This window comes from Lactuca saligna, chromosome 4 (assembly GCF_052625555.1).
Source record: "Lactuca saligna cultivar CGN05327 chromosome 4, ASM5262555v1, whole genome shotgun sequence".
NCBI classification, from domain to species: Eukaryota; Viridiplantae; Streptophyta; class Magnoliopsida; order Asterales; family Asteraceae; genus Lactuca; species Lactuca saligna.
In genome coordinates this window covers 33192879-33264967 of record NC_136420.1, presented here as the reverse complement: position 1 = coordinate 33264967, position 72089 = coordinate 33192879, and the positions used below count along the sequence as shown (strand labels likewise).

The 72089-nt window shown below is 36.5% G+C and overlaps 1 protein-coding gene across 1 annotated transcript; it reads left to right on the top strand.

Moving 5' to 3' along the window:
- The first annotated feature begins 38764 nt into the window (after window positions 1–38764).
- LOC145041546 (uncharacterized) lies at window positions 38765–44822 on the top strand. Its single transcript, XM_078989666.1, has 2 exons — window positions 38765–40316; window positions 44407–44822. The coding sequence occupies exon 1, from the start codon at window positions 38901–38903 to the stop codon at window positions 40275–40277; it is 1377 nt and encodes a 458-aa protein (XP_078845792.1). The 5' UTR covers window positions 38765–38900; the 3' UTR covers window positions 40278–40316; window positions 44407–44822.
- Window positions 44823–72089: the final 27267 nt, after the last annotated feature.

Below are 72089 nucleotides of genomic sequence, written 5' to 3'. Positions count from 1 at the left end.
GAGTGGGTTGACAGGTGGACTGAGTCAAGCTGGGACTCGCTGAGTTATTCTTGAGACTCGGCGAGTTGAGTCGTGGAGGCCCCACAACTCATGCCAGGTGGAAATCGTCGAGCTAGGAGAATACTCGTCATGTCCAGTGAGGATCCCAGGGAAATCAGTGTATGCGTATAGACTCGCCGAGTCGCTATAGTGCACTCGCCGAGTCCGGTCAAAGTTGACCGTTGACCATTGACCAGTGTTGACCTATGTTGACTTGTTAAGGTATAGTCAACCTTAGTTGGGAAAGTGTTAATTAGAGATGTATTGTGTTATAGGAGGACTATAGATCGGGAGATCGAGCACGAGTGATTTCAGGGACTTGCGAGTTACCGAGATACGCGAGGTGAGTCTTCTCACTATGCATACCTTGAGTAGGTAACTAGAGTTATGTGATACAGTGCTTGTATGCTATATTTGTGTTATGTGTTGCTCTACATTATTCTTTGTGATTTATGTTGTGCATGTTTACAGAGTTAGAACCTGAGGGTTCATAGAGTTTGGGTGCACGGACCTACAGAGTTATAGCCTCGAGTGGTTAATATGTGTTATATGTGGTATTTTGGGGAACTCACTAAGCTTTGTGCTTACAGTGTTTGGTGTTATTTGTTTCAGGTACTAGTGACGACTGTGGGAAGGCGTCGGCTTGATCAGTACACACGCATGTGATTTATGATTTTGAGATCTTGGGATTTTTGTATTACTTGGATTGAGTTTCAAACATGGTTGTTTTATGAATATTAAGTGAATTATGTTTTATAAAATTTGAAAATTTTGTTTTGAAATTTACGGTGTTACAATATATCATTTGATGCATCTGACAAATACTTCAAAATATCCGAGAGGACCGTAATTGATTGTGTAGATTGGTTTTGCGCATGTGTGTATGAGGTTTTTCATCAAGAATATTTGCATTAACTAACTCCACGTGATATTGAGAGATTATATTCAACTCATGAAGAGTGGCATGGATTTCTAGGTATGCTTGGTAGTCTAGATTATCCGTATGTGGCTTAAGAAAAATGGTCAAATGCATGGTGTAGTAAATTCACTCGAGGAGATATGGGTGAAACAAGTATAATCCTAGAAGCTGTCGCATCTCAGGATTTATGGATTTGACATTCTTTTTTGGAGTCACGGGGTCTAACAACGACATTAACGTTCTTGGCCAGTCTCCACTTTTTAACGATCTTTGGACCGACAAAGCACCTGATATGACATTCATGGTGAACAGACATTCGTATAAATATGGTTACTACCTTTGTGATGGGATATAGCCGAATTATTCTACACTTATGAAGGCATATTTGGTTCATCGAAGTGAAACGACAAAGTTGTTCACAAAGAGACAGGAATCAGCGAGGAAGGATATTGAGAGGTCATTTGGAGTCCTCAAGCAGACGTGACATGTGGTGAAATATGCTACACGACTTTGGGATAAAGATAGAATTAAACGGATGGGCCTAACATGTATTATAATGCATAATATGATCATTGAAGATCAAAATCGAGCGATTTGCACGTATGATCCAGACGACGTCGTCATCCTGCTTGAAGCGTTCGTACCCGGAACGAATGAACTTTTATGACGAGTTGTTGAAATTTATAACAACGAAATGTGTTTTAATTTTCAAGAAGATGTCGCTGATCATTTGTACCAACTCAACATGAACGAAGATTAGTTTTTTTCACTTATGTTTGTTTTTTTTTTTTTTTAATTTAGATTATTTAAGTCAATGTAATGTTTTTTTATTCTAGGTTAATTAATTAATGTAGTTTGAAATTGTATTTTTATTTTTAATGTTTTTTTTTATTTTTGTATTTAATTAATGTAATTTAATATTTTAAATTAACGAAAATTAATATTTAAAAAAATTATATCATTTTTATGTATTTTTTATTTAAATTTAATTAAACAATAAGGTGGAATAATGTATTTAGTAGTAGATATCCCATGGTTAATGAAAAGAAATGTGGTGATGACATAACATTCACTATTATAATAATTATTGGTAGATATAACGAGATAACTTTATATTCTTTCAGAAACTTTCTTTTCCATTCCGTTTTAATACTTGATTTCATTTAGTAATGCATAACAAACAGTACTTAACATCTACTTAATACAATAAAATATTGTGCTAATTTGGAAGAATGGTAGTCCATAACTGATTTAGTGGGATCTCTGCAATTCCCCAAGACCCATCACCAACTTTGAATATAAGTAGTATTTTAGGACAATGCAAATGGTGGGAGCATTGACACACATAATTGCTTGTACGGACAAAGTAAGTTTCCCAATTGCAACCAACTTTAACTCCGCCAATGCCACTTTCCCATCTATGCAAAACAAGCACCCCCTTTGGAAAGCAAAACTAAATAAATACTATTATATCTAATTTATGATGTATTTTCAATAATGTTTTATTGAATTGACCATGAGAAAGATTTGGTAATCGTGCTAGAAATTGTCACGTGAATGACAAATCCAATCTGGAGCAACCATGTGCCCTATTTCGTTAAGGTTAATGTTATAAAATATCATAAATTTACGCCTCAATTTATAACTTATCATAATATATATTTTTATTGATTTGACATTAATTTTGAGTAAACATTTTAAATTTTAACTTTTAGAACGTCACATTCACATTACTGTTTACATGGCGATTGTCTTCTAGAGTTGGCATATTAGTGTCTACATGACGATTGTCTTCCGGACTTAGCATGCATATGTGACGTTCCTGTTAATGAAGACGAAACTAACGATCAATCAAACTAACTAAAGCACTAACATTACATTCATAATAAGATTGAATAACTGATGTGGCAAGCTGACTTGCTAAAGCTTGCTACGTCAACAATTCAATTATAGAAGTGGGAGGAACGAAAGAAAGGATATGCCGTAATCAAACATTATACTATATAAGATTGAATAACTGATGTGAAGTTTCGACTTTTGCCACTTACAGTTTTTATTTTGGAGTTTTGCCACAAAGTTTTTAGATATTGGAAGATTTAGTCCTTGTCATTTTATAATTTACATAAAAGGTCCATCTTCTTACAGAAACAAACCCCATTTTAAGATTTATGTATGCTGTTAGGTTTTGCTATATAATACGTTCAAAGTACAAACAATTTTTACTTAAACTTGTTTTGAATTAAAGTTATTTATGACATTGTTATCTTTATTATATAACTGAGATACACATATTCAAACTTCAAGAAATAGATTTTTAAAGGAAAATAATGTACTTTATTTGACATATGTGAATCTCATTTATATATAAAAGATTCATAATGATATTTTTACTAAACTGTAGAAAAAATAATTATTAAGGAACTATACATTATGATGTATGACTTTCTTTCTAATGAACGTCTAGATTTAGTTCAAGATACATAATCATCTTTATTAACAACTGTAGTTGTGTAATTATATTTTACATGTTAAAATATAAATTGTAATGTCTCATTTTCACAACTAAAATTTTTCATTTTTATTAAGGTGAAAATTTTCCAATTTATAAATCCATTATTAACAAAACAGTTTAATCCAAATTACATTTGTTCAAAATCAGAGTTTTATAGAAAACATGGAATCCTTAATGATGTTGATGCGTGTGTACAATCCTATCTTCGCCTTCTTATTGACATCAATGATACCTGAAACAATAAACAACTCGATAAACATAAAGCTTAGTGAGTTTCCCCTAAAATACCACAATATAAACAGATCATATATACAATCAAACACGTCGGGTCCAATCAACCATTAGGTTTGAATACCCCAGGGTTTGTTGGCTTACCACCTCAACCCTACCGCTCTTCCCGAGCCTCCGTGCCAACGACTTACACCCGGCTCGTACTGGGTGTCTTGGCCTACCGTACAAAGCAGGATCGCCTCAACCCAAACCAAACACCATATGTCGATATATAAACAATCAGGATCAAGTAGGCACATAATACAGACAAACAACAATCATATAACTCTCTATTGCCTACTAATCCTCTCTTAGCATACAGTCACGCTACCAGCTAACCCCCATAGAAAGCGTAACCATAAGTAACCAGAGGTGAGATAGCTACCCAAATAGATGGTCCTACTCTAGAGCCATAACCAAACAAGGAACATGAAAAAGAGTCTAGACCAAGAGTTCTCAAACTATCCTAGATAACCACTGACAGTCCCTAAGGGCACTCCATAAATGATAATCAGTATGAACAGATAAAATACAATTCTACAAATTATTACCACAAAGTAACATACTTAATACTAGGAGACAGATCTAACAGATCACTACAACATAACAACATACTCGATACCAGAAGACAGATCTAACAGATCACTACAACATAGGTATCTAACAGATCACTACAACATAGTAGCATAATTAATACCAGAACACATATCTAACAGATCACTATAACATCGCATCATACTCAATATCAACAATCCAAGGAATGCATGGTCGTATATACTCAGAGGTAAGATAGTGATGGGTTTTGAGCAAAACATATAATCCTATGTGTGCATGCAATCCTAATTGAATTGGATCTAGGTTTTCTCTAATTGAACATGCAACTTAAACACAAAAGAAGAAACCCTAGGTTCTATGTATTATAATCAAATTCACACAATAGGGTTTAAAATACATACCTTGATTTTTATATTGTAATAACAATCTAAAAACCTTGCTTGAAAGACCTTTGGTAGCAAGTGCTATAAGTGTCACACCTCTAATGGTTCACAAACAAACCTAGCAACCAAGGATTACTATATAGAAAGAGAAGGGAAGTGGTATAATCCTTTATTGGAGTGCATGGGATGAAATCCAACCATATAGGGTTTTATATAGGTGATAAGGAAGGTTTAGGTTAATACAGATGTATCTTAGATAACCCTAATTCCTTAACTTCATCCCTAAGGCTTCCAAGGCACCCTTAGAGCCCAAGGAAACCCTAGGAGCATCTAGATTTCATCCCCCCCCCCCCCTCTAAGGGAGGTTCTAGAATGCTCAATGGTCAACTATTGAACATTGTCACCTTTAGTCCCTGCAGTTTCAATAAATTCCTTTAATCCTAAAATTAACTCCAAGTTAATTTCTGGTTAAATGTTAATTAAACTATATGATTACTAATTAATATATTATTCACATAACACATCAATTAAATCATTTATTTTGATTTCAAATTAATTTATAAACCAAGTAATAAATTAATAAATCATTCTTCTCTCTCTAACAGTCATCCTATTCCATTATCAGGTTTGAAGGCAACCCAAAAGGATATTGCTACTATCAATTCAAGTTTATACCAATTATAGTCATGGGCTTAGACATCTAATCCAACAGTCTCCCACTTGGATAAGTCTAATAATTATGGTTGCAAGTATAATTACCAAATTGACTAGCAGATTGTAGCTATCAATAGCCGTTGTTGAACTCTGATCTTATCAGTGACGCGTCCTTTAGATTAGGGATCAAATATTCCTCCGTTCTACAAGATATTGTATGGACATGAGACATGGATTATAATCATTCTCTATGTCCATGTGTTGACCACTAACTACAGACTACAACTGAACACATCAACTTAGTCTAGGCTTGGCAAAGCGCTTAGGGTGTCATCACTAAATCATCGAGGGGCCTACATATATCGCTTTTATCTAATTTGGGTAAAAGGAACAGATAAACTTTGACTCATATACGTGTACTATTTACTCATCAAATCACACACAACAATACGTTTTATAACATCAAGTTATCGATGCGTTTACATGTTATTAATGTGCAGCCGACTTGTAAACCACAACTCATATGTCTCTGTTTCAAGAATATAAGATATCATCGTCTCATAATCACTTGTAATAAATCCACGAAGTGATTCAAATGAGCATGGGTTTAATCAAATACTCAAATTCCTATTTTAGGAGTACTCATGAACACTGCATCAAACTTTTGCTATGTCTAAGCCTTTAGACAACCTACAGACGGATTCATGACAAGCTTAATTCATTACTTACTTCCAAAGTATGACCGACTGTGTCTAAAACTTTAGACAATCTACAAACGGATTTGAATGAAACACACACACACACACACACACAACACCGCCACCCTCGTGGTGACAGGTGGTGATCGGAAGAATGCTGTCAAATCATGACAGCCGCCGGAGCGACAATGGCGACGACGGGATGAAGAAACAGAAGAGCGAAGAGAGTGCGAAGGGACGAAGCCATTACCAGAGAGGAAGAGGAAACATCGGCCACGCTTTTGTCGATCATCGTTATCGTTGGCAACAACAGCGATGGTGGTTGACTTCGGCGATTTCCGACTTCAACAGTGGAGGTGGCGACGGCTGGAGGTGAGGGGGTATATGGGTAGCGGTTGAAAGAGTGTTGTGGGGTTAGGATATTCGGGTGAGTAAGAGGCAAGGAGGTTGACGGGTTTTAGTCCCCGTCTCCATTTATCAAAATTAATGTGATTTTAATACCTTTAGTCCCCTCATTCCCCTTCTTTTCAAATTGAGTCCACTAATTACCAAATAGCCCATGTTGCACGAAATTATTTTCATTGCAAGCTCAAATATTACAATATAGATCCTAAATTCCAGAAATTATAACGTTTAACTCCTTATGGCTAACATTAATAAATTATTACAGATTTAAGGATAATATAAAATAAAAATATAAATTACATCTCGGGGTTTTCGTGTTTATTATTCTTCATTTTATTTATTTAATTTTAAATGGAAAGTTACAATTCTCCCCCATTTAAACTAGATTTCGTCCTCGAAATCAAATCTTGTTTCTACTTTAAGATACACTCCCCAATAACAACCAAGACGAGCGAATATTCACGGAATTAATCAGTCTTCGAGCTTCTCTGCTAAATGTCGGCACTCTAATCCCGCACTAAAAGGGAATCACTGCAATGAAAACCAAGCGATATCATATTAAACTGAACCACACTCTTACTCTGCTCCGACAACCCGACTGAGATATCCAATATCAACATTGGGGCTCACCCTCGATCAGACTATAACAGACAAGAAAACACTCAACCTGAGCTCCTAACACATTAGGGTCTAAGAACAAGCATGACATACATATTCTATAACAACTAAGACTAATATGAATCGAAAGGAAAATCAAACAGCTGACGATGACTTGTAAACCAGAAGATTTAGCAATTATGTATAGTTTGGAAGTTAAAGAAATATGACTGAGAACCGAATCTTAGCACAAAGTCTTCTTGCTACGAGGTTCAACCCCCCCCCCCCACCCCACCCGCTTGAAATATGCTAGAAATTAAGAACTCAAGAGTCCTTCGATCCCCAGACTAACTCGAACTCTACCACTTGATCCCAACCAATGATATCCACAAACATCGGAGATTTCAAATTCAAACAACATTCTTACATTCCAACTCGCATAGAGTTGAGGACAAAGATAATTAATCCATACATATCAAGAGATCAATTTAAATAAAGCTACATAAAATAATTTCATTTGACTGGTCATCCAAGATTACAACTGAACTTGAAACATAGATGGAAGTTACAAACGGACACCAATACTACCACATTGCTAAATAGAAGAACTGACAACTCCAATGTCGGTCCTCGGGACCCCGACGGTCCCCGGACGACCATCAGGTAACTGCCAAGCTAAGGGCGTTGGATCTAGAATCTCACTGAGAAAAGGAAAATCAGCTCTAATGTGGCCTTCTTATCCGCAATGGAAACAAACTCGCATACTCCGCATGGAATTTCTACGAAAATGGACTTTCCCACCACACCTGTGACACATAATAGATCTGCGCCTCCCACCAACTGATCCTGAACTCTGACCGACAAACTTGAATTGCTTCGCTGAAGGTTGGGACTGATCCAGAGCCTGAAACTGCTCCATTGTCTGGGTCTCTATCTTAATCTTTCACTTCCTCATGGCATCCTAAAGCTCAGAGAGAGAACTATAGCATTGGGTGGATACAAACTATCAGATGTCCATCTTGAGCATTCTCAAATACCGAGTCATCTGAGCCTGCTCTGAAGTAGCGAACTCAGGACTGAACAAATCCCTATCCGTGAACATCTTGGTTACGCATCCCATGGAGGTTAGCTTGTAGTGGGACTGTGTGTTGTGAGAGAATTAGTAGTTGGGAGTGACTTGTATGATTGTGTTTACTTGTTATATATGCTTGCTTGACCCTTGTTTATTTATATGCCGACATATGGTAGTGGTGGGTTGAGGCGGTCCTGCTTTGTGCTATAGGCCAAAATACCTTGTGCGGGCCAGCTGTAATCCAAAGTCATGGAGACTTGGGAAGAGCGTTTAGGTTGAGGTAGTAGGCCAATAACTCGTGGTATTCCATCCTGGATAGCCTGAAGGCCTGTGAGGCGGTCCAGTCAGGTCGAAGGTCAAAGGGACGACAATTATGCATGCTTGTATGTTTATCGTATGGGGTATTTTCGACAAAACTCACTAAGCTTCATGCTTACCCAGTAGTTTATGGTTTCAGTTATTATCAGTGATTGTAGGAAGGCTAAGCCGGAACTGTACACACTCATCAACAACATTGAAGATTCGGCGTTTTCTATGATACTTTAATTTTTGTAAATGTAATTTGGAATAAATGGTTTTCTTAAATAATAGATTAATAAATTCGTAAGTTTTACCTTAATAAAATGAAAATATTTTGGTTGTGAAAATGAGACAATGCATAATTTATGGTCCCCGACTAATCTTCCGATTAATCCTCACCTAGCTGATTAAACCTTTAACCCTAGTCCACCGACTAGCTAACGTCGAACATTTTTACAACCTTGATAACTGTGAATGATAATTAGATTATGACTTCATTAAGGATTGAATAGTAAGTTTTATTGAAATGAGTTCTAAGCAATACATAATACCACAATCTACTATTAAATAAGAATACACTACTTTAGAAGCTACAATTAAATATGACTGGATTAATGAGTTCATTGAAAAACTAAGTCGAGTCATTCTATTCAAGGATATCCTAGAAATCTTTTGTGAGTTCAAGAGTATATTTAATCAAGCTAAGAGACTTTAAATCACCTCAAAACACCAATCATATTCTCCAATATATTTAACTATACTTAGTGTAAAGTCAAATATGGAGATAATAGTATTCTCAAAATTCACACAAATTAAATTTAGTTAGACACATTAATAAAGTCTTTCCTTTAAACTAAGCATGAAGGTTCAAGCTTGAGTTATAGAACTTTGTTATTTTAGAAATGAGGTTTGATTTGGATTTAGTATTTGGATATTGAAACATTGTGACAAAAACTATGATATTGGTTTTATATGTTAGGATATGGTCTTCAGATAAATACTTGTTGTGTTCTATATTAACATGTTTGCATGAATAATTTAATTACTCTAAAAAGTTCATAGTCGATTATAACTGTGGGAGCAATTTTGAAGTAAGACTAATATGAATTGGACTGGTTAACTATTATAAAATAAAATTAGGCAATGGGTTGTACCCATAGTTCATAGTTACAGGGAACTAGTATTGGGCATGACCCGCATCAAAATTACTTCATAGATCGATGTTATAAGTGATACTTGATAAAATGTAATATCTTAGCATCCTTAATACCTGAGATGCATCTAGGGACTTAACTATAAGGAATGCTATACTTTGATGGGGTCAAATATTGATCCTTAAAATGAGCAGTTATAAAGGCTATTATCAGGTGTGGTATGAACTATGCAAGAAGCTTATGTAGTCAATATGAGATTTGTTCCTATTAGATGTTGAGAGATAGACATCTAATGCACATTACGCAAAGTTAAACATAAAATGAGATTGATTACGACCCAAGTCTCATGTTCAATAGGATATTTGTAACAAAGGGACAACTGTTAAATTTACCTTATACATCAATTGTATCTTTCAACTTTTAGGAACTAGATGTTGATGAATGACGTTCTTGTTCGTGTGTTACAAGGTGTAGTGAAATGTTGCTAGACATTCACCAATGACTATATCAATCCATGACAAGCCTTGTAAAAGTGGAAGATTGAAAGATCTTTATGCCCAAGAGTCATTATAGAATGATAATTGCTAATGACACATGATCCTATATGGTAAACCCTTATAGAAAGTTACTATTAATTGATTATTTATTAAATTAAAAATTATTATCAATGCTTGTATTTAATTGAAAAACCATTATTTTATGAAAACAATATTTTTACCATCTTACTGTAAATTATTGTTCTAGGAGATAATAACAAAGAAAACAAAAACTAGTTAATATCATATGGTGTGAATATAAATGTTCTGCATAACTTTTTGGGCACTTTAATTTGAATAAGTCATTTAGTTTGGAGCATAACTAGCTAGTTTGTGAGAAAGAGTGCAATATACTCTTGGTTTTGACTTTCTTGTCAAAACCACATACTCCATGTGAGGATTGAGTTATACTCCATGTGAGGATTGAGTTAGAGTGGTTTTTTCCTTTCTTCACCCCATGCTTGTAAGAAAGACGATTCCATTTCATTTATATATAAAGAGAGTTTTGCTAGTAGAAATGGTTGTTCTTATTGATAGTTTTTTTCTTTCTTTTGTTGGCTGCCAAAAACGTAGGCTTCTTAATATTCTCCCTTCTCTTCTCTTGCCTTGTGTATTGTAGATTTTAAGGCATCATAAATTGCTTCTCCTTAATGTATATTCTGTGTAAGTCTTGATGGCTTAAAAACAACTTAATACAAGTAAAAACTAGAAATTTTTAGTGGTTTATTCTTGCTTGGTGAATACCTTTAGAGAACATCTACTTTGGAGTTTCATGCCACACTTTATCAACTTTCAATTTTCCATGAGAATAAAAGTCATCAAAGGTTGTAATATTTTCCTCTTTATGATTGATTCAATATTTTCATGATCGCACAATGATCCTCGGTGGGTTAAAAAGAATTTTCAGTTTATTCTATTTTTTAGCTTTTATTGTCTTTTTATTGTTTTTGGGAATAGTCCATAAATAGACATATTTATTTTTATTTGGTTTTGTGGTTCAATGAGTTTTTATTTGGTTGTATATTGATCTCTTTTATATATATATATATATATATATATATATATATATATATATATACACACACACACACATACATACATACACACACACACACACACACACACATATATATATATATATAGACATACATACATACACACTATAAAATTATAAAATCTCGATTTCCAGGAATTTGCACTTTCACCATTGGTATGAGAATTATTTGCAAATTGGTACTAAATGGCATTTTTGTAAGTTTTGGAGCCGCATGCGTATACTGGGTGTACACAAGCGTATGCAGGGCGTACGTGGCATGGACCTAAAAATCCTAATATTTAGGGTTTGTGAAGTATTTATTCATCATTAACTCTCAAGGCTCCTTTCATCCATCAACCTCCAACCTCATTTCGACCCCTATGAAACCTTAATCCATTTGAGAGCACTTTTGAACCTTGAGTTAGGTTTGGTGTTCTTGAAGGAGGAAGAGTGAAGAGGAAACAATCGTAGAAGAGTGGAGCACTTTAGATCCAAAATCTCATCACCATTTGGCATCATTTGAAGGTAAAAAGCTCTGAAATTGATGAAGTGTTGATTAGATCTTGTGTAGTTATGGATTTGTGTTCTTTTAGTCCCATAAGCTTAGTATTATGAGTATGGGTTACTCTAATTCATATAAGTTGTCATTTTAGACATTTTGGAGTGTTTAGAAGCATACAAACATGATCTTGGTCATTAGTTTCCATCCATGAAAGAACTAGGATGTCTTAATGGCTTAAGAAGTTAGGGTTTGTGGTACTGAGTACTTAGTAGCCATGGAAGACCATAAAGTTGGAAACTTTATGGTTAAGGACATCATTTGATAACTAGATCTAAATTTTGGGCAAAAGGGGATTAAGGTTAAGCACTTAATCGAAGGTGTGGTTGGATAGTGCGTACGTTGGGCGTACATTGGAATATGCAGAGCGTACGTGGTCAGCATCCCGACCATCTGCGTACACTGAGCGTACAAGCTAAGTACATTGGGCATACTCAGCTGAGTCAACTCGAATGATTTTGTTGACTTTCGACTTTGACCTAGTTTGACCTAGGGGTATTATGGGTATTTTGAATTTTAATTTATTTGGTTATTTTCATGAATAAATAATCGATTGAGTTGATATTTGGAACAATGTCCTATCCATTTATATTTTCAGATTGAGAGGTGAGTCTTCCTCATAGTACTTAGCGAGTCGAGGGCACCAAGTTCGGCCCAATGGGTTGATATCATGTTAGATATTAATTGATGATATGTTAGTTATGCGGTATATCGGTATGATTGTATGATAGTCGTTGATATATGCTAACTGGTAGATTTGTAGGATTACCTGTGATAATTGGCTGTATAAGTCTTTGTCTACTGAATATATATAACCTGTTATATGTTGACATGTTACGTTGGGGTTGAGACTACTAATTTATGCTATTAGTCAACAGACCGGGGCAATCTAACTGGGGAGTTATGGGTCAAGGGTAACCCAACCGGGAGGTAATGGACCTAACACATGATATGTAGGGTAATCCAACTGGGAGGTTGTGGACCCAGTATGTGGTATGCAAGGCAATCCAACTGGGTTGTTGTGGGCTAGGGTAATCCAACTGAGAGGTTGTGCACCCAGCATGCTAATTTATTTATCTTATATCTTGTGTGAGGATACTCTGGGGGAACTCAGTATGTATTGGCTTACAGTTTAAGTTTATTGTTTCAGGTACTTCAGATGACTTTGGCAAGGCGAAGGCGTGATCGTGCACATCCTTTGGTTTTTATGTTGTTTGGATTTTGGGATACTCTAATTACTAAAATACACTTTTGAAACAATGATTTTGTAAACATTTTTTATTATGGGTTGTTTTTGAAAAGTTGAAATTTATTGTGATTTTTGGGATGTTACAAAAATAAAGCTTGCTATTGTCATATTTATCATCCATTTGCTTAAACATTTAAAAGCTTGCAACTAAATTCTCTCAATGTCCATGGATAAGGATTTTTATAACAATCAAAATCCTACTAATTTTCAACATCTTTAAGGCTCTCAACATAGTACATATTTTCTGTATATACCATATCTTGCTCATTCAAAACCATCTCAATATTCCTAAACCAAATTATTATTATAATTTTTCAATCCCTAATGATCAATGGTTAGATATATCTAACTATGATGTGCCTACTAATCACATTGGTCTATTGAGGAAGAAAATATACTTACATTGTCATATGGGTTACCATTAACACTGATCCAAGTTATCGATAATGACCAAAAAAATTCTTTGGTTTGGGGACGTATCATTTTGGTCGATAATGATATAGAATGTCTCGAGGGTGATAAAAATATTGTTGAACAAGCATTTGGGAGCTTCAGTATCGTTGGGATATTATTAAAAGACCATTACAACTATATTACACAAAATTGCATAATTTTGCAACAGATGATTGTTGAAGATGAATGTTGTAATGACCCTAATTTTCTAACATAATATCTAACGGAATTATTAGTTTATTTCACAATGCGGGATTTTATAAAATCAAAACAATTTAAATCCCAAATTTAATCACGAGTTGACAATAAAATCTCACATAAAATTTGAAACAACAAAGAATTGAAATCTATTATAGGTCCTTGTACTCTTGTCTTCTCTCATACCACGACTGCTACATGAACCTGCAAAACATAGAAAATATCTACTAAATCAAACCTTAGGTATGGTGAAATATATTCTTATCTGTTTTGTGTTCATCTACTTTTCTTATAGTCTTTCTCTATCTTTCACATATTTTATCTTTCTGCTGTCTTTTCTCATGCATCTTTTCTATTCTGTATATTTTTATCTTATCAATCTCTCTTTTTCTATTTTATTGTCCATTGTCATCTCTACTCTGCATTTATTTCTCATCTCATCTATCTCTTTTTCATGCCTTAGCATTCTATTCTTTCATTCTCATACTCTATTTTATTGTATTTTTCTCTAATATCATACACTGGTATTCTTATCATTTATCTATCTCTTCTATATTACTTAGCCTCTTTTCAGGATCATCTCATACTTTACACTTACAATGTCTTCTCTTTTTGTAAGTCCATAAATCTGGATCTAACCAGTGATCAAGCACAATAACAAGCTAGAATCAATAAGCAAAAGGAGTAGAAGCAAGAAGGTTCCCAAATGCACACGTTTATATAAGGTTGCAAACTTTAGGTACACAGGAACACACACTTACAGCCAAACACTACTCTGACAAGACTGACACCTATTAATAGGAACAGTGGATCGCAAAAGGGTTCACGGCTGCAAACACCATGTGAACCGAAAACAACATTTTTTTCGGTTCACACAACCGCAAACACCCTAATTACATAAACACAAACTAACAAGACTCATATAGATAGATATCTAGCTCAAATCAACAAAATATAACCTAATAGTCTCCCCTTGGTTTGAGGCTAGCATAAATTTAGTCTTTCTCGACGACCAGCACGTCTGATCTTCCCATTGCACCCAGCCACATCTTTTTCTCGATAATCTCTACAATCATGCTTGTGAACTCCTTAGCAGCAGCTTCGAAAATATCTTCCTGGCATAAATTTTGATGATGAACCAAAGTGTGGATATCCCTTTCACCAAACTGAACCAGATCCCTTTTGTCAACAATGCGGAAAACCCCATCTGGGAATTTGATGATAGAAGTGTTGGGTTTTGAGCATTCTAACACTCCTAAGGTGTACATGCAACCCTAAAATACCTTGGATCTATGTTTACTCTATTATACATGCAAATGTCAACTTTCCAAGGTATTATCCTAACTAGCATACAATCTTGTGTACTTGCATAACAAAATAGATAGAATACATACCTTTTGATGTAGCTTGATTCCATGGAGCTCAAGATCCTAGTGCCTCAATTATGACACCTCAAATGGTTCACACAACATAAAATACATTTAGAATAACTTGAGAGAAATGAAACACTTCATGAAATCGGCTAGCCCTCACCATTCTTACATCGTGGCCGATTTTTGGGAAGAATATGATGCTTATATAATGTGTCACAATTAGGGTTACACCATGTAAACCCTAATTGTCATGGATTTCCATTTCTTGGATCCATGGATTCAAAAACACCATGGAGCATCCATGGAATATCCTATGGGTTTAGCCCAACTTGATAAACAATGGAGTATTAGCCCGTTATACAAGTATGGATGATTTACAGAATCAACCCATATATTTAATTAGTCTCCTTTTTAATCACTTAATTAATTCCAAATTAATTATTGATCAATACTAATTAAATAATATTATTAATATATTAGAATTCATAATATATTAATAAACCTTACGTGTTATTTCTCTCATTTTAGTCTATCCAAATGCATGTTGTCGTGCAACCCAAATGGACCATGCCAAGTCGGGTCAAGTATATACCAATTATAGTTATGGACTTAGACACTAATCCAAAAAGAAGAGGCTATGGCTTCATCATAGACCCAGTATTCCATCTTTCATAGATATCCATCACAAAATTTCTTCACAATCGGGATCTGTTTCATCTGATTTGTTGGAGGCCATATGACATTTATGAAACTCGTTTTGGTCTTTGGGTCAAACACATCCTTGGCTCTCTTCAGAAAAGATTCAACGGTTTTCATCCCATCAAATTGTCTCTTAACTTGGTTTTTCAAGAAGATTTTGAAGTCTATTCCACGAGGATCATTAATTGGATTGGAGAATGGGGCTTTTGAGAGCTCAGTAAGATCCACCTTGGTCAGAGAAGAGATATCATTCTTGTCTTTGTAATATTCAATGTTACCACCCTTGCACTTGATCAGCCAACAATTTAATTTATCGTGAAAACCCCTCATACGAATCAATGACCGGTTACTGTATATATCTCTGACAGCAACAAACTTCGATTTTTCAGCAATTTTAGCAGGTATAACAAGAAAACAAGCCTAGGCTCTGATACCACTATTGGGTTTTGAGCATTTTAACACTCTTAAGGTGTACATGCAACCCTAAATACCTTGGATCTATGTTTTCTCTATTATACATGTAAATGTCAACTTTCCAAGGTATTATCCTAACTAGCATACAATCTTGTGTACTTGCATAACAAAATAGATAGAATACATACCTTTTGATGTAGCTTGATTCCATGGAGCTCAAGATCCTAGTGCCTCAATTATGACACCTCAAATGGTTCACACAACATAAAATACATTTAGAATAACTTGAGAGAAATGAAACACTTCATGAAATCGGCTAGCCCTCACCATTCTTACATCGTGGCCAATTTTTCGGAGGAATATGATGCTTATATAATGTGTCACAATTAGGGTTACACCATGTAAACCCTAATTGTCATGGATTTCCATTTCATGGATCCATGGATTCAAAAACACCATGGAGAATCCATGGAATATCCTATGGGTTTAGCCCAACTTGATAAACCATGGAGTATTAGCCCGTTATACAAGTATGGATGATTTACACAATCAACCCATATATTTAATTAGTCTCCTTTTTAATCACTTAATTAATTCTAAATTAATTATTGATCAATACTAATTAAATAATATTATTAATATATTAGAATTCATAATATATTAATAAACCTTACGTGTTATTTCTCTCATTTTAGTCTATCCAAATGCATGATCCCATGCAACCCAAATGGACCATGTCAAGTCAGGTCAAGTGCATACCAATTATAGTTATGGACTTAAACACTAATCCAACAGTCTCCCACTTGGATAAGTCTAAAACTATTATTGTGTATGACTTCAAAACCTGAATGGCAATCGTAGCTCTTAAAAGCTTGTTGTAGAACTCGGAACAAACCAATGACGCGTCCATTAGATAAGGGATCATATATTCCTCTATTCTAGATATCATATGGACTGAGACATGGATTATAATCTTTCTCTTTGTCCATTTGTTGTTTCCCGATTTCCGATTTATGACGACTGACTAATTGAACAAATCAAATCAGTCTAGGCTTATCCAAGAACTTCGGGGTGTTATCACTAAATCAACGAGGGGCCCATAGATATCGCTTTTATCCCTTTGAGGGTAAAAGGAATGGATAAACTTCGACTCATATGCTTGTTCTACTACTTCTTGAATCATACACAAAGGCACGTTTTATAACATCAAGTTACCAATGCGTTTTCGTACAATCAATGTGTAACCAACTCACAGGTAACAACTCATATCTCTAGGTTTGAAGAATATATAAGATATTATCGTCTCATGATCACTCGTGATAAAATCCAAGAAGTGAGTCAAATGAGCGTGGGTTGAATCCAATACTCATAACTTATGAGCACTCATGAATGTTGCAGCAACTCTTGCTATGTCCATTACCTTGGACATCTAGAAACCCGATTCATGATAGTCTTGCCTTAATACCTACTTCCAACGTATTAGCGACTGTGGATGGTTTGAATAACTTAGTCATTCAGAAAGAACGACCTAGCTATTCTGGAAGTCAAAACATGCAAAGTGAAACACAAGAATAATCGAATCCAATATGGTGTCAGAACTTATGAATATAAATAGAATACCTTTTATTTATCACAATATTGATTCATTGTATACTGTTTTCAATTCTAAACTGTATACTTGAATTAAAACAATAGTTCTCCCATGCTCCAAGCATGTACACTATGTCTTTCTAAACACTAGTCATGTCATACACCAAGTATGCATACTATGTTTGTCTATAATCTTTACTTTGTGAAATAGATCGATTGAACATAGTTCCAATGATTCTCATTTCACAATCCCAAATCCTTACCGCAAATGCAAGGATTCCAAGTTCCTACCATTTACCGAAATCGGTTAGACTTTAAACTTATATGCACTGATCCTCTTGTAATGATTATGCACAAAGTCACAGAGACTTGTCAACAGACATTACAGAGTATTCCAATGGAGATCAACTCCATGGAAACGAACTCTCATATCAAAGTACATTGCTTTGAGCATCCTTCATGCATTAAGTTTCCTAATCTTACATAGATTTAATAACTACCTCCTTTGGAGGCATTTCCATATTCCCATTTTGACTATCACTTCTGAACAAGAGTTGCTTCTATTCAGAATATGTCAATATGGTCCTCTCTAAAACTTTACACCATACTTCCAAATGTCCATGAGCAACCAATCTTTGGTAAACCTTAGATTGTCCTCATCAATTGCTTATTCAAATTAGTCATATCTAGTTCTAGTACTTTTCCCTCTTAATGCTCTAGGAATTTGGAAAAATTTAGAACAGATGAATATTATAGCACATGCAATCGACCCTATATCTGAAGCATATGGGACACGATTCATGATGTCTCACATAAAGACATGATACTAGACCAATCTTTTGATGCAATATTTTTATTTCTATTTGCCAAGTTCTCATAATTCAGATTATGAAAAGGGATTCCATAATCATAATTGAATTTTAGAACGCAAATAATGGACCCATATATAGAATTTCCTTATGTTGATCCATTCCAACATAAAATTCATATATATATATATATATATATATATATATATATATCATTTACTAAAGATGATTAAAACCTCAATCTAAGCTTTTAGACTTGAAATCAAGTACAATTTCCTCTCCCTTAATTATAGCAAACAAGTTTTCCTAGTTGAAACTTTTGTTTATAATTAACATTGCTAACTTGCAACAATTCTTATAATTATCATGCTACCACTAACATGATAATTGTTAGCATAACACTTATGCTCCTACTAGCTTTGACATGTACTCAGAAATCAGCTGGACTTCTAGAAATCAATACTTTATTAACTTTCTTACCAAAGTTCAGATTTCTGATACGAGATGCTTTGATAAACTTTATCAAAATCATACACCTTTCCTTAGATATCTCACATTGTGTCTAAACAATATTAGAACTATTAAAAGGGATGTCGTAATCATAGTCTCAATTGTTTAGACCTTCGCCATTTCTCACAAGTCCATGTTAGTGTGCTGGTTAACCACACACGCTCCACTAACGACTTTGCGAATGCAAATATCACATTTTCTATCTACTTAAAATCTACTTGGTGAAATCATTTCCTCACCATCATTTTCATGAATCGGAGAGAAACCTTATGACACTTAGATTTTATAGTGTATGTGTTCCTTTCCATGTGAATTTACTCAAAACCATAATCACAAGACAGGGTTAGTGACAATTCCAAATTCATATGGACTGAACTTGTGCAAGCTTAACTTCTTGCCACCTGGCAGCACAAGGGCCTTCCATTGCTTCCAAGTTATTATGCAACCAATTGAGAACTCTCAGAACTCATATGCAAAACCAACTTTAACTAGAATGGGAATAGAAATAGGAATATGTTAACATGATAGGTTATAAACCTCAAGTCATAAGCTAGTAAGACACTACATGTTTTATTCTTGATTAGTTCTTGAGACTTTCAAGACCTTTAAGACTCCCCCTTTCCTCTTGACATATAAGACTCTCTTGCCAAATATTCAATATATAGTGCGGATTCTTTATCAAGACAAACACTTCACACAGTTGGCCTAAGTTGGTCTTTGTTTTATCCAAAACATCACAACTTACCAATTTCAAATGTACAAGAGTAGGACACTTTTACTCGTACATTTGACAAGTGTTATAAACATTTCTTTAAGATATGTCACTCAGGTTACAATCTTGTAGTATGACTCTAAGAATTGTTTTGGAACGAAGTATGACTCATCTTCTTGATTTAATCATTTCAACAATTCAAGATTCCTCTTCTTAGTCATAAGAGTGCACTAAGATGTCCTTAGAGGACTAATTGTGACATGATTTCTAAATCATTAAGATGATCAAAAAACATGATACTAAAGTACTCTCCTATCTTTTCAGATTTGAGAAACTGTTATCTTTCTGCCTAAGTTGATTCTTCTCATTCGTTCTGCCATACATCGAAACTTCTCTAATGTTTCAGATTTATACTTTAAACTTGTAAGTATAACCATATTTACTAAGCTTTTAGTAAATCATGATGAATAGTCTTATCGATCTTTTATGGTGGACCTGACCAGTGCATAAGAATGTGTACTCGATCTTAGTCCTTCACTTGACTCACTTAAACATGTGAACAAGGAATTAGTCTTAATTTTCCAAAGATGAAAATTCTCATTCATCATACAACTTGCATGATTCCAAGTTTCTATCCAACTAAAACTTGGGTGATGAGAATCTTTCCTTGCTTGGTAAATTTAGACACTACCACAAATGAAAGAATTAAATTCATATTTCCACTCTTGCTATTAATGGAATCATATAAACAACAATTTTCCACAAATGCCATTTTAAGGATATTTTAAAATAAATAAAATTAAAAAAACTTTTTTTTAACTTTGTGGAAAAACTTATCCTTATAGTGCATATGCAAATGAAAAACTTGTTAATTATTCCTAAGCAATATATCATAACTCCTAAGCAACAACTCAAAATTCTGATCACCGAATCACACGATCGAAATCCATCTTCGCGATCAGAATCAACATATACTTCCTTTAAGCTTCCTCTCTTTTCTTTGATTCTTAAAACATCAACGTGTGACCCAGTCACATTATGTAATAAGAATCTCCAAATAGGAACTTAATAGAGTTAGACAATAGACTTTACCTGAAATAGAGTCAAACTTTTGACTTTACCATCCTTATGATCTTTAAGGTAAATTTGGCAGCTTCGCAACCAATGCCCCTTCCTTTGGCAATAGAAACATATATACTCTTTGGTAATGATACATGAGACTTTCTCAAACTTAGCCTTTCTCTTTACCATTTGGTCAACCGAGTTGACTATGGCCGATCCCTTTCCATTGGGAAGAGAAAGCTTTTACTGGGTATCCAGTGTTACCATTGTCAATGTCCATTGAAGGTTTGGGAAGTTGATCTTCTAATAAAATTTGCTTTACTAGTCCTCAAATCATTATTGATTCAGCAGCACCAAGCAAATAGATAAGATCATTATGGGTCATGTCATAGTCTGTTTCATAGTAGTCCCAAAGGAACTCACTGTGTGACTTAGTAAGTGAATGAACATCCAACTTCCTCAAGACTTTGACACCCAACTCTCCCGGCTTGTCAATATGTGACTTTATCTCTAAGATGTGAGCACACATAGAATTTGCTTGCTAATAGGGCTTGAGTGACCTTAAACTTTTCAAGAACTTGTGGGTTAGGGAGAATAATTAGAGGAGGTGAAAGAAAAGTAGTATGATTTCCATGAACCAACCATGGGACATCATCTTCATTAGGAAAGATTGTTCCAATAGATTTGGGATGACCATAGATGTCTAAACCAGACATCTAATGTGGGAGATATTCAAGTTAGTTGATTTAAAGTCCTTAATACAACACCTAATATGAAATATTAAGGCTAGGACCCAACAAAATACATTATAACTTGGAAGAGGGATGTCGTAATCCAATATATAAAATATTTGAAGGTAGGCGAATGACGATTCACCAATTTCCACCATGAAAAACGAAATGATTTATTAGGTTTTAATTGGATTTGAAACTCCTAGATCTTTTGAGATTCATTGAACTTTTCAATGGCATGTTTCAATCCCGATCGTGCCCTCTCAAGTTTTGTGACTGGGATACTGAGCATCACAAAACAAGGTGTTAATAACCATGCAAATATACTTGGTACCCTTAATTTTTACCCCTCAATCGATGTGCCGGTTAACCACACGCGCTCCACCGATACTATGATAAATATTAAGTTACCCTTTGCCTACCTTGTTAAATCAACCTAATGTGTTGGTTACCCACACGTGCTCCACTAACCGACTTAAGAAAAGTGCAGAGTGTAATTTCATGGGTTAGCACCAATTTCACATTTTCCGAAGTAACTAAGATTGGGAATTTAATAAAGTTTAGTTACTTAGTATTTATCATTAATACTTTTAATGAAGGGAGAATTATAGTCCTGTCAAACCCGTTCGGCTAATGACCCTCAACCAAGTCAAGGAAGCGGTGGGTGAGAGTGGACACCCATTAAACTGTCATTTTATAGGCAGTAACCTTATACCCCCTTATAGATCGGCTTCATGAATGAGACCTACTAACGATAAGACTGACTTTCTCTTATACATACATACATACATACATACATACATACATACATACATACATATATATATATATATATATATATATATATATATATATATATATATATATATATTATTAACTTATAATACTATAAAGTATAAGAGTTGAATTTTAACTTTTAAAATTCTAAGGGCTTAACTTGGAATTAAAGTACTCATGAGGGAAACTTTACCAATTCCAAAACTTGAGGGAAAGTTTTGAACAATTCAAAAAACTATTCAATTCTATAACTTACAAGTTCAAAGTAGTTTAATTAAAAAACTCTTCAAGTTCCATAACTTGAGGACAAGTTATGGAAGACTTTAAACCATTAAAAAAATGTGACTTTTCTTTATTCGTAACTTATGGAAATCTTTATGAGTTTTATGAACCTTAAAAGTGACTTTTCATATAACTTGAGGACAAGTTACAAAAACACATTTTATGATCAACTCTTGGATTAATTTGGATTGAAAACATATTATCACATAACTTTTCTATTAATCTAAGCAACTCATAAGAACAAGATAATTCAAATCAAACTTTTTCATGAAATTAGCCTAACAATTAAACTAATACAAAACATGAATCTTTTGACAATTATCTTTGAAATTGGATTAGCATGAACATTATCACATCAAAAATAGGTTTACAAGTCCAAAAACAGCTTAGGGTAATGTTCCTAGTCCAATTCCAGCCAAAACAGTCGAAGATACGTTGTCTGGGGGTCCAACTCATCGAGTGCATGAACCAACTCGATGAGTTGGATGGTTTTACTCTTGGACTCGTCGAGTCCCTTTATGGACTCGGCGAGTCTGCTATTCAGACAGCAACAAACTTCGATTTTTCAGCAATTTTAGCAGGTATAACAAGAAAACAAGCCTAGGCTCTGATACCACTATTGGGTTTTGAGCATTTTAACACTCTTAAGGTGTACATGCAACCCTAAATACCTTGGATCTATGTTTTCTCTATTATACATGTAAATGTCAACTTTCCAAGGTATTATCCTAACTAGCATACAATCTTGTGTACTTGCATAACAAAATAGATAGAATACATACCTTTTGATGTAGCTTGATTCCATGGAGCTCAAGATCCTAGTGCCTCAATTATGACACCTCAAATGGTTCACACAACATAAAATACATTTAGAATAACTTGAGAGAAATGAAACACTTCATGAAATCGGCTAGCCCTCACCATTCTTACATCGTGGCCGATTTTTGGGAAGAATATGATGCTTATATAATGTGTCACAATTAGGGTTACACCATGTAAACCCTAATTGTCATGGATTTCCATTTCTTGGATCCATGGATTCAAAAACACCATGGAGCATCCATGGAATATCCTATGGGTTTAGCCCAACTTGATAAACAATGGAGTATTAGCCCGTTATACAAGTATGGATGATTTACAGAATCAACCCATATATTTAATTAGTCTCCTTTTTAATCACTTAATTAGTTCCAAATTAATTATTGATCAATACTAATTAAATAATATTATTAATATATTAGAATTCATAATATATTAATAAACCTTACGTGTTATTTCTCTCATTTTAGTCTATCCAAATGCATGATGTCGTGCAACCCAAATGGACCATGCCAAGTCGGGTCAAGTATATACCAATTATAGTTATGGACTTAGACACTAATCCAAAAAGAAGAGGCTATGGCTTCATCATAGACCCAGTATTCCATCTTTCATAGATATCCATCACAAAATTTCTTCACAATCGGGATCTGTTTCATCTGATTTGTTGGAGGCCATATGACATTTATGAAACTCGTTTTGGTCTTTGGGTCAAACACATCCTTGGCTCTCTTCAGAAAAGATTCAACGGTTTTCATCCCATCAAATTGTCTCTTAACTTGGTTTTTCAAGAAGAGTTTGAAGTCTATTCCACGAGGATCATTAATTGGATTGGAGAATGGGGCTTTTGAGAGCTCAGTAAGATCCACCTTGGTCAGAGAAGAGATATCATTCTTGTCTTTGTAATATTCAATGTTACCACCCTTGCACTTGATCAGCCAACAATTTAATTTATCGTGAAAACCCCGCATACGAATCAATGACCGGTTACTGTATATATCTCTGAACCGCCTTTTTCTGAGATCCGTTAGAGTGAGTTGGGGTTGGTCTCCACGAACATTCTGATCAGAATTTTTCATGAAGATCCATTTCCCCTTCTTCTAAGAAGATACCGATTGTCGGGCTTGCTTAAGAGTAACTGTTTGAGGCGTTTGAGTTGGTTCTGTTTCAAATTGGTCAACGAATCTTGTGGTTCCGACTGGAGGATTATTATCAAGCTGACCATATTGTGATGTATTGGCTGGGGCAGATTGAGAGGTCTCGACTGCCTGTGGATCTTCGACTGTAGTCTTGAACTTGTCACCAAATTCTGTAATAAGCTTATTTTTCAATTCATAGTATCCATCTGTCAGGGCTCCAAGGTTTAGTTGCAGAGTAGAGATTTTTTTTGACATTAATGTATTTTCTTCTTCAAGTTCAGAAACTCGAACGTCGAAGTTTCCAATCAAAATGTCTTTTTCAATAATCTTCTAGTTCAATACTCCTATCTCTGATCTTAGATCAGAAATCGATGGATCCGCTCCCCTTACACTTCCTTCCCAAATAGATATGCCTTTGCCTCGGGTAGAAGGATCAAAATCTTGTTACGCCAATAACCTGGCAAGCCTCTCAGAGGCAGCATTATACACAAGTATTGGTGGAGAGGAACCCCCAGGAGCTGAAGAGCTCCCGACTTCATGAGAAGATCAAATAACACTTAGACCCTCTTTCAACACTTGACTTTCTTTAGGGGTTTGTTGGGGTGGTGTTGCAGTAGCAGTTGATTGTTGAACATGTGGTGCTTGTTCCCTTAGAAGCACTCCCGGCCTAGGATCAACATTTCTTCTCTTGATTGGAGGCTGGGAGGCCTGTGTCAAAATTAGATCACCTTCAGATGGAAAGGATGTTGGAATATCAACTGGAATGGGAGCAATCCTTGAAGTTGTATCCATATTAGTTGAAGGGTCGGCCATCTGAATAGAAGTTGGAGGCGTTTTCTTGAGAACATCACCATATCCCTTTGTCTCCGTTGCAGTTTATGCAACATCATTAACACTGTCGAAGAAAGCATCGAGGTCTTCACTGCTTAGCCTTATATCATGACTTTAATCAAGACCGAAGAATAAATCGTCATTATCATAACCATAAAGATCTCCACCAAGATCCATAAGCTCTTCATCATCATCCTTATTGTCACCATCATCATCATCATTCCCTTCCACATTAACCATTGGAACATATTCATCAGCAATGATTGCAACTGGAGGAACACGCTCATCTTCATGCTATGAGGCTATAATAACGTCGTCTTCAGTATCTTCATTGTCAGATGAGCTTTCCGATTCAGATGCATCATTCATTTCAGCAAACTGCCCGAACTTTTCCAGAGGAAATTTTCCTTTAAATTAAAACTTTATACCTTTTCGATTCTATTTCATCAATCCAAAAGTGTTTGCTCCCAAGGGCTTCAAGTCAAAGGTTTCTCCTTTTCTCTCAAACTTTGGATATTTGTTGTCAAAGTTCATTTGAAGAAACCGCATGAACATTACAAACTTGTCTTTCCTTTTTCCTTCCACGTTGTTAATAATTTCGGTCAAGAGGTATCTGGAAAAGTTGAAATCGAGACCCGCAAGAAGAGCAGAATGGCACCAGTGTTTTGCAGTGAGATCTCATCAGCGTCGACTCTCTTGCCAGAGATACAGATAATAAAGGAGTGTGCCAGAAATCTCGAATAAGGATGCAGCACCTTCTTTATAGTAGGGGGAACACTCCCTCATATCCCATCCTTTAAACTACTTCTTCTGTATGTTCCATGGATATCTCGGTAGGAAACCCGGGCTGGTCATTGATCTGTAATGCTTCCCGAATGACTTGTTCATAAACATCAATCTTCTTTCCATTTATCATTGATTCCACAGTGTCTTCATTGTTTTCTCTTTTATGCACCAAAGCTTTGTTCCATAAGTGCTTTATCAGATCTTGACATATGATGGGATTAGTTCTGAAAGTGTGTGCAAGACAGTACTTTCTGACTCCATGGATCATAGAGTTGAACTCCTATTGCACAGCTGGTGGATCAAATAGAAAAGCAGCTATATTTTGATTGTGAGAAAATTTCAGGTCCACCATTTAATCTGCACCAACCAAGCCAAGTGAAAAAACTAATGATTTAATCAATTAAAATTAAGTTTCTCATTTTTTAAATTATTTGGCCTTAAAAAAAATATTAAAATGAAAAGCATGTTTTATGGCCAAAAACAGGTTCACGGTCATAAACGGGTTCATGGCCGTAAACGTTAGCCCTGTCGAAAATACCCGAATTACCCGCCCGATTTTTTCGGATATCGGGTAAATTTTTCCGGGTAATCGGGTTACCCGATTTTTTTTCGGGTCGGGTAAAGGGTACATTTTTTGGGTTTCGGGTATACCCGAATTACCCAAATTATTAAATTTTTTTTTTGTAGAGCTTGTACTATATAGTAAGTATTTGATCACGCTTAAACTAATATCATTATTATAAAACATAAATATATTTATTATGACAATACGACACTAACAATATTAAAAGTAATTTTTATATATCATTACGTTCTTTAAAACATAATTGTTTTCTATATTATAGTTTTTATTACAAATAACAAACTCATTATTTTGACGAAACTTTAGAACATGACAAAACTTATGACTACATTTATCTTAAACATTTTAAACTTTTAAATTAAGATCTTTAGGTATTTGTTTTTTTAACATCTTATTAGATTAGATTAAGTCGTTAAAAAAATACTTGATATCTCATGTATTATTGAGTAGAAAATCTCAATATTCAAAGCTTGAGTAACTTCGTTTATGTCTCGTTTGTTTATATAAACAAGACTAATAAAGCACGACGTATTTATTTCATTAAATTTATTTTTATGTGAAATTCAAAAAAAAAATCATATATTTCGGGTAATACCCGAATCACCCAAACCCGACCCGATACCCGAATTACCCGAATTTAGTTTGGGTAGGGTAACGGGTAATTTTTCTAACATGAAAAACCCGAATTATCCGACCCGAATTACCCGAAACCCGAAAAAATTACCAGTTCAACACCCCTAGTAAACGTTGTTCATATGCTGATAAACAATTTTGCTCCAATAAACATGATCAATTTGCAAGAAAAATAACTTTGTGGGGTTCGCCTATGTAGTACCTACACGATTCAGGGATCAATTTCAGACAACAACAACGAAAAATTCATGAATCGAAGAGTGTGGCCGTGAAGAGTTGAGAGAATATGAGGAGGGTTTGCGGTCGTAAACAAAGAATGAGAGAGAAGAGTGTGTACAGCCGGAAACCATATATTCATACCTTGGATCTTCTCGGCCCATGTTTAATGGGCTGCAAACCCAATAAGCTTCAAACTCAAACCCAATACATCCAAAATTTCAAAAATAAGACATTTTGAGGACGTCAAAATTAAAATTAAAATAAAATAAAATCCAAAAAATTTAAACTAAACTAATTTTGACTAATTTTTTTTTTAATTTTTAGAAAATAAAATAAAATAAAAAAACGAGTTTCTTTTCACCATTTCTAATATTCTATTTTTTTTTTTTTTGGGGGGGGGGGGGGGGGGGCGATCAAAGTTTTAGGACAATTTTAATCCGTTTTTTAGTACCTCCACATTCATGAAAAGATGTGGTCAATCATTGTTATTGTGGTCCTTTTAAACATAAAATTTTTGAGAGATGTGGACATACTACAAGTGACAAGACATTTGACCCTATGATCCTAAATAATATTCCTAAAAGACCATTTAACTGACGACGACTACATATATTGTTGTCCACCTAAATTTAGCAGCGAGATCTACAGACAACCTATTGAATGTTCAATTTTAGATGAACTAGAATGTGTTTCCCGCTTCCTGACATACTTCGGTAATCAGTAACTTCTAGAATATTCCTTACTTTAGATAAGCAGACAATTATTAGGAGGGAAGTCAGATTTAGAATGCATATGTTCTACACCCAGGTCGGATCTTCCAATCACACAGAGGGATAAACATATGACTAACTGGATAGAGGGATTGAGAAATAGAATGGTACATATGTCATGTTCCAGGTCGGATAAGAACTTATCACGCAAAGGTGACAGCATATGACTAACAAACAGAAAGAATTTTCATAGATAAGAAGATGCATAGAAATAGAGTTACATATGTTGCAGTCCAGGTCGGATCTCCTGATCACGGGGAGGAGGAAACATATGACTAACAGAAAGAAAGCAAGAAAATAACTTTCTACAGATCTACTTTATCGGAATTCCCCAGTCGCCCTATCAGTACCGGAATTAAGGACATGCGTCCATACATCAAGTTAAAGATATGCCACAGTTCTAGATACTGATTACTTTAGAGTAGCCTACAGATTCCCATGTATATCTCACTGCTCAATCTACCTGAGCATCGTATTCTTAGACCAAATGGAACTATCTAAGTCAATTACTTGTTAAGTCCTTTTAAATGTCAATCTATATCTAGTCTGGTCCATTTAAATATTCCGTGCCTACCAACACATCGAACACAGAGCCTAGTCAGTTTAATGTTAGTACCTTACACAAATTAAAATTTTCCTGTTATCACTAAGTTGATATCACTTTCCAACACATCACCTGCAGACAGACTATCATAAGACACTATTTTTGGATTTTTCATATTTTCTGAAAAAAAAAAACAGAAATAACACAATTTTTAGATTTTAGAATTTTATGATTTTTGTTTTGTTTTTATTCCTCCCCCTAAATTTGTGCATAGGAGAGAAAGGAAAGTAAATAAGCAAATTTAAACTAACCTAAAACAAAAATCAGTCCTCAAAACATAGCATTTTTAGAAAGTCCACAAGCGCATCGAATCGAGCTTTGTTAAATGGTTTTGTGAACAGATCCGCCACATTATTATCAGTGTGGATCTGCTCCAACCGAATGAGCGAATGCTCATAACAATCTCTGATAAAATGGATTTTGATATCAATGTGCTTGGTTTTAGAGTGTTGGACAGGGATTTTGGCTATTTAGATTGCAGGATCGTTATCAAAGAAGATGGGAGCTTCAAGAAAAATCAAACTGTAATCCAACAGCTGATGTTGAATCCAAATGACTTAAGAGCAACAGGCAGAAGCAACAACATATTCCGCCTCCGCCGTTGAGGTTGAGACAGTTTGTTGTTTCTTGCACTGCCAAGACACCAGACGGTCGCCTAAGAATTGACATCCCCCGGAAGTCGATTTCCTGTCAAGTTTAAAACCTCCATAATTTCTGTCATCGAATGGATATAAATCAAAATGAGAATTTTTAGGATAGCAAAGTCCTAGTTTTAGGATACCTTTGAATACCTAAAGATTCTTTTGACTGCAATTAAATGAGAGAGTTTAGGATTAGCCTGATAACGTGCACACTGACTGACTGCGAATATGATGTCGGGTCTGCTCGCATTCAGATACATCAGGGATCCGATCATCGATCTGTATTCTGTCTGATATACGAATTCACCTTCAGGATCTGGAGAAAACAGGGGTCGCTCTGCCATCAACGTCAAGTCAGATTTGGAGTCTTTAAACCTGAACCTCTCAAGCATGTCTTCAACATATTTTCCTTGATGTAGCAGGATTCTGGTTGAATCTTGACGGACCTAAAAACCCAAAAACATGGTCATTTACCCCAAGGATCTCATCTCGAATCTCTTCTTCATAATGGTCTCGAACTCGGTGCACAACTTTGAACTCGTTGAACCAAAAATGATGTCATCAATATAGATCTGAACAAGAATTATGTCTCCATATATATGCTTGATAAAAAGCATCTGATCAATCGTGTCTCTGATATAACCATGCTCGAGAAAATGATTTGTTAGGGTAGCATACCAGGCCCGAGGAGCCTGATGTAACCCATACAGAGCCTTGTCTAATTTGTAGACTTGATTTGGAAACTTTGAGTTGACAAAACCAGGAGGCTGATCAACATAAATTTCTTCTTTCATGGCTCCATATAGAAAGGGAGTCTTAACATCCATCTGATAAACTGTGAACCCCATGTAGGAGGCATAAGCCAGAAAGATACGAATAGCTTCAAGGTGCGCTACAGGAGCATACAATTCAGTGTAGTCAAGTCCTTTAATTTTACGAAACCCACAAACGACCAAACACAAAAAGTTTCGCACAATTACCCTACAGTCATCTTGCTTGTTGCGGAACACCCAATGTGTGTCCAAAGACTTTTTTTTCCCTTTGGCAGCTCAACCAATTTCCAAACCCCTAGTTTCTCAAACTGATTACGTTCCTCGTGCATTGCATCAACCCAACTAGGCTGATTTAGTGTCATTTATACGTTCTTTGGCTCTATCTGAGAGATGAAACAAGTGTAGAAATGTGTGTTGAGATCTCCACTATGGATCCTCTTTTTGACTTTGTCGCCTAGTTGACCAATAACGTTTTCGATCGGATGATCGCGTTGAAGTTTGGTGGGGATTTCATGGATGATATCATTGAGTGTGACAGGAAGGTTATTGATATTGATAAGTCTGTCATCTGCTAATTCATCCACCTTAGACGATCTTGAACCATGAGAGGTGCTTTCCACGTACTCTTTTGCAATCGGCTTGGGAAAGAGAAGCTCCATGAAAGTGTGAGTAGCAGCGGAAGTATCTCTGGTCATTAACTCTCTTTCAGCAGGAGTGAGTCGAGTGACTTTAGCATCAGGATTGATTCTTTAACTAGGAGAATCTAAAGAAGTTCTTGGAACAGTGTCATCCACCCTAGGAGTCGTAGAAGGCACCGAAGGTGGTCTGTACACAACATCTTCCTCTTCATCTTCAATAACAACATTTGTACCTAAGCAAGAACCTGACACATCATCTGAAAAACACATTAAATTATTTAAATAAAGAAGTGTAATCAAATAACCAGTCAGAACCGACACGGGCGTCTGTCTCATTCTCCTCCAACCAGTGCACGTCGAAAAATTCAACAATCTGCCTGGTTTTCTAGTTGTAGACGCGGTAAGCAGTGCACGCAACATATCCCACAAAGTAACAGTCATCAGCCTTCGAGTTGAACTTGGGGTTGGACTCTAAGTGAAGGAGGGTGCAAGGACATCCAAAAATTCAGAAGTGAGCAACGGATGGGTTGTGATTGTATAGAATTTCATATGGGATCTTCATTTGGGCTTTGTTGATCAGGACACAATTCTAGACATAGCATGCAATTTTGATCGCATCTGACCAAAAGAAGACCGGAAGTTTAGAATCACAGAGCATCGTACTTGCGGCGTCCATTGGTGTACGATTGCATCGTTCAGCAACACCATTTTGTTGAGGTGTGCGGACAACACTATACTGACGCATTATACCCTTTTCGGCACATAAATGATCGAGAACAACATTCTTGAATTTCGTGCCATTATCCATTCTGAACGCCTTCACTTTCTCATTAGTTATATTTTCAATCATAACCACGAACTTCTTGATCAGATCAACAATTCCACTCTTATTGGATAGGAAGAAAACCCAAGTGAACCTCGAGTAGTCATCTATCACAACCAAGAAATAGGAGCTCTTGTTGATGCTAAGACCGTTGACCGGACCAAATAAATCCATGTGCAACAATTGGAGAGCCTTATTGATTGAGTTTATTGTCTTTGGAAATTAGAGCTTGCGATGATGCTTTCCTTGTGCACATGCCACACATTTTTCAAAAGTAATAAAGTCTTTGACAGGGTGGCCACACACTATCTCATTCTTGGCAAGACGATTTAGGTTCTTGGCGTTTGCATGACCGAGTTGACGGTGCTAGAGCATCGCATTATGTTCGAAGACTTTAGAGAAGAGACATGTGACTTGCTCCAAGATATTATGATTCATGTCTATGATGTAAGGCATTCTTTATCGGTAAAGTGAGTTGAGTAGCCTTTGTCGCAGATTTGAGAGACACTCAATAAACTATGCTTTAACTTTGGAGCGTAGTTGACGTTCTCAAAACTCAGCACTCCATTTGTAACAGTTCCTCTTTGTGTGATCTTTCCGCCTTCTCCTCCCACGAAGGAAACATAACCCTCATTGAAATTTTGAATGTCATGCAGTTGGGATATGTCTCATGTTATGTGCCTGGAATAACAACTTTCGACATACTAGTGTCTGACGACATTCCTCCGTAGTTGTTCCTGCACGATGCATGAGATTAGTTAGATTTTGGCACCCACGTCATATAAACACTGGGTTTTCCCTTTTTAGCAACCAAATTTTTTTTTTCACTTTTTGATTTTGATTTATCACCAGATACACATGCAGAAGACTCTGATGATTGGACATTTAAATTCTTGGGCACCCATTGGTATTTAGTTTTAGAAACATTTATAGGTGATTTTGAAATAGTTTTCTTTTGTTATGATCGTTTGGGTTTTGTGACATCCCCAAAATCACGGCCAGAAAAGACCGATTTGTTTATGCTTTGTTTTATAAAATCAGAGTAATCTTTTGATTAAAAGAGTTGCGGAATTTGTTCCCAAAATAAAATATGATAAAATTTATCAAAACATTTCTCAAAGAGAATGTATTTTCATTAAATAATAAAACCTTGGGATGTCATGTTCGATACAGACCAAAAGCATAAACAATATAAAATAAATCTTACAACAGTTATTTATGACTACTGATCTATAATCCAAAATCTCTCGTCAAGTCCACCAACTTATACTCGTGTGCCATCACCTGTAATGTAACGAAAACTGAGTGGGTCAGCCTTGGGAGCCTGGTGAGCATATAGGGTTTTCAACCCACAATAATATAATTATTATATGTAATCAACAAACAATCAACCCAATTACCCAACCCCATTATCTTCTTAAGGTTTTACCCTAAGAACCAACTATCCTTCAATTCATTTATTCGTAAGAAATTTGGCATGAATTCCATTTGCTGCCAAAGCTTATTTATCAAGTACTAAATCCATAGTTATCTGGCGCTAACTCCATAGTCACCAAGTTCACTTAACAAGCGCTAACTCCATAGTCGCCAAGGCTTACTCAACAAGCGCTAACTCCATAGTCGCCAAAGTTTACTCAACGTGCGCTAACTCCATAGTCGCCCAGGGTTTACTCAGCGTGCGCTAACTCCATAGTCGCCAAGATTCATCAAATAGGCACGAAGTCACATCGTCGCCAAGGTTTATACAATAGGCGCTAACTCCATAGTCACCAACTATTACATCTACCTATGTTCTACCCAACAATTTTGTAGATATAAATACTTACACAGTTTAAACCATTTAACACCTATATACAACTCCAATTTCCATGCCCATCTCAAATAGACAAATAACATATAAACACATAGCACGTATCTCATAGCAAATACGTCATATTTAAGTGTTAGAAGAAAGTAACTACACACTCACACATATAAATAACAATAAACTTAATACACTCAAACCATACTTGTATTATTATCGTGTTTACGAAAGGTAGTATACACTCACTTGATCAGAAGATGATCGGACAGCACTACGACTTGCAGAAGTAGTATTCTTTGGTAGATCTGGAAGATCTCCACAAAAATCGAACTTCTCGCGGGCAGAGCTTCGGCTCGGGAACCGCACTTCTCGGGATCTTCGGGATCTCGGGACTTGCTTCGGGGCTCGAGAATAATACCGGGGCTTTGGGGTATTTCTGGCATGCAAATCGATGCAAAACGGGAGAGAGAATGGAGAAAAATAGCAAAGAAGCCGACTGCCCTCGCATCCTATTTATAGGAGGCTGGAGCCTCGGAGTACGCGAGGCGTACAGGTCCGAAATCGTCACTGTGTTCGTCATCCGAAGCCACTTGATGCGAGTGTCGACATCCTCGGTGTACGCAGGGTGTACTTCGGATGAGTCCGATGACTCGTCCTCGGATAATACCGGATTTTTCAATTAAATTTAAATACAAATTATTTAATAAACTTCGGAAATTCATATCTTCTTCATACGAACTCCGTTTTCGACGTTCTTTATATCCACGCGAATTTGAGACTACGCTCTACAACTTTCGTTTAGACTCCGTCGGCTAATTTTGACTTTATTTTTATTATTTATTTTTAATAGGCCGGGACAGAAAATTTCGTTATAAATTCATAACTTCTTCGTTTAACGTCCGTTCTCACCTAACTTTTCGTCGTTTCGATACTAACAACGAGATCTTCGGTTCTCGTTTAGATCACTAAGACTAAATATCGCTCTAATGTAAATTTCACTTTTTACGTCATTCAGCGTTGTGCTGGTTCTCTCGCGAAACTTTAACAAGTCATAACTTCTTCGTTATAACTCGGATTTTGGCGTTCTTTATATGCACGAAAACCTTGTAACATATACTACAACTTAGTTAGGATTATTCATCCTAAATAATATTCTATCAAAAAGTCATTTTTGACGCTTATTGTTTCTAAATTGACTAGCCCTGATCTACGGGCGTTAGAGGTTTCCATCTAATGTTATGTGCCTGGACAGTTATGATCGTTTGGGTTTCCATCTAGTATTTTCATGAAAAATTATTTTATCCTTTTTAAGCTCGACCCGCTTTTGTCATTATTTACATTCCAATCACCATCACGGGAACAAGGTCACGAGAGTTTTCTTATGAAAGATCTTCCTCGCGACTCGTTCTTTCTTTTGTGCGTATGAAAAGGAACAAATGCTCAATTTGGACAATTGAGAGCAATATGTCGAGCAGTTCCACAGTTAAAACATGTTTGTTTCTTAGCATAAGAACTGGTACCACTCTTCTCTGGTCTATTATTCTTATTTAATCCCTTATTCTTCCCACATGTGCATGTGCAAGACTCAGGTGGTGTGACATGTGTGGGTGGAGTGGATGTGCTTGTCACAGAAACATCCGATTTAGCAAATATATCACCACACTTAACAAAAACAACTGGATCAACAGACTTTGACACATAATCATCACAAATCAAAACATCAGTTTTAGAAACAAAAGTAGCAGTGTATGAAATAGAAACATCAGACACACTATTATTATCAGACACACTCTTCTCTGTTGCATGCTTGCCCTGACCTATAGGTTAATCAGCATAGGAAGTAGAAACGTTAGTATCCTTTTCCCTAGCAATACTTTCCGTCACGGATACAACAAGTTTGCCATCCTCAAGAAATTCTTCTCTGTCCATCTCTTCGTGGGTCAAAGGGATAGCAGTGTAATTGTGATTGAAAGGAGGAGGGACACACTCATACCCTAGACCTACTTGTTTCTTGTCTTTCCATCTCATTTGTTTCTCTATCATAGTCTCAACTCTTTTACTTGACACATCAAACTTTTTAAAGTTAAAATCAACATTTTCAAAACAAGTTTTTAATGTGTCGAGTTCCTCAGTTACAGTGGCAAGTTGTTTCTTAATAAAATTGTAGTTCTCACACTTGTTACTGTACTATTCCTATAATTTCCTAAAGTCCTTAGTCTTGGCCTCTAATTATTATTTTAGTGGTTTTTCCCTTCCTAAGGTTATATCCCTCGTATTTTAGGTCCTCATTCTCTTTACGCAGTAGTTCAATCTGTTCACGTAAAAATTTAACAGTATCAATACAAGTTTGAGAATAGGAATTTTGACTGACCTCTTTCCTTTCAGGTTCAGGGGTAGTGGACACCATGAAAGCAATTTGTAATTCCATTATCTCTGCTTCTGGATCTTCTTCATCTTTCTCTTTATGGATGTCACTGATTTGGGCCAAGTAAGCATTTTCAAGTCCAAAAATGTTTAGGGCCTGAATTTGATCCTCCCAGTCAAATGACTAAGCTACCATCGCTAGATTCGTAGTTTCGTTGTTAGAAGCAGCTCCCCTGTTGTTTCCCACAAGCACCATCGTCCTTTCATTATTCACTCTACGATCAGGTCTCAGACAGTCATGAGAAAAATGACCAGGCTAAACATCTTAGCTTTCCCTTGTTGAAACCAACTTTCTTCTTCGCATTCATTCCTTAATTGTTCTTTCCTATTTTCTTTGCAAATTGCTTGGCCTTGAACACTTCCATTGCGATCTGCCAAGTGATGTCCATCTCCTTTAGATCCTCTGGATGAATTTGATCTAAATCAGCAAAAGAAATATGTGGAGGTAACTCTCCAGCCACAAAAGCATTGTAGCAGTTCACCAACCTAGAAGCAAGAGCCATGTTCTCTTCGGCTTCTTTGGGAGCAGAGGTAGGAGCATGGGCTTTTGATGAGGAGGCTGCATATGGATAAGGCATGGATGGTTGAACAACCTGGGATGGTGTTTGTGGAGCAACAAAGGCTTAATTTTGTGGAGCAGGTGCAGTAAAGGATGAAAAAGCACTATTGGATGAAATCCCAAGGTTTGCAGTAGAATAAAAATTCACATGGTTGATTTCTCTTTGTTTGTCATCAATACCACATGCTTTGATGATTGCCATTGTTTCCGCAAATCTGAGTCAATTGAGATATTTTGTCTTTTTGATAGCTGAGACATTCATGTCCCATGACTTTGGGAGAGACTTAAGCAGCTTCTTGTTAATTTCTGATTTTGGCAGAGAGATTCCGGCTGAACTCATCTCAGTGGTAAGTGTGATAAAACGTTGTAGTTGAGCTTCCAAAGATTCTCCAAGAATGTGATTGAACATGTTGAACTTCTGTCTCAGCATGTCCTGGCGGCTTTGCTTCATATCCTTATTTCCTTCATACACTTCAATTAAAGCTTCCCATAAAGCTTTGGCTGAGTCATATTCACGGAAACCTTGAGCAGTCTCCGAAGATAATGTCATTGTAAGTGTAGCCAGAGCCTTCTCTTGTTCTTCGATTTTCTCGAAATCTTCATCGGTATAGTTTGCGAAGTCTTTATCAACAATGGTTCCATTCTCCAGAGTGGTAGTGATTCTGACTGGACCCCTCAGAATACCATGCAAAATCTTGAAGTCCTTCATCTTGATTTACTTTTCCATTCGATATTTCCATTATGGGAATCCTTCTGCTGACAGAAGACGTGAGATTCTGGTAGTGGTTCCAATAATCGAGTCTAATTCCTGATGAGCTGTCAAGTTTTGTGATTCCATTTTTTTTTAATTTTCTGAGTTTTTCTTAATTGACTGAAGATAAAAGTTTGTAAATTGTTGATTCCATTCCAGCTTCGGGAACAACTTTCTTACAATCTTCTAACATTCATAACCTTTTCGTTTCTAACCCGTTTTCTATGATCGTTATCTCCATGCGAATGTGAGAACATACTCTACAACTCTTTTAAGTCATTTTCACTGGCTTAATATGAGACTTAATCTATTAAGTCACTAACTTGGTTAAAAAATATAAAAATACTCATTTTATCCTTTTAGCCAAAATGCATTTTCTCATGCACTTTTTATCTTAAACTTACTCATCTAACCTCTTACAAGTGACTTAGACTTATCTTGACCATTTTCATGAAGTTACAATTTCATAAACTTGCTAAATTATTATAATTGATCATTTTGCCATTTTGGTCTATAGTTGACTTTAGTTGACTAAAAGTCAACTCTCTTTAAATTTCGAGTTCTTACAAGTGTGATACAATAAGCAATTGGAGTGAAGATGAAACATTTAACTCTATCCATATATTTAAAGGTTCAATGAACGTGTTCCATCAATATATTCAAAGAAATTCCAAGATATGCTCAAACGGAATTCATTATGAACTTCGTTCCAACTTGGTTGAACATAATTCGTCGAATAGCAATCATGTATGAAAATTTTGTTATTGTAAATATTATGGTGCATGATTGTTTAATTTATTAATTATATATTTACTTTACTTTTCTACAATTAAAGGAAATTATGTATAGTTCTATAAACTATTTATTTATTTTAGTTAATTTTTAGTAGATTGTTTAATATAAAATTATATGAAATCTATGACTGATATTACTGGATCATAAAAATTATATGAAAACATAGAGTGTTTATAAAGACTTTTGAGTCTTTAAAAAAAACTCTCTTCTTTTGTTATAACGAATAAACTAATACCCTTCTATCTTTTCTCAAAATTAAAATTATGCATTTTTACAGGTGATTATTCGAACACTGTATAATAAGGAAGTAGGAACCATAATCATAATTATACAACCAACTGCAAAATTTTAATTAAATCATATGTAACTATAAAAGATGAAGGCGAATAACAGATCTTAGCCCTACCTTTCTTTTTTGGGATTCAGCTTTCCTTCCCTCTGATGAAACCTCTCACAGACTTTGCTTTCTGAGAAGCCACTGGTAAAGATAAGCTTTAAACGGAGCTTCCCTTCTGACATTTTCCGGCCTGCTTCTGCTTATATACATATACACAGTTGTATCTATATGTTTGTGTGTCTGTCTGTATACATGGCTACAAAAGCCAAGCTAGTCATCAATACAAAGGACACTAGTTGACACCCCACCACACCTGCTCTCTCTCTCCAAATATATACCACTACTTTCTCTCTCTAAAACTGCACTAATTTCTCTCTCTAGATAAGATATAGTTGGATTGATTTCAAGGTATGAAAGCTGGGTATGGAGGTGGATGAAATTCAAAGACAGGTGCGTAAGTTTCAAAGGGTTTCGTCTAATGGTAGTACTACAACTACTGACAATTCTTCAAATCCGCAAAAGATAGCTACCCATAAAGGGAATTTGGAGTTGCAGAAGTTTGATGATGGTGGTGGAGGTGGCGGCGGCGGAGGAGGAGGAATAGATGTTGTTGTAGGTGGAGGAGGTGGTGGTGGTGTGGCGAGGCTTTGTGGATGGCCTTCCTCCCGGATTGTTAGGGTTTCTAGGGCATCCGGAGGGAAGGATAGACACAGCAAGGTTTTGACATCGAAAGGACTCAGAGATCGTCGTGTCCGGTTGTCTGTCAGTACCGCTATCCAGTTTTATGATCTGCAAGACCGATTGGGGTATGATCAGCCGAGCAAGGCGGTAGAATGGTTGCTCAAGGCGGCATCTACTTCCATTGACGAGCTTCCTTCTCTTGACCCTTCGTTTTCCGGTGCCATCTCTCACACCCATCACCATCACCAGAATGAAGACAAGAAGTCGACGGGAAACAGTCCCGATTTTGAAGATCCAAATTACCAACAACAAAACAGTAATAATAATAATAATAATGTTTCTAAGGCGAAATCTCCGGCGTGTAGTAGTACATCTGAAACAAGTAAGGGGTCAGGGCTTTCGTTATCTCGATCGGAGAATCGGGTGAAAGCTCGAGAACGAGCGAGAGAAATGGCTTCGAAGAAGGAACGAGAGAAGGAAACTGATTCAACGAGGGCTGCTGTTTTGAATCAGGTCAATAGTATTTCGGAAAACTCGTCTTTCACGGATCTTCTCACCGGCGGCATTCACAGCAACACCAACGTCCGCCGTCACAGTCCAGAGTCAAGAACCCACTGGGCAACTCCGATGGATTATTTCTTCGCTCGACCTACACAACCTGCAACCCAACTAATCCAAATACCACAATTCAACATCACCGCCGGAGATAACCACCAACACCAACACCACAACAACAACCCACAACACCATTTCTCCTTCCTTCAAGACAGTTTCGTACCGGCGGTGACAACGGGTGGTGGTGGTGGAGGAGGAGAAAGTTACAATTTAAACTTCTCCATGACATCATCATCCGGTGGCACCCTTGCTCCGGGTTTCAGTAGGGGGACCCTTCAGTCCAATTTACCGTCTTCTCTTTTACCTCATCATCACCATTTCCAGAGGTTTCAGTCACCCTCCATAGACGGATCAACCTCCACAAATCTGCCCTTCTTCATCGTTCCAAACGCCGCCTCCGATCATTTCCCAGCAGCAGCCAGTTACCACTTAAGCTACGGCGGCGGTGGCGGAGATGGCGTAGGACGGCATTCAGATCATCACAAAGAAAAAACAAAGAACTGAGACTTCAATCAATGGCCTCTTTCCCCATCTACATCTTCGGTAAATCTCTTTCAAAATTTTCCATTTCTTGAATTTCTTCTCATATCTATATATACACACGCTTAAAGACTTCATTTGCATTTATTCCTGGAAGTAGGCGAAGCAATTGCATCTAGAAATGGAACTCTTTAGATCTTCAGTAACCCTAAAAAATTAGAATGTCGTTTTTGGGTAAAATCTATTTCATTTCCAGAAATTGCATCAATAAATTTTATTTCATGTCACCGAATTTAGTTATGTTGGATGATTTGGTTTATTCATGTAGATGAGACGTCTTCAATTAAATCTTGATTCATGGATAATCTTGATTTTGATCAACTAAATTATTTTAAATACACAATGGATGAAGTTTTGAAATTTGAAGGATCGTAAAATAACAAAAATTAATTATCAAATTGTGAAAATGGTATATTTCATACTTATAAAATAACAAAACAAAATTATATCGACAGTAAATAATCACATTTTAAATATCGTGTATATGAAGTTTGAAGGTCCATAAATAATAATTAATTTGTACAAAAATTCTTTTGCTTTTATCTCAAACACATAAATTGTAGATCTAACGTACATTTTTTAATTGTAATATCAAAAAAGATTCTTTAGATAGTACAAATATTTACAGTACATCTTTTCAATACCTAATTTTTAGAATAAAAAAAAATGATTGTCAAGTTTTTTTTTTAAAGTCTTCAAGAAACCTACATTTTAGATACTTCGTACATCACTCAATCTTACAAAAAATGAGAATTGATTTCTATCTAACGTATATAGGATTAGTATAAAGATGTCTTAACAACGTAAATTCCAAATAAAACAGTAGATTATTAAAAGCTTGATATGAAATATATATACTTAGTCTAAAACTCCCATTAATAATTAAATAAACTATTATAAATTTTTATTTTGTTGCATGAATGTGATATTAGTAAATTAATATATAATCTTCCTTATTTGGATTATATAATAGGATATAGTTAGGTGTTTGTTTTGTTGGGTTTATGGATTCATAGTTTGGTTTCCTTTAATTCAAGCATGTTTCTAAGAAAAGACAGGTGTTCGCTGTCCACTTTCAATCAATATGAACCCACTTTCATTAAAATTCCGACAGATTCCTTAATTATATAAAAAGTCCTTTTAATCATATTTAAATGTCTAAATGCCCAATGGCCATTATGTTTCACTGAACCCGAAATCTAATTTTGTTGCCGGCCGGGTCGCCCCGAGCCCTGCAGATTTCGAGCACTGGGAAAAAAAAGGGCACACACTACTACGCCGTTTTGTTTTAGGGTTTTGCTTTTTGATTAGCTTAGGTTAGGTGGGGCCTACATGATAGGTCAAAGCCATGCACGTACGGATGCGGTTTGATTGGTTTAAAAATGTGTATGAAATGACAAAAGTATCCCTCCGTCACCAAACATTGCATTAATTCTTGTTTGTTTTTTCACCTGGTTTTCTTAATTTCCTCATTGGCTCAATATTTCAAATATTTTATTTGTTCTTTTTCAAAAAGAAATGAGAATAAAGGGATTTGAAGTTACGTGTTATATGATTTTATTACTTATTAATATTGGGGTTGATTATAAAACTTAAAGGTTGCGATCAAATATTATCAATCTATAATATTCTTGATTGTTAAAAAAAGGAGATTTCTAGGAATTAATGAAATGGTTGCAACATTCCATTTATGAATTGGATTATGAGAAAAGGAATATATATCTACATTTAGGATTGAGTTGAGGGCATAACTGGTATTTTATCAGTTTTGGACATTTTTTCGTCAAGATTTTGTCTAGGCGACATTGATTGAAACATAAGATGGCATCTTTTGATGTTTCTCTGTAATTACGTGACCTATTCAAAACTTTCTCAATAATTGAGTGGCACATTTAAAGCTTTTCAAGAATTTTGGTGGCCTCGTTAGACATTGACCCTACAAAAACAAAAACAAAAACAGAAAAAACTAAAATATGAAATAGAATATAAGAGTTGAAAGAAATTAGGAAAACTTATTGTGACATGTTAAATTGGATTTTGCTTAACTTGTAATCTTAATTTAAATCTCCTAATGTACATCAATTGATTAAAACCAAGAACTTTTTTTTTTATAGATGTCACATATTTTGTTTTTCTCACTTATTTTACTTATAGAATATAAAATTACCTTTAGCATCTTAGATAGTACATCAACTCATAAAAAGTAAATTTTACCAGTTTCTGATGATTGCTTTTGATTCGTGAAATGGTTGCAACCCCATTCCAATTTTGTGAATTGAAATGTTGGTTATGTAGGTATATTGCTTCATGTCAAATCATAATAACCTTCAATGATCACGTGAATAATGAACTTTTTTATATATTGATGTCATAATAGAATTACTTTTCTGATTTTATAAAAAAATATTGGTCATCTAAGTACAGAATTTATTTTTTGGTATCAAGTAACGTCATAAGTAAGTATGAAAAAGGGAAAAGCCTTTTTTTTCTAACCCTCAGGAAACAACCTAATGAAATATGGAAATGTAAAAAGATTCATCACGGACAAATGACAACATAAAATTTCCACTTATTCGTTTTGTTGGTAATATAGTATTATTTTATTTTATTTAAAATTTTCTAAGATAATACTTTCCTTATAATAGGTACTCGAGGTATAATATTTTTCTTGTATAAGTTATTTTATGTCTATATTTATTTTGTGTTTCCCTTTAACATATCACAACTAACTTATTTTTTGAGGGTTTTTTATTTGTTATGTTTGTCAAACCAAAAAGCAAGATTATAAGTTATTTTTTTTAAACTTATTTATTTATTTTTGAAAAGCTAATTAAACTAGCTTTTTAGTGTGTTTTTATTTGTTATGTTTGTCAAACCAAAAAGCAGATTATAAGCTATTTTTTTAACTTATTTATTTATTTATTTTTGAAAAACTAATTAAACTAGGTTTTTAGTGTGTTTTTAAAATTTTCCGAATATACATTTAATTAATTATAAGAAAACTCATTCTTATAAATGACATTTATATCATTTTATATTTTCCAGTTATCTTGTCAACTAGTTTTTTTTTTTTTTACCAAACATCATTTTTATCAGATAACTCATAGTTTTTTAATTATAAGCTCGAGTTTTTTAAATTGTTATATTTGATAAACCAAAAAGTAGTTTGTAAACTTGTTTTTTAAAATACTACTTAAACTAGTTTTTCAAAAGTTTTTTTTTTTTTTTAATTTCCTAAATATACATTTAATTAATTATAAAAGACATATACTTCTAAATGCCTTTTTATATCATTTCATATATATTTCAGCTAACTTATCAACTAATTTAACCAAACATTAGTTTTTATTAGTTAGCTTATTCAACTAATATACAAACATAACTTTAGTTTATTTTGTGTTATAATCTAATATTATGCCTTGGCAGTTTTAGGGTCGACATCAAATACCACTAGCTGTAATTTTGAAATCAATAAATCTCTCGTGTTCTACCGTGGATGTAGTACAAATGTACAATTACCCTATTCATACGAACCAAGTAAAAGTTATGCGCTAATTATTCATTTTTTTGCATCTTTAATTGTGTGTTAGTGGTTAAAGAAATTATGACAATAAAGGTTTCTATTAACTACTGAATGATACAACCCCATAATATTTACAATTACAATCGATATATATATAGAGAGAGAAAAGACAAGGCCAAATACATCGATATATATATATATATATATATATATATATATATATATATATATATATATATATATATATATATATATATATATATATATATATATATATATGATTAGACATGATAAATGAGGCTGATCATGATACTGATGTAACAGTCCCTCCATCTTCACCTCCGCAGGGATATACACTAAATGAAGTTCCAGGCTAATTAAATAAATCCAGTGCAATTAATGAAACTTTTTACGATCTGCACATTCATAAACAATTTAAGGCCTTTTATCCCTATATAGACAGTGTGGATAAAAATTATTATCTCAACTGAATTTGGATAAAACGTATGTATATGTCTTTTTGCTATAACACTTGAAATGACGATTTTTTTGTGTGGTGTTATTTTCCAGGTAGGTACTAAAGATGGAGAAATGGCAACGAAATCAGTGGGCGATGAAATCTATTTATGATGATGACAATAATATCATATTTATGTATTAATTTATAAGTGGGTGATGATGATAAGTAAAATTAATTTGCAGTTGCGTTAATGGCAGTGCTTGATCATTGGTGGTGTGGAGGAAGGAAGATAGGCGAAACAACACGTATCGTCTCTTCTTCCTTTTGTTTGTAATCTTTGACATTCGATTGCCTGCAATGCAATGGCTTGCTTGTTGTGTGAGTGTGCCTTTTTGTGTCTCATTATTTTCTATTTTTCAATTTCAATCATGGATTTTTGTTCATGATCATATATACTCTAAAAGCTTTTAGTTTGAATTTCAATATGTATCCTTCATGCTTGTATATTATTATCCAGATTTACCAACGATGGATTATTGGCTTTAAACACACTATAAAATATAAATACATAGGTTGGTATTATAATGCTTAATTGTTTGTTGGGCTTAATTTTTTTATATTATATTATATATATATATATATATATATATATATATATATATATATATATATATATATATATATATATATATATATATATAGGGTTAGGTTCATTTGAGACGGCCTAATTTTGTGAGTCCGTGAGATTCATTTTTTTTAGTTAATTCAAGTTCCGAAAATAACATTTAAATTTTTTTTGATTTTTCCATTTATTTTTCATTTTAAAATTATTTTTAGAATATGTACAGTATAATATTCTATTTAGAATATTTCACGTATTTTTCAAAAAAAAAAAGGATTTTTTTTTAATTTTTTTTAGTTAATTCAAGTTTCGAAAATAATATTTAAAAAAAGAATTTTTATATTTTTCCATTTATTTTGCATTTTAAAATTATTTTTTAGAATATGTCAGTGTAATATTCTATTTAGAATATTTCACGTATTTTTTTAAAAAAAAAATGGGATTTTTTTTATTATTTATTTATTTATTTATTTTTTAGTTAATTCAAGTTCCGAAAATAATATTTAAAATTTTTTTTTTTGGATTTTTCCATTTATTTTACATTTTAAAATTATTTTTAGATTTGATCTCACGGTCTTACAAAATTAGAATGGTCTCAAATGAACCAGAAAACACACACACACACATATATATATATATATATATATATATATATATATATATATATATATATATATATATATATATATATATATATATATATATATATATTTCTTTAAAAGTAAAAAACTTGTTCTGGACATGTAAGGATATTTAAATTTTTAGAAACCTATAAATATAGAAATCTTCAATATATACACTTTAAAAAGGTACTTAGGCCGTACATGGGCGTTATAATGGCTAGAAATCATTGTTTTTTTTTTTTTTTTTTTTTTTTTTTTTTTCTATTTTACAAGCCCAAAATTCTTTAGATACGTGTTTAACTACATTGTGAACAAAGAAGGCAATCAACAAAAGTTCAAAATAAAAAGAAAGTGAGAACAACGCCAAAAAAATCATTTATTTATTTATTTATTTTTTCTATTTTACAATCTCAAAATTCATTAGATACGTGTTTAACTACATTGCGAACAAAGAAGGCAATAACGCCAACACGGGTGAATAAAAAAACATTGGAACTCGAATCGTCTTCATGACCATATAGAAGCAAGCAATGGTAGAACATTGTCCAATACTAGGTTTCAACAAATATAAGTAAATTGTTTTGTTCTTAAAATTGCCCTAAAAATCGGTTGTTTACATCTCCAATTTGAATCAATGCATTATTTAAGATTCAATTATTTTTTGATAATGTTTAATCATTTAGATTGTTCAATGCTTTTGGATATTTTTTATATATTAATATATGTCACTGTTATCACAAATGTTCTATTGTTATGTTTTGGGGTTTTTTCTAAGTGGTTTCAAATTTCATTTTTGGATAAGACAATACAAAAATAAAGTTATGGTAGTTGTTTCATTTAATCTGAATCTTTTTTGGAGTCGATGTGTAAGCAAATGATAAAGATTGTAGTGGTAGCATGTGAGAACTAGCAACGTCTTTCTAGTCTATTAGTTGAAATGGATAAACATTTATGTGTCAAGGTGCATCTTTTTGTTTATGGTAGTTATATAATTTGTATATTCATAGAAGAGGTTGACAGGAAACATGTGAATGCATTATTTTTACTACCCGTGATTATGAATACCAAACAACAAAATCTAATGAAAACATTTAGTGAAAATGAAACATCTACATGGATGTTGAAGGAATATTTTGTTTGGAATGTGGAAATTACTCTAAAGTTGATATTTAATACATAATTTACTTGAGTTTTTTTTTTTTTTTTTTTTTTTTTTTTTTTTTTTTTGATTGTTTAGCTTATTTGTTTTTCAGTGTTGATCTTGTTATATTATTTGTAATTTTGTATCTAAAAAGTAAGAAGAAGCATGTATAAAAAGCTAGTGAATTTATTTAGAAGAGTAAATTACACCAATGGTCCCTATGCTTTGGGATAATTTGCGCGTTTGGTCTCTAACTTATTTTGTTAACTCAGAAGATCCCTATTATTTGTTTTTGTTACACATTTGGTCATTGTCTTATCTAAAATGACTATTATTTAAATAGGGAAAAATGATGGAATATGTAAGGTAACGTGCGGGGGTGGGGTTGAGGGTGTGTTTATTTAAATAAATTAAAAAATCAGAAGTAAAATTGTCTTTTTACGTAAGATAGGGACCAAACGCGTAACAAAAACAAACAGTAAGGACCTTCCGAGTTAAAAAAATAAGTTAGGAACCAAACACGCAAGTTACCCAAAACCATAGGGACCATTCGTGTAATTTACTCAATTTAGAATTCAAAGGACCATTTTTTCCCCTCCTATGGATCAACCTACTTACTAGAGATGAGCATCGCAACCGGATACCCGTTTTCGGAACCGAAACTGCCTCAAAACTGCCGGCTTCGGAACCGGAACTGCCTTAAATGGTTCCGGTTCTGGTTCCTAAAGTTATAGAACCGCCTTAAGCGGTTCCGGTTCTAGTTCTCATTTTTTCGAAACCGCTACCTGTTGGGTACCCGCCGGAACCGGTTTATATATATATATATATATATATATATATATATATATTTCCGTACACGATCGACAAATATAAAATAAACAAAGTATCTACTTTAAAGCCTTAACATTACCAAATCATATTGTTGCAGTTTGATATTAAAAAAAATTGTGTAGTATTATTTAGACCGGTTTAAAATATATTTGTCTGATTTTATCCGTCGCTGGTTCAAATTGATTCGATTTACACCGAACTAAATTGCAGTTTTTATTGAGAAAAGCAAACAAATATTGAAGCAACCGGGTTACCCGGTCTTAGAACCGGAACCGTCAGTTCGGGACTAGTTCCAAAAAATTATGGACTACCTTGATCGGTTTCGGTTCCGATTCTAACTTTCTAGGAACCGCCGGTTCCGGTTCTGATTTTCGCAAAATGAGGCGGGTACCCGTCTATGCTCATCTCTGCTACTTACTTATATAAGTAGACTTCATTAATTATACCATATAATTAAGATTTCATATTTTGAAGATCTTTTTTTTAATAGCAAACAACTTTAACTTAAAAATAAATATTATAAGCAAAAAGTCTTGAAACATGTAGTTGCCTCTTTTTATTCAACAAATTGGATGATTTCGAAGGCAATATGGATGACATTGTGTTTAGGAAAAAAAATATGAGAAATTATGATTTTTGCGGTTGATATTAACATGTATACTTATAACTGGATTGAGAAAAGGTTTAAGCTAAAAGCACTTTGGTCGGTATGTTTGGTGTATGTACTATTTATTGTTTTTTTTTTTTGTAACTAAGCTTAAGTTCCTTGGTTGAGTCTTTTTGTTTCTTACATGATAGGATGATAGGATGGGCTGATTGACAGATTGTATGTACGCAATGACCAATAGTCGTGTTCATTGTGGTAAGTAGATTTCTAGACAATCCTTACGTTACATATGTAAAGTTTAGCTATCCCTTGTACGGGATAGGGGGTATAGCTACCCTAAACGTTACATATGTAAAGTTTAGATACCCCTTGTCTCGGATGGGGGGATATGGCAACCCTAATGCCTAGTTTGTGCCTAGTTTGCTACCTAGATAAATGTCGATGGTAGTTTTTTCACCCATGACTCGGGAGCTTAGCCAGTTCGGAGTTAGACTATGAGACTGACAAGGGTGGGAAAAGATTAATGCATTTCATATTATTATGTTCATTTTTCCTTGTTTACCCTTTCTGAGCCTTGATATAATTTGTCGACCTTTTATAATAAATGTTTAGGCTTTCATTATGTTTGAAGCTATGGGCTATTCAAACCATTTCATATTATGAGTATTTTCTCCTTAATCTTTGGATTATTGAAAGATTAAACAATTTATTTAGGATTATAGGTTAATTAAGCCTTTTGTTGGAATTAGGGAATATACACTCCTTTGTTCCATCTTGTAGGTTATTTGGATTTAGTTATCACGTTATTTGAGTAGAATTTATGAGTTATTAAACTCTTTGGGTTTTGGTTCAAGGATTTTATATCCTTGTTTTTAATATGGGTTCATATACCTTTGCTCTTGGTTATTTGATTCATTTGTAATATATTCGCTAGTCCTTGCTTGTTAATATGGGTTCACGTTGATTTGGAGGTTTTATATGAGTTTAATAATTACTATCATTACTTACTCGATATGAATCAACTTTGGGTATTCTAATTAGGCAATTATATTGCCTAACTTATGTTGAGTGATGCTCAGATTGAAAATTTAAGAGTTGCTTCGAAGATAACAATGATATTTGCATCATGTTGTGAGGTGGCATTTTAATTCTATGATGTAATCAAATTGATTACTACCTTTTTCTTAAAAAAATCTCAAATTTTTGGTAATTTGGGTCCTAATTTTTTACAAAACTATTTTGAAGTATTTTAAAGCATATTGAGACCATATATTTTCCTCATAAACTAAGATTAAAATCATTCTTTTTTGTATAAAATCAAATGATTTTACAAATCTTTTAAATTTAACGTAGCGAGGGGTGTTTCAGTCTGCATGGGGCACTTTAGTATCTTCATTTTTAAAATTGCATCTTCATTTGTATTACTTTTTGTAACATCCAAGGTACAATCTTTATTTAATTTATATTTGAATTGAAAGGCCACAACGTAGTGGAAGCACCACCACGACGTGGTAAGACCCGAATCAAACGTCACTTCATTAAATCTCCCATGACATGAAGTTATGTTGGCCACGAGCTAGGGATGGTTTTGAGCCAAAACCCTAATTTATGTGGTTGTTGCCCTATTTAAGGGCACTAACTCCTAGGGTTGCCTCATTTTGAAGCCTCTACCCTTTTAGAAACCACCCCATCCAAACGCTAGCCCTATTATGGAAGATCTTAAGCTTGTTGTAGCACCTGGTTCCTGGTACGTGAGTTTTGTCTAAGTATTTTGTGTTTTTGGCCGTGGACTCGGCGAGTTGGAGGCCCGACTTGCCGAGTAGAGACGAGACTTGGGGCGCGGTTAAGATGGCGACTCGACGAGTCCATATTATGGACTCGGCGAGTCCGCGCTGTCTGATGAAACCCTAATTTCCAAGGGGTTGCACCCTATTTAAAGGACCATTTGCGCCCCAACTCCGCCCCATTCACCCTCATAAGCTCTCCATACGTTCTAGCTCTTGTTCTTGTAAGTTTGAGGCATTTTAGTGTGTGTTCTTGAAGATTTTGAGAAGGAAGTGGAGTAGATCAAGAGGAAGGGAAGGAAGCCAAGCATCTTAGTGTTCTCTCAGTGATTTCTTTGAGGTAAAACTCGTTTTCCCCCTGTCTCTATGCTTGTTACTCCATTAAAGTCTTTCTTGAGCCCTTCCCCAAGCTTGTATGTGCATTATAATTCGTAATAAGTTGATTGGCCTCTAGATCTAGGCATGGTTGAGCTCCAGGAGCTCAGATCTACTGCCTTTATGGACCCATGTTGCATGAAGACCTTAGATCTACTCTTTTGGTGCATTTTGAACCCTAAAACCCTCATGGACGAATATTTACACGTAAAGTTGGAAACTTTACGTGTTATTCATGATCTAGGAACCCAGATCTATGAATGGCATGGACTGGATTCGAGCAAAATCGCGTATATGGCTCTTGCATGAAGCGGACTCGGCGAGTCTAGTCGCGAGTCTCCGAGTTGTCCCCTTTTTCGTTGTGCCGAATTGTGTAGTGAGTTCAGGGTGGACTCGGTGAGTTGGAAGCCAAAACTCACCCATAAGGGAACTCGGCGAGTCGATGCCCAGACTCGGCGAGTTCAAGGCAATCTCCTTAGATCAAGATCAGACTCGGCGAGTTGTTCATACAACTCGACGAGTCGCAACATAAGTGTTCATCGGATGAAGATGAACTCGCCGAGTTGTTCATACAGCTCGGCGAGTAGGTTGAACGACTTGAACATCAGTTTGGAAGGAGAACTCGTCGAGTCAATGCCTAACTCGACGAGTAGAAACAGAATCCAGGTTAGTAGATTGGACAGGGACGCGGCGAGTCGGGTCAACTAAAAGTTGACTCTGACTTTGACTTAGGGCATGATCAGGGGTAAAATGGTCATTTTACCCAAAGGACAGTTAGCAGTGTTTGATTGAGTATGTTGTAGGAATTACAGCCGGAGGATTTCCGGAGCAGCAGCAGCAGTAGACAGTCAGTTCCCGATCAGATCAGCAGCTACTCCGAGGTGAGTTGCCTTCCAGTAGCGGTGGGTCTTTGTGATATCATCTAGGTTCGCTACTACCTGATATGTTATATGCTAGCATGATATGTTGTATGTGATAGTAGTAGAGTTCGGTTGTTAGGACCGAAGGGTAGTCAGACACCCCAGATATGTCTGATATTATGTTTGTGTTATGTTACATGTGATAGTTGTAGTAGGGGGTGAAATAGTCCCCGAGGTTCGGTTGTTAGGACCGAAGGGTAGTCAACACCCCAGAATAGCTCGACATGGGTAGGTCAGCGCCCCAAAATCGCTTGACACGGGTAGGACGGTACCCCAGAATGGCCGCACGGGTGGTTGGCACCCCAGAATGGCCGTACCGGGTAGTCAGGCACCCTAGAATAGCCTGGCAGTATGTATGTTATGTGTTTATATGGTATGTGGTACGATGGGGGAACTCACTAAGCTTTGTGCTTACAGTTTATAGTTTTGGTTTCAGGTACCTCTTCATCAAAGGGGAAGGAGCTGGCACGGTAGCGGTACATCATGCACACACACTGGTTTCCGCATCTATTAGATTTCTCTAGGATTTGTACTCTAATATTTCGATTGGTTGAATGATTTGGCTTTTAGACATGGTTTACGTTGTGATGTGGTTTGATCAAACAATGTTTTTAATTATTAACGTTTTCTAAAGTAATGTTTTAAAAACGAAATTTTTTGACGTGAAAATTGGGTTGTTACAAGTTGGTATCAGAGCCCTGGTTTGAGGGATTCGGACACACCTTCGGGGGTGTTTGAACTCAAATCGAGGGGATTAAAAGATTTTGGAAAGAGAAAATGTTTTCAAAAAATTGAGAAAAGAGTTTTAAGGAAGAACGAAGTGTGTGATGTGCGCGATCGTCCGAGCTCAAGTAAGTATTCCCTAAAGTACCCATATAAGTTTATGTTATGTTTATCAGCTTTTGTAGAACATCATGCTAGACTAGGACTAAGGATCTAGGAGTGATGCCTTATGTGCCTGCTTTATGTGTTTCAGTTGTATGAGAAATGCATGCTAGTATTAAGTAGACAGCGAGTATGATAGCCTGATTAGGTTATGCCTGGTAATATGAGCTTAGCATTGTATGCTAGTAAGGCTCCTGTAAGCAGATAGCGTTGATTGAGATTGTTATCCTTGTCTGAATGTTGCTTGCTTCGTGCTATGTGGGACTCTGAATAATGGGAGTTAGCCATTAGGCGAATATGTCACATCACCTGTGATCAGGGTTGAATAATCTTAGAGTATCGGATTTGATCCTACTGCGTAACTCATGTTTGAGTCCAACCGTTGTAGGGACGAGTCGAGTACTCGAAGGATTATCTAAGCCTCATCACATGTGATGGTATTCGGGTAGTGGCTCGTTGGCATTACAAGGAGGCCTGCAGCAGCTGAGGACTGGATAGAGTAGAGTCAGAGATTTCCCTAGGGCAAGCCTAGGATGAGTATAACAGTGTTCAGCCATAGTGAAAGGGATCTGGTGGAGTCGAGGCAGACCTTGAAGAAGGTATGGATAGATGTGGAAGGTAGTATGGGCCCGTACTACTGGAAGCAGAGGATCCGTACCCGAACCAAGGGAGGCCAAGATGAGACCAGGGAACTTGTGGTAGATGTGATCCCTCAAGAAGCAGTAGTATCACTAACAGTTATTATTTCTATATTGCAGAATGGTGGTACTACGATCAAGGCTAGCAGTGGGCAGTTCAGGTTCGGGATTGGGTTCCGAGCTGGTAGACTAGGGGCTACATGAGTTCATCACATCAGAGATTACCAGAGGCATCCTTGAGTCGACCCCCATTATCTTCGGGTCGATCAAGGAAGGGATCATCGAGTTGATGGAGGATCGCCTCAGGGCGTTCAGGAGCGACATGGCATCTGGCCAGTCGGGATCTCGAACGCTGTCCTTTAAGGACTTCAGGGGCAGTGGTGCGCCGGATTTCCACGGGGTGAAGGACCCCCATTGTTGCCAGGCGATGGATTGCAGACATCGAGTCTGCACAGTTGACTAGCTTCTGCCCCGAGGGGTCGCATGTGAGGTATGCAGCAGGGTGTTTACGAGATCGAGCTCGAGATTGGTGGGAGTCAGTGGGTGACTCTTTGGGAGCCTCAGATATCGAGGCTATGACCTAGTCGGACTTTGTGACCAGGTTCAGGGCAGAGTTTGCACCGACTGTCGAGCTTCAGCAGCTGGCTAGGGTGTTTTTGGACATGAGACAGACGACGGAGACCGTGGCGGAGATCACCGCTAAGTTCCGGGAGAGGGCACTGTTGGTGCCCCAGTATGTGGGCGATGAGGACATGAGGAGGACCCGCTATCATGACATGCTCCGGGCTGATATCCGGGAGCACGTTAGTTTTTCAGCTTGCCCCACCTTGGACTCCATGATTGCCAGGGCGAGGGAGAGGGGGATAGATTTGGAGCATATACGGAAACGGAAGTCAGAGGAGGGACAGACAGGAGGGGCTTCGGGGAAGATGCCCAAGGGATCAGATGGTAGGCCGAAAGGCCAGTCAGGACCGAGCCGCTGCAGGAAATGCGGCAGGCCGCACGAGGGGGCGTGCAGGATGGGATCATCAGGCTGCTAAAAGTGCGGCAAGTCTGGGCACTATAGCAGGGACTGCACTGCTCCGGCAGCAGTTATTTAGACATCAGAGTTGTTGTGTTTCCACTGCAACCTGAGAGGCCACAAGAAGGCCAATTGTGTTGGATTAGTGTCTAAGTCCATAACTATTTTGGTATGTACTTGACCCGATGGTGCATGGTCCTTTTGGGTTGCCTTCACCAAAGCAACTTGATTGGAGAAATAAATAGAGAGCGAGATGTTATTATGATTTATTAATATGTTATAAGAATAATATATTAAAGGAGAAATCATATTTGTTTAATTAATATTGGTCAATAATTAATTAGGAATTAATTTTGTGATCAAGTGTAATTAATTAAACTAGAGGGGCTGATTTGTAATTATGTGATAGTTACAAAATAAGGTAAGGATTATCTTATTATTAGGTTGGACGAATTTAAGGTGATAAGGCCTTAGAATTCGACTATGATAAGGATTCAAGGATTATCTTATGGGTTGCTTTGTGGATAAGCAACTAGATAAGGATAATGACTGAAACCCTATCTCTACACCTATATAAAGACCCTAAGGCTCATGAATTCGTGTATCCCTTCCCAAGAAGTCCTAAGGACGAATTCTAATCTCTCTCCTCTCTCTTTATACCTTCTTCATTTGCTCTTGGTGTTTGTAAGCCATTAGAGGAGTGACACTTGTGACTCTAAGCATTCCAAAGTCAATTCAAGGAGGAATTGGGATTGTTATTGCTACATAACAATCAAGGTAATATCTTAAACCTAATTACATGTTAATATGATTACTTGAATGCTAGAATTAGGGTTTATAGTCTTGGATTCAAAGCATGTACAATAGAGAAACCTAGATCCAAGCATTAGGGTTTGTATGAGCACATAGGATGTCTTATGACCAAAACCCATCAGTGATATCAGAGCCTAGATTGGTTTCAATTGTATTGATGCATTGTATATCTGAAAAATTCGATTTTTGGTGTTCTAGAGGCTGGACTCGCCGAGTCCATAGCTGAACTCGCTGAGTCTAGGGTGACTCGACGAGTTCGGGCTTGACTCGACGAGTCAACTCGTCAGATAGTGCTTATCTCGGGATTTCTTGTTGTTTTTGCATTAGGATAGTTACCTTATCATGTTAGATCAATATAAATCCGATTTTATGATATATATGACTATATCCTTGATCTAATTAAAGATAATTATCAATTAATAAAATATTTGTTTCCTTATATGATAATTGATTGATTATTTTGATTAAATTGATAAATTGTTTTGCAAGAAATCATTAAATAAATCAAATATAGATAATTATGTGATTAAATGTTAATTTAGATTATTTGTTATTTGATCCTTGTTGTTATGAAAAGTTTCATATTTTCCCATTTAGGTTTTATAGTTTAAATTTGAACCCAAAAGTTTTGTTGTTTTGAAATTTCTATAGTTAAAACCCTAATGTTTTGAAAAAGGTTTCAAAACTTGCCCTCAAGTTTTGGAATTTAAAAGTTGATTAAAAGTTAATTAGGAATGTTAAATTCTAAAACCCTAGAAATGTTTTGAAAAGTTCAAATACACCCTTATGATTTTATTAATTAATTAAGGAGTATAATTAAAAGAGATTTAATAAATCCATAAAAGTTTAGGTTAACCATTTAATTGAATTAAAAGTGTAATTATTAAAGTTAACCACATAGTATTTTAAAAGTATAAAATGCACCCTATACTATATATATAACATTAAAAGTCTAACATTATATATATGTATGAGTAAAAGTCAGTCTTACCGTTAGTAGGCCTCATTCACGAAGCTGGTCTATAAGGGGTGTTTAAGGAAATTGCCTATAAAATGGCGATTGAATGGGTATCCACTCTTACCCACCGCACTCTTGACTAGTGGATGGTCGTTAGCCGAACGGGTAGGATAGGACGAAACCTTCCATTATAAGTATAATGAAATACAAAGTAACTAAATGTTTTTCTAATTCCCAATCTTAGTTACTTAGGCAAAAGTGAATTGATGCAATTCCATGAAATTACACTTTGTGCCCTTGCGAAGACGTTAGTGGAGCGTGTGTGGTTTACCAGCACACTAAATGGTTCTAAGCAAAGGTAGCAAAGGGTGACTCAATAACTGTCATAGTTCGGTGGAGCGTGTGTGGTTTACCGGCACATCGAATAGGTGACTGTAACATGTGAGGGCACCATGTAAGTTTGCATGGTTATTCACACCCGCTTTGTGATCCTCGGCATCCCAGTCACAAACAAGAGGGGCATATCGAGATTTAAACATGCCATTGAAAGTTCAATGAATCTCAAAGGATCTAGGAGTTTTCATAGATTTAAAACTTAAATTTCTTTTTCATTTTTCGTGGTGGAAATTAGTGAATCGTCATTCACTTACCTTCAAATGTTCTGCAATTAGGATTACGGCATCCCTCTCCCGAGTTGTAGAATATTGTGTTGGGTCCTAGCCTTAGTATTTCATTTGGGTGATTTACTAAGGACTCAATCTATCAACTAACTTGAATTCGTTTTTTTTTCTCCCGTTTTGTAGATGTCAAAGTTCGACAACTATGGTCTTCCCAAATCCCGTGGAACAGATCGAGGAACAAGAGATCATGCTTCACTTCCTCCTCCTCCTCCAATTATTCTCCCTAACCCACAAGTTCAAAGGCTTGAAAAGTTCAAGATCACTCAAGCCCTTTTGGCAAGTGAACATAAAGAAGGAAAGTTGGTGTGTGCACATGTCCTAGGGATGAAGTCACACATTGATAGGTCAAGAATGTGGGGATCCGAGGAAATGGCTGTTGATTGGGTTCTTCAGTCACATCCTAACTCATATAGTGAGTTCGTAAGAGAGTACTATATGATGAACCGCGATGTGACCCTTATAGATCTCACCTATATGCTTATTGTTGCTGAATCAGCAATGGTTTGGCGCAATAGAAAAGCAAAGTTGATTGGTGAATCTGCCTTCGAGACCTCTATGGATATAGACAATGGCAACGAAAGACATGCTATGATTGAAAATATTGATCATAAGAGAAAGGAAATGTCTGAAGTAGTTCCATGTCCTGTTCCAAAAAGAGTCAATTTGCTTTTATTGCCAAGAGAAGGGGCATTTGAGACGAAGCTGCCCTATTTACCTAAGAGATCTAAGAGATGGGAGAGTCAAAACGTATGGCTCTAATCTAGGTAAAATCCATTGACTAACTCTTTTAAGCTTCATTCTAGATTCTGAATACATAATGTGATAAGATTAAAATTGATGTTTTGAAGGATCGAAGAAAAGAAAAGAAGCTTAAGGGAAGAAGTGAGCAGAATCTAACCGTGAAGGAATGGATTTCGATCGCGTTTCTCGAAGATTAGATTCTTGAGCTACTACTTAGAGTTAGAATTAGATTGCTAAGAAAGATGTATTAGCATAAGTTTTTCAATGAGTTGCATTGTAAGGACAAATTTTTCCGCAATAAAATAAATTTTGATTTTAAATTTTATTTATTTATCCTTACAATGGCGTGTATGAAAAATTGATGTTAAAATTATTAGCAATAATGGATTTGTTTCTTATTGTGTTATGGAAAGTCAAGAATTTACCAAATAGGGAGAGTTTCTCATCGCCCAAGTTTCAATTGGACAGAAACTTGGAATCATGCAACTTGGTTGCACGATGAATGAGAAATTTCATATTTTGGGAATTAGACTAATTCATTGACAAAGTGTCAAGTGAAGGACTAGGAGATCAAGTACACAAAGTTGCGTGTTGATCAAAGTCCACCATAAGAGTAACAAAGACATTCGTCATGATTTACTAAAGGTTTAGTAAATATGATTAAGTGTAATTCTGAATTGATTGAAAATGTTTAAATCAATAGCAGAACGAATAAGAAGAATCAAGTAGGCAGAAAGATAAAAGTTTCTCCATTCTAAGAAGAAGGGATAGTAGCTTTTATGCTTTATAATGGGTCTTAATGATTAAGAACCATATCTCAATTGATCCTCTAAGTAAGTCTTAGTACAATTGTATGTTTAAGAAGAGGAATCAAGGATTGAAGAAATGGTTAAATCAAGAAGTCTATCATACTTCGTTCCAATAACAAGTCTTATAGTTAAGATTGTGACAATGAGTGAAAAGTATTAAAGGTTTATAACATTCATCAAATGTGGAAAGTTGTGATGTCTTGGATAAGACAAAGGCCAACTAGGACCAATTTAGGAAGTGTTTTGATAAAAGCTACACTAACTCTTGAATATGTGGTTGTCAACAAATGTTTATTGACAAGAGAATCTTATATGTCAAGGAGTTAGTGGGAGTCTTAATGGTCTTGAAAGGTTTCAAGAACAAATCAAATAAACCTTATCGATCATCACTAGCACACGAGTTGAGGTTTACAACCTATCGTGTTAACATTATTTTGTTTATATGTTGTTTTCAATTGAGTTAATTATGCATGTGAGTTCTATGAGTTCTCATTTTGAACGCATAAAAGGCAAGGCACCTTAATCAATGAAAGGTACATTGATAGGAAAAGGTGAGCTGCTTAACTACTTGGAAGACGTGGTGGGTAGCTGTACTACCATAAGGCAAGAAATCAAGATTAAGAAAGTTCGGTCCATATGAGTTTGAATTTGTCGTAAACTTTGGTTTTAACAAATTCACATGGATAGGAACACATACACCGTTTAAATCTAAGTGTCATAAGATTTCCTCCTTCATGAAAATGATTGTGAGGAAATGCTTTCACTAAGAAAGATTTTAAGAAGATAGTGATTGTAAAATTGCATTCTCGAATTCGATTATGGTTACGGTATCCCTTTCCATAATTTGAATTGTGAGGTTTGGCAATTAGTCTTAATTGGTGAGACACACATATGAACTATCTAAAGGAAAAGGTGTATAAGTTCAAGAAGCCTTGATAAAAGATTATCAAAGCATTAAGTATTAGAAACATGGACTTAAGAAATTCAATAGGTATTGTTTTCTGAAAGTTAAGATGTTTATGAATACATGTCAAAGCTAGTGGGAGCATAAGTGTTATGTTTTACAATAATCATCATGATAGTGGGAGCATAAATGTTATGATTGTATGATTATTAAGGCACGTATTGTAAAGTTGGCAATATTAATTATAGAAAACAAGAGTTAAACCTTGCAAAGTAGTAAGGGTTATAAAGTTGTTTGGCTATAATTAAGGGAGAGAATATTATGCTTCATTTCAAATCTAAAGGCTTAGGTTGTGGAATGTTAATAAATTTAGTCAAAGGTACATAGTGTGTTTTTTAAAATTTTGATTATGATTACGGCATTCCTCTTCACAATTCGAATTTTGAGAACATAGCAAATAAAACATTATGCGTCGTGTCCCATACGCTTCGGGTATAGGATCGATTGCAAATGCTTTAATGTTTGACCATTCTAAAATTTTCCAAATATCTAGCGCATTTAGAGGGAAAAGGGACTAGAATTGGTTTTGACTAAAATAATTAAACAACTATCAAAGAACAATCCAAAGTTCGACGAGGATTGGTCGCTTGTGAGTAGTTGGAAGTATAGTATTGAAAAATATGGAAATGTTTCCATATTGGATGGACCATATCGACGTCATTACAAATAGAAAAGATTCTATTAAGAATGAGTTGTCATGAGGAAAATATGGAAGCGTGTTCATATTAGGAAGTAAATATTGAAAATCTATGTCTAGATTAGAAACTTTTATGCAAAAGGATGTTCAAAGGAATGTACTTTGAGAGAGACACATCATATCTAACGAATTGTCTTGTAACAATCTCCGATAGAGGACTTTGTAATATCATTGGCAATAGTCTTTGTGACTTTGGTGCAGTGACATTACGAAAGGATCGTTGCATAAAGTGTTAGAATCTAGCATATTCTATAAGTAGCAAGAATTTGATATTCTTACACTTATGAAAAAGGATTTGGAGTTGTAAAATGAGAATGATTGGAAATGTGTTCAATTTGTCTATTTCACAAAAGTAAGAACCATAGGTAAACATTATGTGCATGCTAGGAGGATGGGACAAGTGTTGGAATTCAAGTAAGAAGTTGATTACCCGAAACGACAAATAATGAGTAATCAATATGGTGATAAATAAAAGGTGTTTTATTTATACTCAAAGGTTTGAGGCCATATAGGATTAGTATTATTCTTGTGTTTCATATTTTCATGTTTTGACTTCTAGAATAATTGAGTTTATTAAGATAATCGAATTATTTGAACGGGCCACAGTCATTCATATGTTGGAAGTAGATATGAATGAAGACTGTCATGAATTGGTGTGTGGATTGTCTAAAGAGCATTAGACATAAGCAAGTGTTTGCTGCAACGTTCATGAGTGCTTATGAATATGATTTGAGCATTGGATTAAACCACGCTCACTTGGATCACTCCATGAATTGTATCACGAGTAATTAGTGATACGATAACATCTTATATTCTTGAAACCGAGATGTGTGAGTTGTATCTTGCAAATCGGTTGCACATTGATAATATGTAAACGCACCAGTAACTTGGTGTTATAAAACATATTGTTGTGTGTAATTCGGTGGGTGAGTGCAAGCAAGCATTGTATCAAAGTTTATCCGTTCCTTTTGTTCAAAGTAGAATAAAAGCGATATCTTTGGGCCCCTCGATGGTTTAGTGATGACAAACGTAAATGCTCGGCCGGGCTAGGGCTAATTTGATTTGTTCAATTGGTCAGTCTTCATAAATCGGAAATCGAGATATAGTACAAAGAGAATGATTTAAAATCATATCTCATATGATATCTAGAATGGAGGAATATATGATCCCTTATCTAAGGACACGTGTATCTGATATGATCAGAGTTGACAACGCCTTTGAAAAGCTACGATTGCAGATCGGGATCCGAAGTCATACGCAGAATAGTTGTTAGACTTATCCAAGTGGGTGTTGGATTAGTGTCTAAGTCCATAACTATTTTGGTATGTACTTGACCCGATGGTGCATGGTCCTTTTGGGTTGCCTTCACCAAAGCAACTTGATTGGAGAAATAAATAGAGAGAGAGGTTATTATGAGTTATTAATATGTTATAAGAATAATATATTAACGGAGAAATCATATTTGTTTAATTAATATTGGTCAATAATTAATTAGGAATTAATTTTGTGATCAAGTGTAATTAATTAAACTAGAGGGGCTGATTTGTAATTATGTGATAGTTACAAAATAAGGTAAGGATTATCTTATTATTAGGTTGGACGAATTTAAGGTGATAAGGCCTTAGAATTCGACTGTGATAAGGATTCAAGGATTATCTTATGGGTTGCTTTGTGGATAAGCAACTAGATAAGGATAATGACTGAAACCCTTTCTCTACACCTATATAAAGACCCTAAGGCTCATGAATTCGTGTATCCCTTCCCAAGAAGTCCTAAGGACGAATTCTAATCTCTCTCCTCTCTATTTATACCTTCTCCATTTGCTCTTGGTGTTTGTATGCCATTAGAGGAGTGACACTTGTGACTCTAAGCATTCCAAAGTCAATTCAAGGAGGAATTGGGATTGTTATTGCTACATAACAATCAAGGTAATATCTTAAACCTAATTACATGTTAATATGATTACTTGAATGCTAGAATTAGGGTTTATAGTCTTGGATTCAAAGCATGTACAATAGAGAAACCTAGATCCAAGAATTAGGGTTTGTATGAGCACATAGGATGTCTTATGACCAAAACCCATCAAATTGTCCCCAGTTGACAGCTACAGCACCGGTGAAGGCGCTAGCCCCAGCGACCCTGCGGATCACATATGGCCGACAGGGCAAGGCAGAGGCTCCAGTGGTGAGGAGCCGGACATTTCAGTTGACCACCGAGGAGGCACGCACAACACCCGATGTGGTGACGGGTATGATTCTTTCCCTCTCGTTTATTTATATGATGTTATGATATTGATATGTGCTCGGTATATGTATATGTGTTAGGATCGTTCCATGTGAACGGTATCCTAATTCAGGTGTTGTTCGACTCGGGTGCATCCCGATCGTTTGTGTCCCTTGCGCTTAGCAAGAACTTTCATGAGTCTTCGGGCATGTTGGATTGACCTTTGGAGGTAGAGATTGTTGATGATCGATCGGTGCGAGCATCGATGGTGTTTTGGGATTGCATATTGCGTTTGTTCGAGGAGTGCTACTTGGTAGATTTGGTTCCCATTCCGTTGCGTGGGAACAAGGTGATTATAGGCATGGATTGGTTGAGCCCTAATGGGGAGGTGATAGATTGCGCACAGCAGCTAGTGTGAGTCCGGACCCCAGGTGGGGGAGAGTTAGTGATTCATGGCGAGAGGCCACAGTGTGGACCCTCAGTCTGTTCAGCAGCGAGGGCTAGACGATACCTTCAGCAGGGATGCGCAGGATATGTCGCATACGTGATGGATGCCCGAGAGGCGGGTAAGGCGACAGTGAGCAAGGTTTCGGTGGTGCGAGATTTCGCAGATGTCTTCCCAGAGGAGCTTCCTGGGATACCTCCGGAGTGACAGGTGGAGTTCAGGATTGACCTCGTTCCTGGTGCGACTCCGATAGCCAAGGCACAATATCGACTGGCTCCTCCTGAGATGCAGGAGTTGTCTACGCAGCTGCAGGAGCTGCTAGACAAGGGATTCATTAGACCGAGTAGTTCACCCCGGGGAGCCCCGATTCTGTTTGTGAAGAAGAAGGACGGGTCGTACCGGATGTGTATAGATTACTGGGAGCTGAACAAGGTAACGGTGAAGAACCGTTACCCACTCCCGAGGATTGATGATCTCTTTGATCAGCTTCAGGGAGCATCTTGGTTCTCCAAGATTGATTTGAGTCCGGGTTATCATCAGATGAGGGTCAGGGAGGAGGATACGCAGAAGACCGCGTTTCGGACGCGCTATGGCCACTATGAGTTCGTGGTGATGCCGTTTGGGCTCACCAATGCTCCTGCCGCGTTCATGGACCTCATGAACCGCGTATGCAGACCGATGATGGATCGGTATGTGATAGTCTTTATCGATGACATCTTGGTTTATTTCAAGACGCAGGAGGAGCATGAGGAGCATCTGAGAGAGGTTTTGGAGAACCTGAGGAGGGAGAGCTTGTATGCCAAGTTCTCCAAGTGTGAGTTCTGGTTGCGCGAGGTGCAATTTCTCGGACACCTTGTCAACCAGAACGGGATTCTGGTCAATCCGGCCAAGGTTGAGGCCATGATGCGGTGGGAGGTTCCGAAGTCTCCATCTGAGATTCGGAGTTTCCTGGGATTAGCAGGCTACTATCGGAGGTTCATTCAGGATTTCTCCAAGATAGCCGTACCCCTAACGCGGCTGACGAAGAAAGTCGTAGCCTTTCGGTGGGGACCCGAGCAGCAGGCTGCGTTTGAGACACTAAGACAGAGATTGTGCGAGGCGCCGATCTTAGCCCTGCCAGAGGGCGTAGAGGATTTTGTGGTTTAATGTGACACATCTATTTCAGGGTTGGGTGCGGTACTGATGCAGAGGGGGCATGTCATTGCCTACGCTTCGAGGTAGCTCAAGCCTCACGAGGCGAACTACCCGACGCATGATCTGGAATTGGGGGCGGTGGTTTTTGCCCTCAAGATTTGATGGCATTACCTCTACTGGGTTCGATGTACCATCTACACGGACCACAAGAGTTTGAGGTACCTCATGGATCAGCCGAATCTGAACATGAGGCAGCGTCGGTGGTTGGACGTGGTGAAGGATTATGATTGCGAGATCCTCTACCACCCGGGGAAGGCCAATGTGGTAGCCGATGTGCTTAGCCGCAAGGCGGCGCCGATCAGGGACGTTTGCTTGAGGATGACTGTAGTGACTCCCCTGTTGGAGCGAATTAGGGAGGCTCAACAGGAGGCTATCAAGGAGGAACATCGGAAGAGCGAGCATGTAGTGGGTTAGATTTCCTACTTCGATTATGATAGCCGAGGACTATTGACACTACACCGTAGGGTGTGGGTGCCGTATCACGGAGGCGTGCACCATATCTTGATGGAGGAGGTGCACAAGTCCCGATTCTCTATTCATCCCGGGGCGACAAAGATGTATAGGGATCTTCGTCTAGATTATTGGTGGCCCTGCATGAAGCGGGATGTGGCATGGTACATCGAGCGATGCCTGACCTGCAGGAAGGTCAAGGCCGAACATCAGAGACCGCATGGCAAGATGCAACCGTTGGACATCCCATTGTGGAAATGGGAAGATATCACGATGGATGTTATCACGAAGCTTCCCGGGACCGCGCGGGGAGTGGATTCGATTTGGGTCATCGTGGATCAAGTGACCAAGAGTGCTCACTTTATCCCGATTCAGGAGAGCATATCGGCCGAGAAATATGGCCGACATCTATATCAGGGAGATCGTGGTGCGGCACGGGGTGCCAGTATCGGTTATCTCGAACAGGGATGTGCGTTTTACTTGCAGGTTTTGGAAGAGATTTCATGACGAGTTGGGCACTCGTTTACAATTTAGTACCGCCTTTCACCCGCAGACGGATGGTCAGAGCGAGCGGACCATCCAGAATTTAGAGGATATATTGCGGGCATGCGTGTTGGATTTTGGTGGTAGCTGGGATACCTATCTTCCCTTGGCCGAGTCTCATACAACAACAGTTACCACGCGAGTATTGGTCGTCCCCCATTCGAGATGTTGTACGGACGGAGGTGCAGGACCCCGATATGCTGGGGTGAAGTTGGCCAGAGGGTCATGGGGAGCACCGAGGTGGTGCTCAAGACGACCGAGAGGATCCAGCAGGTTTGGATCAGGCTTCAGACTGCTCAGAGTCGGCAGAAAAGTTAGGCCGACAAGCGTCGATCCGACTTGGAGTTCCAAGTCGGGGATATGGTTCTCCTGAAGGTGTCGCCTTGGAAAGGCGTCATTCGATTCAGGAAGCGGGGCAAGTTGGGCCCGAGATTTATCGGACCGTTCAGGGTTGTAGCCCGGGTGGGAAAGGTGGCATATAGGCTGGATCTGCCAGTCAATCTTAGCCAGATCCACAGCACTTTCCATGTCTCCTAGCTGCGGAAGTGCTTAGTGGATGATTCAGCAGTAGTGCCGTTGGAGGATATTCAGGTTGATGACAGCCTGAATTACATTGAGCTCCCAGTCGTAATCCTCGATAGGAAGTCAAAGGATTTGAGGAACAAGAGGGTGGAACTAGTGAAGGTGCAATGGCAGCACCGCAAGGGTTCGGAGTGGACTTGGGAGCCGGTAGAAGAGATGATGGAGCATTACTCCGAGCTATTTCAGGATCGAGCAGCAGACTTCGAGGACGAAGTGGGGGAGATTTGTAGCACCTGGTTCCTGGTACGTGAGTTTTGTCTAAGTATTTTGTGTTTTTGGCTGTGGACTCGGCGAGTTGGAGGCCCGACTCGCTGAGTAGAGATGAGACTTGGGGCGCGGTTAAGATGGCGACTCGACGAGTCCATATTATGGACTCGGCGAGTCTGCGCTGTCTGATGAAACCCTAATTTCCAAGGGGTTGCACCCTATTTAAAGGACCATCTCCGCCCCATTCACCCTCAGAAGCTCTCCATACGTTCTAGCTCTTGTTCTTGTGAGTTTGAGGCATTTTAGTGTGTGTTCTTGAAGATTTTGAGAAGGAAGTGGAGTAGATCAAGAGGAACGGAAGGAAGCTAAGCATCTTAGTGTTCTCTCAATGATTTCTTTGAGGTAAAACTCATTTTCCCCCTGTCTCTATGCTTGTTACTCCATTAAATTCTTTCTTGAGCCCTTCCCGAAGCTTGTATGTGCATTATAATTCATAATAAGTTGATTGGCCTCTAGATCTAGGCATGGTTGAGCTCCAGGAGCTCAGATCTACTGCCTTTATGGACCCATGTTGCATGAAGACCTTAGATCTACTCTATTGCTGCATTTTGAACCCTAAAACCCTCATGGACGAATATTTACACGTAAAGTTGGAAACTTTACGTGTTCTTCATGCTCTAGGAACCCAAATCTATGAATGGCATGGACTGGATTCGAGCAAAATCGCGTATATGGCTCTTGCATGAAGCAAACTCGGCGGTCGCTCATCTGGCTCGGCGAGTCTAGTCGCGAGTCTCCGAGTTGTCCCCTTTTTCGTTGTGCCGAGTTGTGTAGTGAGTTCAGGGTGGACTCGGTGAATTGGAAGCCAAAACCCACCCATAAGGGAACTCGGCGAGTCGATGCCCAGACTCGGCGAGTTCAAGGCAATCTCCTTAGATCAAGATCAAACTCGGCGAGTTGTTCATACAACTCGGCGAGTCGCAGCATAAGTGTTCATCGGATCAAGATGAACTCGCCGAGTTGTTCATACAACTCGGCGAGTAGGATGAAGGACTTGAACATCAGTTTGGAAGGAGAACTCGTCGAGTCAACGCCTAACTCGACGAGTAGAAACAGAATCCAGGTTAGTAGATTGGACAGGGACTCGGTGAGTTGGCGAGCCAACTCGGCGAGTCGGGTCTACTGAAAGTTGACTCTGACTTTGACTTAGGGCATGATCAGGGGTAAAATGGTCATTTTACCCAACGGACAGTTAGCAGTGTTTGATTGAGTATGTTGTGGGAATTACAGCCGGAGGATTTCCGGAGCAGCAGCAGCAGTAGATAGTCAGTTCCCGATCAGATCAGCAGCTACTCTGAGGTGAGTTGCCTTCCAGTAGCGGTGGGTCTAAGGCCACAATGCCGACCCACCAGTAGGAGATGTATGATAGATGATTGTCTTTGTGATATCATCTAGGTTCGCTACTACCTGATATATTATATGCTAGCATGATATGTTGTATGTGATAGTAGTTTAGTTCGGTGGTTAGGACCGAAGGGTAGTTAGACACCCCAGATATGTATGATATTATGTTTGTGTTATGTTACATGTGATAGTAGTAGTAAGGGGTGAAATAGTCCCCGAGGTTCGGTTGTTAGGACCGAAGGGTAGTCAGCACCCCAGAATAGCTCGACATGGGTAGGTCAGCGCCCCAGAATGGCTTGACACGGGTAAGACGGCACCCCAGAATGGCCGCACGGGTAGTCGGCACCCCAGAATGGCCGCACGGGTAGTCGGCACCCCAGAATGGCCGTACCGGGTAGTCAGGCACCCCATAATAGCCTGGCAGTATGTATGTTATGTGTTTATATAGTATGTGGTACGATGGGGGAACTCACTAAGCTTTGTGCTTACAGTTTACAGTTTTGGTTTCAGGTACCTCTTCATCAAAGGGGAAGGAGCTGGCACAGTAGCGGCACATCATGCACACACACTGGTTTCCGCATCTATTAGATTTCTCTGGGATTTGTACTTTGATATTTCGATTGGTTGTATGATTTGGCTTTTAGACATGGTTTACGTTGTGATGTGGTTTGATCAAACAATGTTTTTAATTATTAACGTTTTCTAAAGTAATGTTTTAAAAATGAAATTTTTGGACGTGAAAATTAGGTCGTTACACTTGTGTTGTCACTTTTGGTGCTTTGAAGGAGAAGGAATCATTGTTGAAGCATTGATCTAGCATGCAAGTCTAATCATCACCTAACCACTTCGGTTGTGGTGTCTTGGTAAGACATGTGGAAGATATGGTGGATAACCTATCGATCCATGTTCAAATTGTGGCACTACTCAGTTCATGTGGCCATGGAGGTTCGCATGTATCGATTCCAATATATGAGGCATAAACTCATATTTGTAGCGGAGGATTAGTTGATGCACGAAAGCTATCCCGAAAACGCTCATTAGGGAAGTTACCTTTCCAAAAAAAGTCTCACCATCACCTTCTTGTTTACTTTTTGGACCATTGTAAGTATCCAAAACTCAAGCTTTATGTTTTGAGCATGCTATATCTAGGTTTTTGTCCACTATTCTCTATGTTGGGTTGGGTAGAATGCATGAAATCAAAATAGTTTGCAACTTTATGGATTGTTGAGGTCCCTTAGTGGACATATGATCCTTGGTGGTATTTCTTCATTTTGACCTAGGTTTTAGTGTTAGAATTGCATTGGATATGTAAGAGTGAAAATCACTGATCTTTGTGAAGTATTAGGCCTTAGGAAGGTTCTTAAATGTTTGAAGGAACAACTTAACAAATTAAGAGCTAAATTTGTTAAGCTGCTAGAACCTAGTCCCCACGATGTGGTATTTAGGTGGCCACAACGTGGCAACTGGGGAGGAGGACCGATTGTTTTGTCTCGAAGTGCCCAAGATGTGGCCTATGGGTGGCCACGACATGGATACCTGTCAAATTTGATTTTGACTATTGATTATGATCGTTGAATTTGACCGTTAAGTTTTTGACGATAGTCAATTTTTAGTAATTTAGAGGTCTTAGGGTGTAGATTGAGTGGGTACTTCTTTATTGTTGTTAGGCATTGTATAGTACCATTCTTCACCGTGTAAGAGTTGGTGTGTCTTAGGTGTTGTTTGTTTTTTCGAAGCAAAAATGTCTGAAGTCTGCGGACCACCTCTACAACCCTCTATAACAGAAGAGGTGGAACAAACGGCTGCAACATTAAAAAAAAATTTGTTTATTTTTTAACGTCTGTAGACTGATGCAGTAAGTTAAAGTAAGACGTGAAGAGGTTTGAAGCAGTTGGTTTAGTGTTGCACCACGCAACACATGCGCAACAGTTTTTAAGTCAGAATCTTCTGAAAAACAAATAGTTGCGAAGGGCCAAGTGTTGCGCGTGTGCTGCGTCAGAAGAGGTTTTTTTAGGAAAAACAAGCAACACCTTAGTTGTTGCTAACAAGGTGAGTCTTCTCACTATACTATAGGATACTAGGTGTTCATTATGCTTGTTGTCTTTGTTACTTTTGATGATGTGCTTCTATGTTCTATGCATGTAGCTGATCTGGGCTTGGAGTTATTACAAACTTGGGGTTGATACTAAACCGATGGAGCTGATATGGGTTCAGAGTCAATATGGACTCGGGGGTTGATACAGACCCATGGTAACTAGGGACTCGAGACAACTATGTGTTGTTATATATGTTATATGTGCTATTTTGAGATAAAGCCACTAAGCTTCATGCTTAACTAAAATTTACGAATTCCGAGGCTAACATTTTAATTATTTGAAGGTATAATGATAATCTTTCACTTTTGACTGCATAGGATCCATTAAAGTGGTCAGTTATTAGTAGTGAGTTGACATATACCTAGAGATCCTTGATTTGAAGATCCTTAGATAGTTATAGCCCCATGATTAGCGCTTCATATCCTGCTTCATTGTTAGTTTCATTGAATTCACAACTAACTGCTTGGGGTAGGATTCCCCCTATGGCGATTTTAGTATGATCACAAGGCATGTTCCAATAACTTGGATGTTCCATCTGTGAAGAGCTATGCAATTATCATGGTTAAAATTTTAATAGCGGTCACATGTCGTTATTTGAAATCGAAGTTATCGCAGTGGTATAACGATTTTTTAATATTACATATAATTTATAATTTTATGTTATATATTTATATAGATTTTATATATTAGTGTATTAATATTGTAAGTCTATATAGAATTAATATCATAAAAACTAAAAAGTCATATAAGATCATAACTTCATAAAGTCAAAGTGAGTTATCAATGTGACTATGTGAGGTAATACTTGCTAAATGATAAAGGCTAAATCACATATTCAAAAATTAACGATTTTATAAGTGTGAAAAACTGAAAGAGAAACATTTAACATTAAACATATTTAATCAACTACAATTCACATATTCACAAGTGTAGGTAATTCACCACAACTTAAGTCGTCATGGTTTCTAAGTAGTACAAAAAGAGATGAGAAAGAGATGTTGTGAGTCGTTATTTTCATTGAATGCTTTTTACTTTGTAATTACTTAGGTTTGTTATGTGGGCTTATTAAAATTAAAGTGCAGTGGGCCGATTAAAAAAATATTTAACATTTGAGTGGCCCACAATCACTACTAGAAAAACAGTCTTTTACGACGCGCAATGCATGTCGTAAAACGCTCAGACGACGCGTAAATGCGCGTCAAGGAATACCCTGTCATATTCGCATTTAACATTTCTAATAATGGAAATATCATCACCAATTTTCATAAATGTCATTGCAAGGAAATATAAAGTAACAAAAAATCACTTTATTGATGAAATGCAGAAAAATTTATCCTTACAATGCAAATATAAAAACTATGTTTCTAGAAATTTCCTAAGCAATCTATTAATCTATCATAACTCCTAAGAAGCAACTCAAAAATCTTATCCTCGAACCATACGATCGAAATTCATCTCTCACGATCAGATTCAGTTCACTATTCTTAAGTTTCCTTCTTTCTCTTAGATCCTCCAAAACATCAAAATGTGATCATCACATCATGTATTTAGAATCTACGAATAGGAACTTAATAGAGTTAGATAATGGATGTACCTAAAGTAGAGTCACACATCTTGACTTTACTATCTCTAAGGTCTTTTAGGTAGTCTGGGAAGCTTCGCATCTAATGTCCCTTTAATTGGCAATAGAAATATATGGACTCTTCAGGAATAACACATGGGACTATCTCATAATTAGCTTTTCTCTTTACCATGTGGTCAAACGGTTTGACCTTGGCCGATCCCTTTCCATTGGGAGGAGAAACCTTTTCTTGACTACCAATGTTGCTATTGTCCATGGAGTTTTGGGAGACAGACCCTTCAAACATATTTGGTTGACCAGTGCACTTGAGCATTTCCGCTTCAGTAGAAATTAGTAAATATATTAGATCAATTAAGGTCACGTTGTGGTCAGTCGTATAGTAGTATTTAATGACGAACTGACTATATGACTCAGGAAGCGAGTGAAGAACCAAGTCAACAGCTAGCTCCTTTGAGAAAATGACACCCAAAATTCCCAATCTGTCAATGTGTGACTTTATTTTTAGAATATATCCACACACAGAATTTCCATCTAGGTGTTTTCATGCCAACAGGGCTTGAAAAACCTTGAACTTTTCAAGTAGAAGAAAACGTGGTTGGGGAGAATCGCTGGAGGAGTTGGAGGAAGAGTTGGAGAAGTATTATTTCCATTTCCACTAATGCTTGAAGAAGGGAACATTCTTTCACCTTGATCAACTTGTGGAAAATCATCTTCGGATTGAGAAGGAAAACCATTTCCAAATGGATGAGGAGGACCATTGATGTCTGAACTCGACATCTATAAAGGGAGAATAGAGAGTTCAAGTTAGTTGATTTTAATCCTTAATTATTAATCCAAAATTCAAATTAAGGCTAGGATCCATATTTTCAATTTGAATTCTAAAGAGGGATGCCATAATCAAATTCAAATCTATTTTAGGTAGGTAAGCATTTACCTGTTTCAATGTAATGAAACTCCTAGATCTTTAAGATTCATTGAACTATTCAATGGAATGTTTAATCTCGATTATGCTCTCACTTTTGTGACTGGGATGTCGAGAATCACAACCGAGATGTGAATAACCATGAAAATTAGCTTGGTACTCTCGATGTCATTTATCATCCAATCAATGTGTCTGTTAACCACACACGCTCCATCGATCAACGATAATTTACGAGACACCCATTGCCAACAATATTAGTCCATATTAGTGTACCGGTTAACCACACTCACTCCACTAATGATCAATAAGGTGCAATGTGCAATTTCATGGGTTAACATCAAATTCACATTTTTCCTAAAGTAACTAAGAGTGGGATTTTTAGAAAATGGTTTAGTTATTTTACAATTCATCATACTTTTAGTGAGAGTTTAAAGTCCTATCAAACTTGTTCGGCTAACAACCCTCCACTAGTCAAGAAAGCGGTGGGTAAGAGTGGATACCCAATGACAGTCATTTTATAGGTTGCTTTCTTAAACTTCCATTATAGACCAACTTCGTAAATGAGGCCTACTAACGTTAAGATTGACTTTTCTTATACATACATACATACATACATACATACATACATACATACATACATATATATATATATATATATATAAATATATATATATATATATATAAATTAAACTCTTAATCTTACATATAGTATATGGTGTATTTTTAAACATATTAAAATACTAACGTTTACTCTTTTAATAAATTAAACATTTAATTTAATTAAATTTAAACTACATATGGATTTATTAATTACCATTAATAAAATCCATAAGGATATATTTTAGGGTTTCTCATTTTAAATTTCCAAAACTAAACCTATTAATTTTAAATTTCCAACAACCCAAAAATATTAATTATTTAATCCAATTAATAATTATCTAGTAGACAATTATGGATATATTAATTATCCTTTAATTAATCAATCGATTAAATCATTAACCATATCCATAAGGATAATTACAATCAAATAAATCAT

What these genes read in the sequence shown, in the direction of transcription:
- LOC145041546 (XM_078989666.1), top strand. Translation starts at nt 38,901, where the DNA reads ATGGAGGTGGATGAAATTCAAAGACAGGTGCGTAAGTTTCAAAGGGTT.